At 39.5% G+C, this 60,399-nt stretch overlaps 2 protein-coding genes across 2 annotated transcripts; both read left to right on the plus strand.

Moving 5' to 3' along the window:
* The first annotated feature begins 3,811 nt into the window (after positions 1-3,811).
* CCDC112 (coiled-coil domain containing 112) lies at positions 3,812-13,688 on the plus strand. The gene is made up of 10 exons (XM_074812333.1): positions 3,812-3,903; positions 4,637-4,752; positions 6,508-6,629; positions 8,372-8,461; positions 9,729-9,804; positions 10,400-10,787; positions 11,523-11,927; positions 12,594-12,689; positions 13,313-13,431; positions 13,515-13,688. Exons 1-10 carry the CDS (start codon positions 3,853-3,855, stop codon positions 13,543-13,545), a joined length of 1,494 nt encoding a protein of 497 aa, XP_074668434.1. The 5' UTR covers positions 3,812-3,852; the 3' UTR covers positions 13,546-13,688.
* A 51-nt stretch (positions 13,689-13,739) lies between these two features.
* On the plus strand, positions 13,740-50,341 carry PGGT1B (protein geranylgeranyltransferase type I subunit beta). The gene is given in 10 exon segments (XM_074812334.1): positions 13,740-14,064; positions 19,592-19,710; positions 27,944-28,011; positions 35,902-36,053; positions 38,970-39,102; positions 43,863-43,908; positions 45,484-45,668; positions 45,951-46,059; positions 49,635-49,766; positions 49,769-50,341. Coding segments are annotated over 10 exon segments (1,116 nt in total). The 5' UTR covers positions 13,740-13,939; the 3' UTR covers positions 49,816-50,341.
* The last annotated feature ends 10,058 nt before the right edge of the window (positions 50,342-60,399 follow it).

Below are 60,399 nucleotides of genomic sequence, written 5' to 3' on the forward strand. Positions count from 1 at the left end.
GCACAGCTATATGCAAAAATGAGTTAGGGTAAATGGAATACACGCTCATCTGGGGAACAGAAGAGGGATCTTCTATACTGCCGCTGTCTAGTCTGGAGCTCCTTGGCATCTGAGGCAAGGTAGGCACTGGCAGGAGAAGGTACTGAGGGACACTGACACTGGGCTGTGGTTGCAGAGCAACAAACCTTTGTGTGTGTATGCTGTCATATCTGCTAGCACCCCAGGACAGGTGTCACAGGGAGAAGTGATGACCACTCTCTGTCCTCATCAAATGAAACAAAGCTGATGGCGCCAGTATGGGGTCAGATCAGATCATCCTGTAAAGAGGTATAGAGACAGCCAAAGGGCTGAATGCAGGTTATGTTACCTATAGACAGTAAAAGATTTCTGTTGGTATCTAGAAAGAAAAAATACAAAAGCTATGCCTTTAGTAGCTATCAAGTGCTTCTCAGATGACACCTGGTGGACAAAAACTAAAGATATGAAAGCAGCCTGCCTTCACAGTGCAGTATTATCTATCCCTGCTCGCATCTGCACTACTGCACTTACTGCTGGTGTACCGATCAGGTGCCCTCCCTACTCTGCTTATTCCCCTCAGAGTGGATTATTACAGCTCCCCAGAATAAGCACATATCATCCATGTACCTGTAATAGCTTTTTTTTTTTTTGCACCTGCTTACATTTTTTTCTTATATTCTAGCTGATGACCTGAGTTGGTTTATTTCTAACCTGTGAGTTTGAGACTAGAGTGGAAACATTGTTTTCAGAAATAAAAATACAAGGAAAGCCCATGCTGTTAGCAGCAGCTGGGTGCTTTTACAGTCTAGAATAACTAGAAATTTTAAGAATGCCTTCACAAGTGGATAGTTGCACCCATAGGGTTAAAGGCTTTGATTTCTTCTCATCATTAATTTACTCTTTCTCTTTTAAACTACTTTCAGTTTGCTTTTCTAACACTGGCTGTCTTTTCTGCTTGATACTTTACAAATGCCCTAGTGTATTCTTGTTGAGGACCCAGAGATAAGGCACCAATTAAAAAAAAAAAACACTCTGAAAATAAATATCTGCTTAGGAAAGTCTTTATTCTGAGGATCTGCATCCAGTGAGTGGGTGCTTATGTGTCATGGTAAGATAGGTGGTTTCCTCAAGGATATCATGGATGGGAATACAATGCTACTGTGCAGGTTTTTTTCTTGATTTGGCTTGAAGGATTTCATGAAAATGGGAGATACTGCTGAACCAATACCGTAACAGATGAGGACTCTTCCATAAATACAAGTGGCTGTGATGAGTTCTTCAATTGCTGGCATTGAATCTTCCAGATTAAGAGGTTAGGTTTTTTTGTTATTTGGGCTTTTTTGTTCTATGTATACCCAGTTCCTTTACATTTTAACAGCTTTATTTTTTCTAGGTGTATTCCCATGCTTTATTTTTGTGTAAAAATCTTGAAAGCTTTTATGAAGCAAAACACACACAGGAGTCAGGGATTTGATAACTTCAAGCACCAAACTAAGCTGAGAAAAAGAGTGTGGGAGAGGAAAGGATGTAATTATCTAGCTTGCTTCTTTCGGATCTAGCTTACCTGTTTACATAAAGGACAGAGCAGCCATCCAAGAGTTGTGGCACTGTATTTGGTCTGGCTAGGATGGAGTTAACATTCCTCACTGCAGTCCACCTAGAGCTGTGCTTTGTGTTTGTAGCTAGAACAGTGTTGATAACACACCAGCATTTGGGCTACTGCTGTTCAGTGCTAGAACAGCATCAGGGCTGTCTCTCCAACACCTTCTGCAATGGCCAGTTGGCTGGGGGTGGGCAAGAAGTTGGGAGGGGACACAGCTGGGACACCTCACTCAAATTGACCAAAGGGATTTCATACCATTTGATGTCATGCTCAACAATAAAATCTCAGAGAAAGTGGGGGGACAACATTCATTAAGATGTTTGTCTTCTGAAGCAACTGCTACATGTACTGGGGCCATACTTCCCAGGCTGGATATAACCTGCTGATGGCAAGTAGAGAATAAATCTTTTTGCTTACCTTTCCTTCCCAGTGTGGACTTTGTTTTTATCATTAAACTGCCTTTGTCTCAACCCATTTTTCATCATATTTTCTCCCCCTGTCCCGCTGAGGATGGAGAGTGATCAACCCGCCACAGGCATATCCTGGCTTAGATGAGTCCTGCTCCATAGAGGGAATGAAGTAACATCCTGGCCCAGCTGAAAGCCAGGGTTCATCTTCATACCAGCATCCCAACTTGATGCCTGATCTCCCTGGAGCTTAGAGACAGAACTAGCCAAGTCTAGCTCTGCTCCAATACCTGAAATGTCTCTGCACATGGTTTCTAGGGCATCTTTGTAAAGTCCTCAGGCTTCTGAGTAATTCACAAGTAAAGTGTGTGGCAAACAATAATATAGATTGACCATCCAGAAATTGGTGAACTACTGCACAGTATCTGAATTACACTATGACTGCAGCCACCTTGTTAAAATGCTTGCTGAAAACAGGTGCTTGCTGTGGAGCAATCCCTGACCACTTACCAGTTTGCTGATCCTAGTAACAGAAACCTTGGAAGGGCTGACAGTCACCAAAGGAAACCAAATACAAACAAGTTTTAGAAGACACAGGTCTTTCTCTTACATCCTATAGTGAAGGACAAGACAAAGATGACTTTGAAACACTGCTGTGGAAGGAGTACTTTTACAAGCCATTTCAGGTAGCAACCTGTGAGAACAATCCTCCTTAATTTATGATGATATTTTCAGTTTTGAAATGTTCTCCTTCACTTGTTAATTCCTATTCACCAAATACAAAGAAATCAAATGTAAGCAGTCATAAAATATAAAGATGAAAAATATATCAGGAAAGTGCTCTTCAAAACATTAATTAGGCAATAAAATATCTTCAGCTTAGACCATTTGGTTAGCATCTGTGAACGCTTTTGTGTTCTGCAGCTGGGAAAACACCAGTTCATAAAATCTCTTTAGCTAGCAAAGCCACTGTACGAATAGATTATTTCTATTCTGCAGAAATGTTAATTGGCAACTCAATAAAAGTTTGATTGGTCTATGTGAGTGAAAAACAAGATCTTGAGAGTCCCAAAAACATATTGATTAATGCCAATCTCTTTATTTTCTATCAGGATAATGAGGATGTATTCTGCTCTTCCTGAAGGAAGCAATCACTACAAAACCTTAAATTCCAACATAAATTAAACTGGAGGCAGTATTAAGCACACTCCATGAGGTGAGAAAGGTAAAAAAGTCTTAAATCATATATGCAAGACAGTTAATCAGTCACAGTCAAATTACAACCATACATGGCTCTTCTCATTTACCACCAGCCACTGAGAGAAGAGCGGGACAGAGTGCTACCCTCAGCGAGGGCCACTTGCTGACATACATTTGATGGATCTCCATATACACAAATCCTAAACAGCTCACAGGTCAGGCCAGCGCTGTCCACGAGGTCATCAGCACACCACTCTGGTGGGACACCAGCTTGTGATGTCCAGCCTATAGCCCCAGCTCTTCAAGACAGCTCAGGGGGCTCAAGCAGCACCAGAAAATAGTTTGGGGGCTTTCGAGGAAGTTGTCTTCTCCAGATGCTCAGCACTCAGCGTGCTGGGCTTTTGCGGCTGCAGGCACTCGGGTGACTGCTTCCCCTTCCAAGAGGGCGGCACGTCTCACACACGCACTGTTTGGTTCCGACAACACGGGGAAAACCCCTCCACCTGCAAACCCCGCCTTCTTTCTGCCGAAATCCCAGCCTTTCGAGACGCTTAAATCGGGGCGGCACGGGCCGCCCCTCAGCGCCGCCGGCGGGGCGGGGCGGCAGCCGGGGCTGCCGTCAACATGGCGGCTCTGGCCATGGCCATGGCTGCGGCAGCAGCCGGGCAGCAACAGGTAAAGGCTTCGCCGCGCCTCGCCGCACCGCGGGGCCACCGCCCAGCCCGCCGGATTTGCCTGCCGGCCGGGGGGAGCCCTCTTCAACGGACCCGCGGGGAGGCGGCCGCTGAGGAGTTCCAACCTCATACGAGGTGTAAGGGATAAACGTTAAAAGGAAACCTGTAGGAAGAGTGCAGGTTTGCTGGGCTGGCCTCAAAATGGTTGCTTCATAACCTGAACAGGAGTTTCACAATCTGCATTCTTAGCAGTGGTCACGTTAACGGTGTTCAGGGTTGCTATGAATAAGAGTTAGCAATTTACAAGTGTTACTGAGCAGATTTCAGAAGTTAAGCTAGTGCTTTTCTTGAACAGGATGAAATGGGAGTAACATGCCTAGTGTAAATTAAATGCTTATAGTTGGGTAGGTAGTTACTCTGACTTGTCAGAGACTGACTACCATGAGAGGCGAGGCAGTTGCCTTGATTTAGTGAGTATGGTGAGCAGCCTCTGTTAAAGCAAACTGATGCTGCAGTCTTCCCATTTTTCTGCAGAAGAATGCATTTTTGCATAGTCATCAGCTTGCCATCGCTCATCACTCCAGTTTTATACCTGTGTGACTTTAGTTGAATTGTGCCAGTGTAGAACTGAAGTAATGCTGTTACTCTGCACTGTGGTGTTGTCTTCTTAAAAATAACCAATGAACATTTAAAAAATACTTGTTTTGAGTAATATTTGATTTTGTTGTGTACAGAAGGACAGCTGTGCCAGTACTACAGGTGCTGGTCGACAATTTCAGAATTGGAAGGTGAAAGCCGAACAAGCTAAGAAAGTCGAATTCGTAAGAACTGCAGAAAAGCTAAAAACTCAGTAAGTTAAACACTTTATTGTAAGTATATTTTCATGCTGTTCTGGAGATAACTCAAGGTTCAAGGTAAGAATTTATGGCAATGAAACCTTTAGGCTAAGATTTCCTTTTCAGGGCTCAGAGAGATTATTGTGGTTGTTACAGTAGTTCAGGATAGCTCCAAAATGTCCTCTTCTAATTACCATTTGGACTTTGATCGGTCATCCTCTTCAGTAAGCTATTGCTGCGCTGGATATGCAAAAAAGCAAGTGCATGTGGCATAACTGAGTTCTGTTTTCCTGCTCAGGTGTGCTTACCTTTAAGGACCTAAAACCCTTAAGACCAACAAAAAGGGGAATTGCAGCATCATTACAATAGCTTCCTCAGAAGATTGAAAGCACTTCATCTAGAATATCTAGGCCACTGCTTTGGAAAGTGGGGGTTCAAGACAGCTCAGGCACAGAAGTGGTGTAGATCTGTTTCCCCACGTCTTGAGTAAGTGCTGTAACAACTAAGCTGGCAGCTGAAAGAACAGGGAGGTTTCTTCTTGAGCGGGTGAGCTTTATGAGAAAGAGCTGACGCAGCCACCCAGCTCAAGGAGAGGTTTGTAGTTGTGAGCCCTGAATGAACAGTGACATTAAAGTCTCACAGCAGTGTTTCATGCTGTCTGACTGAATCAGCTCCTCCTTGGTTATTCTGGATCCTAGGTTATGGCTCAAAAATTGACTGCTGGTTAATGTAGATGTTCCCAAGCAGCTTCAAAAAAGGCATGGCATTTAACTACAGCACATTGTCCTTTTGTAGTCATTGTGCTCTGAAGGCTTTGAGTACACTGTGTGGGGAGATTTGGTACTTTGGTTTGCTCTGTGAATTCCAGCGCACAGCAAAGCATTTGAACTGTGAACCGTAAAATGCGCCATAAAGGGATTTGAACCATATAGCAGCAATAGTCTGCTGAAGAACCAAGCTGCTACTGAGAGAGAGTTTCGTGGGCTGTCAGCAGTGTTGCTTAACATTGGGAATCCTACCAGATGTCTCTCTATTGTGTGCCACCTGTATCCTGCTGTTCTGGTCTCTAATGTGGTGGCACCAAACTTCACAGGTGTGCTCAGGAGTGCAGTATCTGCAGTCCTTTTGCAGGTGCTGTTGTGTAGGTCAAACCCTAGTATACTGCCTGGTTGTAGTAAGGCAAAGCCCATTCCACTGAGTTGTACTCTAAAGCTTCTGACCTTAGTAAGAAAGCAAAAGTCACCTATAGCTCTCCATACTATACATAAAGCATAGTCGGTAAGTAAGGTAGCAGTTTTAATATCTTAAGTTATTTGAATGCGAATGCACTTGAATTTGGTAGTAGTACTATAACTAGTGTTAAGGTTGAGGGAATGTACTTGTTTTGGCTGTGCTGTGGCTCCATCTGTGTGTCCAACTGCATTAATACAGCCTGTCTTTGTCCCTGCACTTTCCAATGAAATTCTCATAAGGCTCCCTGGTAGCATACAGATAAAATTTCAGGCCATTTCAGTGTGTGAACCACTGCCTGTCAGTGAGGTAATTTCCTTGTTAACTTCTTTCTCTTGTTCAAGTTCTTGGGTTACTTCTGTGTGTAACTTATAACTGCAGAAAGATTTTGCTTGAAAACAACTGTAGGAACAAACAAGGGATTTCTATAAAATCTAAGATGGTCCTGTTGACACAGCCTCAGCTGGATACTAACCTTGGAAAATCTTGGCTTTGCTAAGCATTCATGTCTTACTCGGTGTGGCAACCTTTTTTTCCAGGCTTGCAAATGTAGAAAAAGTCAAAAATGGACATCTTTACAATAGGAAGAGTAATTTCAGGGTAGAATACAGCATACTAGAGGAACTGGAACGTGGCATGACTGTCAGCAGGAAAACTGAAAGTAAGTGGGATTTTATTTGTGTTTTTTGATTGGGTTTTTTTAACTGTTGTTTGTTTAAATGGTTTCATAATCAGTAGTACAGAGAGATTAGTTCAGGTGGAAGGTAGATGCTGATAGAAGTGTGGTATTTCACCATGTGTGCTGCTTATAAAGAAGACTTCCACAGTTTATTTGCAAAATTCAGAAGCATGAACATTTTGGGCCTTCTGTGTTACTGTTTTCTTTTAATCTTGAATGTAACAGATACCACCCACAACAACCTTGGTGGAAAGTTACTGTTTTAGAAACTCAGAATCAATTTTGTGTGTGTATTGCAAAATCTAATGTAGTCTAGCTAAGGTACAATAAATATATACTTACCACAACATAAGTTTTCACTTACTGATTGCTGCCTTTAAATACACTTTTAAACAGTTCTGTGTTTGCATTTTTCAAATTTGTGGGTAATGAATATTCAGAGTCTACATAGTGCTGTGAGATAGTACACAGTCTGTCCTACAATATCTGTTCTACTTACAGACTAATTAAATACTTCAGGAAAAAAAGGGTGACTCTCTGGTCACAATACCTAGATTCTTTCAAAAGTAATCAAATAAATTGTATTATGCCTTCTGATACAGAAGATCAAAACAAAATGAAGGGAAAGGACACAGAGACAACTAAACATACACTTGCCTTACAAATTTGTATGTGTTTTAATGTGCATCTTTTAATTAAGGAAATTTATTGTATCCAATACATGTTGCAGTCCTTAAGAAAGTAACTATTTCCAAGGAATGACTAAGGTAAAAAGTTCCAAAAATGTTCCAGTGGTAAGAAGGGAGCATGGAAGTATGAATTGAGATACTGCTGTGAGATAATAAAGAGGACAAAGATGAAAGGTGTAAAGCACTACATGTGAGATGTGAAGGAGTGTTAGAGTATGATCTTTTAGGGTGTGCACTAGAACCCCCAGAATTCCCATTTACTATGTTCAGGTCTTTCAGCATGATCTATGTGCTTTTACACTTTATGTGGTCTCAGCAGGAACTAGTAGCGTCGTGTCTTAGCTACATGTTTTTATATTTAGGTCTTAGACTCTGTTATCCCTTCCTTAAACCAAATCTTTTAGGATAGAAGATACAGCTCCTTAGTACCTAAGGTGCATCCAGGACTTCATCCTCATCAGTATTGTATTTATGGACTCATGAGGAGCCAAGTGGTAACAAAGTAAATAAGTGCATGCTTGGTGTACATGAAAACATTCTACTTTAGTTAACATAGCAAATAAATAAATCTTGTTGTAGTTGTACATTCACATATGCTTTCCAAGTTTGTTTTCTCTTAATTGCTGAGTGTTTTGAGGCCTAGGTCAGTCTCCCTCAAAATTCTAGAGGAGGTGTCATCTGTATAGGCAATATTATCCAAAGTCTGGTTACCTGATAAAAGGCTTGGAAAAAGAAAAAACAAAACAACTCTGCATTAATCTAGATACGACTATCCTGTTGACCCCGTTAGAAATACGAGCTACTAATTTTAAAATCTGTTGATGCTATGTGGAGAGATATGTGGCCCATGCAGTCACCTACATGCAGTTACAGTCATGTTAAAATGTGTTATTGCAGTTTCTCATGATCAAACAGAATTGGTGTCCTCCTTTAGATGACATCTGCAGTTTATTTTGGACACTTCATTGCTTTTGTTCTTGTATTTAAAGCACAAAGAAACTGTTAGAACTATCTGCACCTTATTTTGTTTAACAGAAGCTAAAATTCTGCAGCAGCTATCAAAAATACAAAATAATGTGAAGAGACTTGAGCAACATTTGAAAGATGAGAAGCCTACACCAGAATGTAAGTCATGAAGACAGATTTAAAGAACACTTTCCTCTACGCACATTTCTTGCATAGCTGGGCTTATGGTTCTCCTGCAGACTTGCAATACTCCTTCTCCAGTCTGTCTGCTTTTCCAGGAATCTGGGAAGGGAAGAATGCAGAAATGTAAGAAATGGTGAAAGACCTTGCAGTTTTATGTGGAAACAGAGAAACTTGCTCTGTCTTTGAAGTGGTGTGGGTTTGTTTCTTCAGGCTGTTGAAAGCCAGGTATTTTCTGTATGTAACTCTTTGCCTTATGCAAAATAAAGTTCATTTCTAGCTGTCCACATGGCTTGAAGTGTAAGTTGGAATATTCTGTGGAAAATGCTGAAACAACTTGTTCAGTTTGGATGTTTTGAAACTTTTAGGAAATAGGCACTGAAAGAATCATTTTCCTGTGATACGCTGGTACCTTGTGTGGAGCTCAGGTTGAAGTCCTCCTACTAGCTGAGAGCTTTCTGATGCTGGATAAAATGCATCTCACTTCATTTATTCAGTGTCTATTTTATAAAAAATGCATTATCTTCTTAAGGTGTCAGCAGAGATACCAAGAACTAACAAGGCATGAAAGTTGAACTAAGAGTTTTAGATTCTGTAACTGTACCAATTCAGTTTATTATTTTTTAAAGCCAGGTCAAACTACGTGTTCAGTATGTGTCCGCAGAGATGTTGTGCTAGTTTAAAACAGATTCTAAAACTTTTCTACCATTGCAAAACAGATCTTCTCTAGACAGCTGTCTTACCGTCTTTCTCCACATCAGGACTGCAGCATGCTGACAGTACAGGATAAAGTCTTACTTCAATGTTTCTTTTTCAGCTTTGTAAAAGTAGTGACCTGTAGGTTAATAGGATTGCTACAGCTGGTATAGACCCAAGAGTTGACTGTGCTTCTTAAGTCACTAATTGCTTTGTTATAAAAAACAAAAGTGGAAACTCTTTAGGATAAGACTGTCTTATTCTGTGAATCAGTTGAAGGTTACTCAGAATTAGACTTGTTTAATGGAAATAAACATTTATACTGGGATTTGCATCCAGTTAGCTAAATCACTGTGAAATCACAGCTTTTGAATAAAAGAGAGTCTGTCTTTTAAGGTTGTTTGAGATGGAAATGCATGCTTTTTTGTAGACTGAAATAAAAGTGTCCCAGAAGTCTTTGCAAGTGCCTATATTTCTGGATAGTGCTGAATTACTGGTAAATTCTGTAGACTTCTTAAGTTATATGATCTTTTTTTCTTTTGCTTTTTAGTTGTTGACAAGCTCAAGGAAAAGATGGAAGAAGTTGAAAATGCAATCAATGCTTTTAAAGAGGAACAGAGGCAAATGTATGTTTGTACATGCTTCAGCTACAAGAAAAAGTGCTTTCATAAGACACGATGAAAACTTTGCATTAATCAACTAAACTATTCTTTTGATTTACTCTTTTGCTAGTGATTCCTGTGGTATGTAAATCAAAACTCAAGCTATCAACGACGGAATCTCAATAAACAACCTTTTAAAGAGGCTGCTCATATAGTTATTGCAGTGATCCAATGTCACAATTTTCCTGTGAAAAGACTTTTCAGAGAAAGCCTGCAGAAGAGATTAGATTGTGGGGTTTTTGTTGTTGCTGTTGTTTTGGTTTTTAAGTGGGTGGGGGTTTTTCCCTTTCTCTCCACTGGTGTCAGGAGGGGATTGAGTTAGTTGCTTGAGTGACATAAATGTGTGCTTTCACTAAAAGGGTAACTTAATTCTGATTATGTAGTGCTTTATTATGGGATCATCACAACCTTGTTTTCATCTGTGTTACCATTTCAGTTCTTAATCTTTGAAGAATACCGTTTGTGTGGTATTGAACAATTCCAAAATTCATTTTCAGTGAATGAACAATGAGTACTGGATTTTTTTTTTCTTACATTTCAGTATTTGTTCTCTTTTCAGATACGAACAGCTTTTGAAGGAGGAGAAAACTACCATTAATGAGCTCAGTGTCTTTGAGAGAAAAACGGAACTGTGGGCATTAGGAAGCTCAACAGAAAAAGTGTTGAAATTACCATCAACCAGGGTCTCAGCTGATAAAACACTGGAAAGTCATCTAACTGAAGAAGTACTAGAGTTTGAAAGATTTCTTCAGCAAACAGGAGGGCGGCAGGGAGGCTGGGATGATTATGATCATCAAAATTTTCTGAAAGTATGGACAAAACACAAAGGAAAGATGTCCTACATGGATGAAGCCCTTGAGTATCTCTGTGGAAGAACAAAAGAAGATATTGAACAGCACAACAAATGGTATCAAGAATTTCTAATCTTACACAAAAGAAAGAAAGAGGTAAAATAACCCCTCTAGGGCTTTTTAGCTTTAAGAAAAAGCACTTATTTTTGTATTTGCTTCTCTGGTGGTAGTGCTAGGTGGATTTCTGTTATAGTTCATGGTATATAACTGAAGTCTTTAGCATCCTCAACTTGCCAAAAATATTTTGTCTTCAAGAATTACCAATAAGTGTAGACCTAACAACGCACTGAAGTGAGCTGTGTATTGCCAAAGTGTATCATAAATGCTTTTGATAGCAGTGGTCCAGCAACTTAGATGCCAATCCCAGAGCAGTACGTGATCCTATCTGTCCCACCATATAGGCAATATACCTGTGCCATACTGACATAGAGAATTATGATTCCTTCAAGATACACTGACATAAAATCTGAATTATAAAATAAGTGGAATTGTTAATTTGAAGAAAAAAAATTAAGACCTGAAATATGTTTGCATTAAAAAAGGATATTACACCAACATTCGTAACTACACAAAGTTAATATGAACGCCATAACTTAAATAATTTTAGCAGGCACATATTAAACCTGCCTGTGTGATCTATAAAATAGAAAAAAAAAATGTGAGAAAGCAGACATAAATGCTTCTTTAACTTAAGTTTTGCCCTTAGACTTTTAATTCCTATCTGCAGTGTGTATCCTTGGAGCATATGTTTTCATCCAACTGAATCAACAGGAATGTGTAAAATTTTCACAAAAACCTTTTTATTTTTTTTCCTGTGCTGTTCTCTTGCAGTCAGTTAAGAAGTGGAAAGAAAAGCAGCAGCAAGAAAAAGAAAGAAACTTGAAGGAGAAAGAGAAGTCAGAAAAAATGCTCAGGGAAGAATGGCTACAGCATGAAGAAGCTCAGAAGCAAAAAGCAGAAGAAAGAAAAAGACAACAAGCAGCAATTGAAGCATGGAAGAAACAGAAAGCAACAGTATTTGCAATGGAACAAGGATCACAACTAAAACTAGAAGAGAAGGAAAAAAAGCAACAAAAAGAACGCCAGCGCCACATGAAGTTACTGTTGGAAAGGTATACCTTGCAAAAGAAAGAAAAGGGAGAACTTGAAAAGCTTGAAAAGGAGAGGAGAGAGGAAGCTGAAAAGGAGGAAAGGAAGAGAACTGCTGCAGAAGAAATTACTAAGTTTCAAGAGCGTGTGCGTAATTGTCTCTATTTATGCGTGTTGTTTTAAATTCACCTACTTCCTCCTACAATATAATCTGTTAAACTTCTTAAAATGCAAGTTTCATTCATGTAAATCTATTTTTGATTCACTGTAACAGCATCTGTTACATACCAGAACCAGTATGAAACTTTATTTTAGACAAAGATGTTCCTTTTCCTCAGTATCTAAGTTCTACAGGATTATTCTTTATACATATAGAAGTGGATTTATTTACTCCAATGTGAAAATGTTTGTGAAAAACAGCTTGGGCTGTGTTGTTTTCCGTGCTATAGAAAACATCAGAAGAGCTGATTGTTGTATGCAGATATAAAATAAAGACATGTCTGAATATCCTGCAGGTTTCAGTAGCTGTAAGGTCAAGTGAGATCCCAATGTAAATCTGATTACTGGAGAACTGATATTATTGTCACCGTTCACACTAGAGTTCATTTTTATAACTACTACAATCCATTTTTTTTAAAAAAGCTGTAACTAATTTGCTTGTGCAGGACAAGCTATAGCATGTAGCTACCTAGTGTCAAATTATTTCAAAACAACAACAAAAAAGAAACCTGTGAAATGGCTGCATATGTATTTTCATGAAATTTGTTTCATTTCCAAAGAAACGTTTGCTTTTTCATTCATTATATGTTGCAGGATCAACATAAACTGGAGCTAAGGATCCTACAAAGAGAAGCTAAAGAAGTAGAGAAACGAGAAAAAGAAAAAATGCTGGCAAAGTTAAGAGAGAAGGTAACTTACCTTTTTTTGTTTTAATCTGAAGTGTGTGTGGCTTGGTTGTTTAAATAACCTTTTTCCTCATTGATCTAAAAAGCAAATATTTTTACTTATCTAAATGGTTGATAATGAAAAAAAAAGTTATGCTTGTTATCAGGAGACAAAAATGCAGCAGGCATAGTTGTTTTTTTAAAAAAAAAGGGGGGGGGGGGGAGGAAAATCAAGTAGGAATTTATTTATCTCCCAGCGGTATTTATTCTGGGTAAAGCCTGTAGTTCATACAAATGAGCAGCAGTATGGGTCATGGTTTTTAACTTTTAAATGGTTTTCTACTATTAGTTAAATAAGTAGACTGGCATCTGAAAGAGTTTTGGGAACGTGGTCTTGGTTCTTAAGAGTTTAACCTTTTAAATTACTGAAATTTAGTGAGAGCAAGCAGTTGTTGCCCCTCTTACTGATTTCATGTTTTAGCCATTTCCTGTGATAGTGTGGAGGGAAAAGTCTTTCTGGCTAGTCAGCAGTGTGTTGTTTACTCTGCACCTATTCATACCATGAAGATGTAATGAGTGTATGTAACTCATTCTGTGATCAGTGAAAAAAGACCGATTTTTTTTTTTTTTTGCTTGTTTGATTCTTAGGTCGAGATTCATGTAACTAGAGACCAGCCCAGGTTGTACAGACCTACGAAGGCCTGGGAGGAACGCATGAAAGAGATTGCACCAACAGCTTCAGAACCGCTTTTATGTATTCCGCATAGGTAAGGGCGAGAACAATCGACGTGTAGCATGACAGAAATGCAGTTAGGTATGAGCTCTTCATGCTTTTCTGCCTTGTTTTTAGAGCTATCCCAGCCTGGAGACAAGGGTTATAGATGAGCACCTGCCTGTCTCTGTCGCAGGATGATGACTTCCTTGCCTGTGAAGCGGCCAGCAGCCCACAAAATCTGCTTGACGCAATGACGTATATTACCTTTGTATTTTGTGAGTGTCGGACTTAAAACGTCACCTGTCAGACTGGCAGGGTTTGCGTGACGGCATGTATTTCCGTTTCCATTAAAAGCGCCTTTCCCTGCAGGCCGCCTCCGGCCGCCGTGACACAAGGCGCGGCCACCGACCCTCCCCCGGGGCGAGGCCGCGGCGGCGCCGGGACCCAGACGGCAGCTCCCGCCGGGGCGGAGCCCGCTGGATGTGACGTCGCCGCGGGGTGGGCGGCACGGGCGCCGCGCATGACGCAATCAGTGTGCGCCGGGCGCGGGCGGTGGCAGAATGGCGGCGGCGCCGTGTTCGGGGGAGGCGGAGCGGCTGGACTTCCTGCGGGAGCGGCATGTGCGCTTCTTTCAGCGCTGCCTCCAGATCCTGCCCGAGCGCTACTCGTCCCTGGAGACCAGCAGGTAGCGGGCTGGGCTCCGGCTGCGGGCGGGTCGCCCGCCCCGGGGTCGGCCCCGCGCCGGCCTTCGGGGCCGCCGGGCCCTGCCGCCCTCGCGCCGCGCGGTGGGGAGGCGGGACAGACCCCGTTGCCTTTCGCCCGGTGCCCCCCGCTCGTTTCGGGGAGGCGGCAGCTCTGCCCTCGCCGGCGGGCGGACAGCAGCGTTGACGGGAAATCCCTACTGGAGAGCTGCCCCCCCGGCCTGGCCTCCCGCGGTTGCAGAGTGCAGCACCGTGCCGGCCGTCTGAACGGCCGGGCGCCGCGGCGGCCGAGAAGACAGTGCTCCCTCTAAATCTGCCTGCCAGCAGACGGCTCCCCAAAACCATGAGTGGGTAGGGGTAGGGGTTTAGCCTGTGCTCGCCTAAACTCCTCGATATCCACGAGTGAAGAATTGTTGATCCCCTTAATCTATTTTTAGTGCTGCGCTTCACTCTTTTAATCCACCATGGAAGCCGATTTTAAAATAAATGACTTAACCCCCTTGTAACTCGAAGTCAGCATGCAGAAGACTCTTGTTTATGTAACAGAAATAATTTAAATCTTCATTAGCTGCTGTAAGAGTTAAGACACCAGTGAAATGTGTTCCTCGCTTTGAATGAGAGGCACCATTGTCCCTGTAACGTCTTCAGAATGCATTTCTTTCAGGTTCTTAAAGTCTTCACGTAATGTAGTTACATCTGAGACATAAGAGGATCAATAATTTGATTATCAAGCTGCGCTTGATAAAAACTTAGAGACATGTAGACAGTTCGATATCTTAACCAATTAAATCATCAGATGCTTTTCACTTTGTAATCTCTTGCAAGTCATGCTATAAAGAATGTTTGATGACTTTGATCTAGTCATCCTGCTAAATCAAGCATTTCAATTGAGAGTACAAACACTTGGCAAGAACACACAAGGAGACTAGTATGGATAGCACTGAACTGTGTGTGAAATAACACATAATTTTATACTCAAAAGCTAGAAACTTGGAGTTCAGAGATGTAAATAATTCCTGAAGAACTAGCTGATGTTTCAGTGTGCTTTGTCAGTTATTTTAAATGACAGCAAGAGAAAGTCTAGGCGTGCTCTACTCTTAACTCTCTCTAGGCATTAAAGTTACAATAACATGCAGATGTGCTAGAATCATAACGCAAAGGGCTAACCTTAGCCACACTGACATATAAAGGCTAAAGAAATGGGGTTTGTTCAGCCTAGAGGAGGGAGGATCTGTTCAGTTTCGCATTACTGAGAAACTAGTTACAGAGAAAGATGGAGGTGCACCCTTCACGAGGGACTGTGGTGACAGGGCAGGAGGCTCTGGGAATTAGTTTCTTCAGGGAAAATTGGTTGTAGGAAGACCTTCACTGTTAGAGCAGTTAGCCGTGAATAGGTTGCCCAGCGAAGTGGTGGAGTCTCCCTTGAAGACTTGGCTTGTCAGGGTCCTGGGTTGTCTCATTTAAGGCCTTGTGTTCTGCAGAAAATGGGACCAGTGATCTCCAGATCCTTGACAACCTAGACATTTCTGTTCTGTGATTTACATTGCCAAGCTGTTGGAGTTTGCCCCTGAGCTGAAACAGAGACTTTAGTTTACATGGGGTCTTCCCCAGTTTTACTGAATAGTGCTAATTGTTTTGAGAACTCATGAGAGATTAATGAGCTGTCTGAACTTAGATTTAACATGTGGTCATAGTAGCCACAATACATTAAATAACCACAGCCCAGTGTATTGTATATAATGGCTGTGCAGCACTGAAAAAATACTGTTATCTGAAAATTGGAACTGTTAATTTGAAACTATTTCAGGATGCTTTAATTTCTGGCTAATGAGCACAGTCTAAGCCTTCAGTTAGAATAAAAATCATGGTCATCTAAATTCATGCAGTTTTTGAAGTCATGAAGTTTTTACTCAGCCAGAGGTTTTTCAGTTCTCTTACACTGGTTTTTAGATTAGTGTTCTGCAGATATGCACACATGTGTGTTAACAAATTCTAAGTGGGAGATTGAACCATAAGCGTGTCATCCCCAGTTTAATCTTGAGGGTACTATGTTTGCCTCTTTTTACAAGTTCAAGGTCACTGAGTTCATCAAGCCTCCTGAGCTGGTACTGCTGCAGAAAGAAATGGTGTTACCCTTTTATTCTTACTTCCTTTGTTCCCTGCTTTTTTGTGATTCCTTAGTGAATTAGATGGGAAGCTCAACTAAATTAAAGACAGACTTGTAACAAAACAAAAAAATTTTTCAGTGACTTGGATTTTGGTTCACTGCACTGCAGCAGAAACAACTGCATTTGCTGTCACCAGGCAGGGTGGTAGAGGATGAAATCTTCCACGCGGTGCTGGTCTTTTCTGTAGTTTGTCAAACAATAAAGGAGTAGGTACAATGATAAAGAAATTTGATTTCACGTGCTTTACTCAACTTACTGGCTCAAAGCCTTCATGATTGTTTTTGTCTGTAGTTATTGCATGTAGCGTCAGCAACAGTATTTAAGTAATCTGATTGATAGTGTTTTATGGATACTGATCATCACTGTTGTGAGGTTTTGCAGAAGAAAACCCTCCTAGTCTCTGAAGTCCTTTGGATTGTGGTACTCCATGGTGCACGTTGTAGCATGCTTACTCAGTTTCTCAAATGAGTCACTTCAAATGCTTCCTGAATTCTGTTGAGAAACTGTGGTCTTTGTCCATGCCTGAAGATGCAGAGCCCTGGATCTATCATCAGAAATGTCTTTACAAGCAGTCTTGAAGCAGAACTGTAAGATGAATGATACCTGTTGTAAGCTTTCAGTGGGTCAGTTAACAAATTTCAGCTGTCGGGCTTTGATGATTGACTTCCTAAGTTACTGCACATGACAAACTTGGGGGTTGTCTTACGAAGCACTGTCCTCTGTGGAAATCAATATATATAAAGTTTTTACACTTTATGGTAAGGTGCTACTAAGAGAGTTGTATTTGTTAGTCTTGGACTATGTGTCTTAATTTTTTGTGAGGCAGGATAGCATATGGAGTAAGGATGCCATATTTCAGTAGCTGTATCAGGACCTGTTTATGTCCAGTGGTGCCAGATGTTCTTGCCCATATGTGAGTTCCAACACACTGTATTGACTGTTCCTTAGTCATGCTGGTACTATTAACATGGAGAATCAACTCTAAATAAGTAAAATGAAAGCTAACTATGTAAAAGGACTTTTTACATTCATTTTTCTGATACATGTATTTTTAAGTGTAGATGAGATTTATTGTCTGTGTACAGCCTTGTGGTTTTGGACCTAGTTTGCAGCAGTTTCTAGTGCTGAAGTTGGCATGTTTGTGCCTGGTTGGAAGTAGCTTAGCTGGGTAACATAGTGTGAAAATGTCTTTTAAGTAGTTTCAGTAAAAGGTTGTCAAACAGCGTGTGTGAAAATGGCAAAATATACAGAAGGTTTCAAAGAAATAATTTACTGTAGCTGAACAGTAAATTCATTCTTTTTTTATAAAAGTAGTGGTTTTGCTTGAAATAGTGGGTTATTATACAGAGTCAGATTTTGGGTTACACAGATTTGATCAATGGCAAAAGTTGATATAAGCCTGGAAATGTTAATTTTACACTTTGAAAGACAATTTTTTTAGTAATCAGATGACTTAAGAGTTACTCTTGTTCTGTGTAGAAATACCTTTGTGTGCAACATACATTTTTTGGCTTTCTATACTCAAAAACTTTATTTGTAATAATACAGAGACATATTTTAGAATCTAGTGGTTACAGAGTAAATTTACACTTTCTTTCTGCCATGAATACTTGCAGTAGTGGAGCTGTATGCTATTCCGTGTTTGATTTTGATTTCTTTTTTTTTTTTTTTCTTTTACAAGTCCTTTAGAGTTGCAGGGAGGGATTTTTTTTTGAAGAGGGAATGTTAATGTTCAGTATCCAAGCAGATTATAGATTAAAACATTTTGTGTGTAAGAGTGGTATGAAAAGCAATGCAAAAGCTGAGAATTAAAGTAAAAGATAGTGTAAAATCAAGTAACCTCAGTTTAACAAGTCACCTTTATTCTACTGAATTGTGGCCACCCCTTGTGCTATGTAATCCTAGATGATAACAGTTGTGAAGTAGAAGTTGTTGGCTTAAGTTCTGCTTGTGAATGGCCACATGATGACCGTAGCGGCTGGTCAACCCTTTGAGGTTGTGCCATTGTATTGAGATGAGCGTATGCTGCATCGTCATTTGGCTGCTGTGTTTTAATTAGAAGAAGAACTTTGGAGGTGTGTTTTGGGCTGACTCACATCACCATTTTTTTCTTTGATCTTACTGTTTGTGGTTCTGATGCAGAACACATACAGAAATGATGTAGCTGTAGAGGTTTCTGTCCATATCTGTCGTCTCATCTTCAGAGGTGCCTACTATTGATGGCCAAGGTGGCTTACCAGTTTGTGAGGTAATTGCAAATTATAACTTAGTCTCCTAAGGAAAGCTGGCATTAACTTTCAGTTTTCCTTAGCATGCTAAGCTGTAGTTTCTGCCTGTGTAGCAGCTGTTTCACAATCCATTGTCTTATGTAGTAAAAGGAGAGCAAGAATTTCTAGAAGAAGGATTGGCAGATGCAAGTGTGGGTGGCAAAATATACATCCAGATAGTTTTAATCTGAGTCAGAACTTCCAAGGTACAATTACGTGAACGTTTTCCCTCATAGCAAGTTAACTCAAGTTCCTAACCCAGTGCTGTTGTTTTGGTGCTCCGTCGGAGCAAGTAATACAACTGTTTCAGGGATCATGCTGTAAGCTAGGTGACTGCGATGGTTTGAGGTACAAACAAAATCTAAAAGACGATGTTAGTTAACAGGTATGGTAGCACATGTTTATGGAAGGAAATGAGCTGTGAGCAAGCAAGACATTCAGAATGCTAGCTACTCCGCTCCTGTATTAGATGCTTGGATTTGACATGCTTAATATCAGATGTTTAAATAAGTTAGTCATCTAGGCACCTTTACACCAGAGGACAAGAAATAAGTACCTCTAGATGGTAATTCACCCTGTGTGCCTATTTATACATTGATTACAAAGGAAGCCTTGCTGTTTGACACCTAACTTCTAAGCATCTGAAATTGGGTTTGGGACGCAATGAGAGGCAGCTTACTGTAGTTCAGGGCCACCTTGCACTTACTGCATATTTAGGGGATTGTTCATGTAAGAGTTTATCACAACTAGTGCTCCATATGTTAATAACCTAGTTTACTTCGTAGAGTTTTTTTCAGGAAGCAGGCCCTTAGGTTAATGTCTGAATTGGCATATCATTGCTATATAAAAGAAGGGGTGGCTTATGTGAAAAGCCTTGTTGAGACAAGAGAAATGTTTACAGTACAAAGAACATAATTTTGTCCAGTAGATAAATTTCATGCTTTCTGAGCTAGGCTCTATGTGTTGTATCTCTGTCAAAGGCTGAGAATTCATAGATATTTCTGTTTTTGCAACCGTTTGTTAATTTCCCCATGATATTTATGGTGGGAAGTGTAAGTCTTATCTTTTTCTTTTAGGTTGACAATTGCATTTTTCGCACTCTCTGGTCTGGATATGTTGGATTCCTTAGATGTGGTGAACAAAGATGATATAATAGAATGGATTTATTCCCTGCAGGTCCTTCCCACAGAAGACAGTGAGTGAGTTTTTAGTTTTTTTTATTGATATTAACATCTTTACTCTTGCTTTTCACCTGGGGAATAGTGGATGGCTCTTGGTTTTTATAAAATACAAGGTTGACCTTCCTGAAGTGCTGTCCTGATAATTTCAGATAGTGATGTTGAGCAAATCCTAGAAATAGATCCCTCTAAAGTAATAAAGCTAGAAGTTTAGCTTTCTTATGTATACAAGGTGAAGCTGTGAAATTAATTTGAAGATAAGACAGTATAAAATTGTATGATGAAGTTGCACCTTTGAGCATCTCAGAGGAGTGTTTCACCTGGTTCTAAAAGAAACGAGTATGTTATGTAAGTATTACAAGTCTAATAGTGATTATATTGACTTCCACTAATTGTAGCTATGCCAGGAGCTCTGAGCACAGGTGTGGCTATTTGGAACTGCTTTTGGGAAATGGATGGTGTAAGGTTAAGAAGCAAAAAGGATAAACACGGTTCCTGCTATAAAATGAAAAAATCTGTTCCTTAGATCTGTGAAGGTTAAATTTGCGTAAGGTTTTTAGAAGGAGTAATGCTGCTTCTGCCTCCAAGCTGTCCTCAAATTGGAAGGTGCATGGCAGATCCAAGCTGGAGAGGACGCACCCAGGAAGTGCCCCTTTCCAGGTGACTTCACAGAAGTTAGAGAGGTGCTGTTTCTGTGGGCTGGTTGTTATTGACAATTTTTTCTGTGGCAGCACAGGTGGATGACCAATAGCAGTACAGAGGGTGGAAGGGAGAGAGATGTGGGCGAGTCACTGCTGCTTTATAATAGGAGGTGCTGGCATGTTAAGTGCTGGTGTGAGGATAGCTTCAGGCTGATCTCTAGAGAAAAGGTAATTCCAGGTGCCCATCTGTAAAATCACAAACATGTACTTTGTATGTTGGATGGTTGTAGAAAGAAAATGGTGTGTTTCCTTACAATATTTAGTCTAATTATATACTGCAAATTAGGTCTTTTCCCTAAAAGCAGTTTTACAAAATAAAAGCATTTTTATGAAGTAAGCATATAGAAGTCAAGATTGGTGGTTTGATTTTTATTCTGGAGGCTAACAAACCATCAGATACACCCCAGGCATTAGTTCTAATAGATTTGTTTTCTCTTATGTTGTATTCCAGGACTGATTATAGAAAATTAGGGGTTTGGATCACATAATTATTTCCACAATGTTTTTAATCATGAAAAGGTTCCTGTCTCTTAGCATTAAAAAAATTTTCCAGGGTGTACATGCTTTGTTTCTAGGAGTTCCTCACTTTCTGATCTTTATCCCAGTCTTCAGGAGTGTGTTCTGAAAGAACAGTAAAGTTTGCAAGAAGAGAGATTAGAATAGTCATTGGTTTTTTTGTTTGGTTTCGTTTGTCTTTGATAGTATGCAGTACTTCTCGTCAGGGGTTTTACCTAGCCAATGTTTGGAATAGTCCCATTGTCAAGAGCCTCCTAGGGAGGCCAGTATAAATCTCAGCATGCAGATGTGGAGGCCAGGGCACAGCTGAGATGTTCTCCTTGTTTTTCTAGCTATCACCCTATCATAAAACTATGGGAGAGTAGTTTTGGATAGGGCACCTTTGGCAGCGCATTCTCTGCTTTTAAGTAGTAATCTCCTTTTCACCAGAAGAACAAACTTCCCTCCAATCCTGTATTTTCGTATCACATCTTAAAAGCTCTGTTGTTAGGTTCTTATGCTTTTGGTAATAACACTGCTATATCTGGTCACGTGACCCCTAAAATTTCAGTATTTTATTCCATTTTTACTTCATCTAACAGACAATAGATGATGCAAAACACAAGTGATGCCAACAGCAGCAAGTTGGATATTGGATGACTAAATATGCAGAAGGGAACATATACCCTTTTGTAGTACATACTTTCAATAAAATGTATTGACTCTCTATTTTTAATCCTGGGTGTGTGCAACGTTTGTTAATTGGCAGCCTTCCAGCAGTAGAGCTTTTACTCCCTCTTTTGGCCTGTTTGAGGAAGCAGCTAAGCTTTCCTAGGCTGCAGCAGTGAAGTTTTTGCTTTCAAAATGCTGGTGCACCTCTAGCTAGAGAACAGTTGCCAGCTTGGTGCATCAGAATCCTTTCAGGTAAAAAACCCCAACTTTACTCTGCTTTTAAAGAAACATTCTATTGCAGCTTTCGTTACGTGCATGCTGATAAATCTCTCAGTGGAAAATTGATTTTTAAACATTTAAATTATACACAGTTTTATGATGTAGTTTCTGGAATAATGTATTTCAAGAATCTTGCCTTAAGTAACTGTATTTGATACAAGTCTTCATTAATTTTGGCTGTGGGACTGACAACCTATTTAAAACTTAAATTTTAAATTGGAATATATTTTTACAGAATCTTGGGGTTTGTTTTTGACCATGTTACTGGTGGAATTCCTAAAATGAGCAAAAAGAGAAGTCCTGTAATTCTTACCAGAAAAATAAATTTCTCTGCTGTTCATGTTTGTCCCTCTGAAGCTTCCGTATCCATAGCACTTCAGTTGATTTTTATTTAAAGCACTTTTTTAAGATGACAAATTCAAATCAATTTGAGAACTACCTTACTACCTACTGCTACCTTACAGTCATTTTTCTGATGAATGGGAGACTTAATATCTGTTTATTTTTATCAATAACTATTTCAGTAGGTGTACTGGCTGGGAGAGAATTAATTTTTTCCATAGTAGCCTGTATGTTGCTCTGTTTTGGGTTTATGACTAAAATGAGGTTGGTAACACACCAGTGTTGTAGGTGTTGCTGAGCAATGCCTGCACAACATGAAGGCTGTCTCTTTCTTTCCCCCTCAGTGCCCCTTCTCCCACAGCAGATACAGCTAGGACTACTGACCCAAGGGACACTCCATACTATCTGACATCATATTCATCAGTAAAAGTTCAGGGAAATGAGGAGAAAGGACATGATATGTTTGTGGTTGTGGTGTTTGTCTTCCTGGGTAACTGTTAGGTGTGCTGAGTCCCTGGTTTCTGCGAAGTGGCTAAACATTTGCCTGGCCGATGGAAAGCAGTGAATGAATTCCTCCTTTGCTTTGCTTGTTCCTGCAGCTCTTGCTTCACCTATCAAACTCTCTCTGTCTCAATCTGTGAGTCTTCTCCCCTTCTCTCTTGCTTTCTCACCCTCCCACAGGACAGGGCTTTGTGGGTGCTTCGCTGCTGTTCACGGTCAACCCACCACAGCGGGACTTTAGAAAACATGGTAGAAAATTCAGAATTGGTGTTCTAGAATACTTTTTAGGCAGAGTCTCATAATATACTGTGATCATTTTAGGCAACATGTTTGTATTTACTGGTATGTGATATGTCTGATGGCTAATGAACAGTTCAGAGGTTTGTAGCCTTTTAAATTTTGAGCTTATCAGTGTGAAGTAAGAAAGCAAATATATACTCTGTGAGCCTAATTGAAATGCTGTAAAGGAAGCTAAAGATTAAGGTCTGTCAGGATAGACTTTATTCTTCTGTGGGTTTATTGTAACTGTGATTCAAATTAATAAGGTCCTTTAGGTACCATAATTTCAGATCTAGTGTTTTAGAAACTGCCTCAATACAAATTCTAATTAGGAGAGAATGGCATGTCACACACATGAGCTGACCCTCACACAGAAACCTACCATCCTTAGCTGAATGCTTTGTTTCATGGCAGTCTTCTGCTTATTTAAAGGCCCCCTGTCTTCTATAATTCTTGCAAAATAGTTTGGCTTTATATTCCATAGATTTTGGCCATTGTTACTTTTCCTTCACTTTAGTAAATGCTCTATGTAGGTGCATGGCTAGTATGTGTTTTTTGGTTGGTTTGTATGTTCACTGCAGAAAGATCTCACTGGGTTTTAGAAAGAAGTTGAAATCTTGAAAAATTTTTTCCTTTTGAGGAGAGTGGTGCTTTTTTACAAGCCTTATCAGAAATGACACATATTTAGGCTAGGACATACTTTTTAAACTGTTAGTGAAACTGGACAAGAGTTGACAAAAGACTCTGTTTCAACTGCTTGTTCTTAAGATTCTTGTCATGTAGGAGCTTTACTGTTTTTCCTCTCATAAATCAGCTCCTAGACAGAATTTCAAACTTGTTTTAACTCTTTTAAAGTGCAACTTGTAGCAATGTGAGAAAGTTGTATCCCAGTAGATTCTTGCAGGTCACTTTTAAAATCAATTCAGCACTTCTGAAAGAGATTGAATTCAGGGCTCTGTACTCAAGTAATCTAATTACAGACAGACAGTGAAGGCACACACTTCTTGTCCGTATTCATCCACCATCCTCCCCCCTAGCAACACTGGCACTTGTTTGACCCTGCTTGAGAGCTGGTTTAGCTTGTTGAAGATTCATGCATTTATTTATCTAACAGAAGGTTAGCTTTGTGTTGTGTTGGTGAACTGTGTTGGCTGGGAGTGCTAGTGCCAGGCCAGTAAGGGAGAGGGAAGAAGGTTGTGCTTTTAGACAGCTGGATGCTTCACTAGCTTTGCTGTACTAAGAAATGGCACCAAAAGGAGAGCTGAGGCATATTTCATTTGTGGGTCTGAACCCCCAGGACCTATGCATAGCAGGCTGAAAACCATTACACTACATCAAGGATCTAAAACTTTCTTCTGTCAAAGTCTGAATTTAGATTTGTAATAATGATTCTTTCTTTACTTGTGAGTACTGAAAAAATGGATAAAATGTCGTTGGCTGTTTTTTAGATCATTGTTACATGTGAGCTTTCTGATCATGAGTTTCTGGAGCAGAAATACAAATTTTCTTCCAACATAACTTTCTTTAATGGGCACATTTGAAGTATTTAGCTGGATGTATAATGGACTTCCATTTTAGAGAATTGCATTTTATGACATATTCTAGTGCTTTGATTTATAAGAATAATTGTTTTTAGCCCTCGTTCAGTAAGAATTGTTTATGCTTACCTTTATCTCGATGCACTGACTGTGTCAGCTTGTGTTAAATCTGTGATTTTTTTTTTTATATTAAGAATTTAATGATATATATATAAGCCTGCTTCTGTATTTAGCAAAATGAGAAAAGCCTTGGAACCAGAGGAGTGCACAGGTAACTGTAATGGGAAGAAATAGTGGTAAAAGTTATCCATCTTCCCGTGCAAGAAAAATCATAGAAAATAAATAACAAAAATGTCCTGTAACAAAAGAGCTCCCAGGATAAGCTGTGTGTGGCCATGGCTTGAAGCTCTGTTACAAGTCTTAAGGACTTTCTGGCCTACACATACATAAGTAACATGGTGTTCTTTATGGGAAAGTCTCAGCTCTTGATCTAAGCGTGGAGTCTTTTAGTTTGGGAAAAGGGTCAGTTTTCCTTAGTTCTGTTGTCAAATGTGAAAAGTTTTTTTCAACTTCAGTAGTCATGCAGCGATTGATGAAACATTTATTACTTTTTGCTGTCTTAAGCTCTTTCAGAAAGTGGTTAAATATGCTTAACTCTAAAAGTGAACACTAGGTGGTACCATTTCATAACTGCAGTTATACTTGATGCTTGATCAGACCCTGCTGGAGCTGACCTAGTCACTCCAGCAATTTTTTACAAGGGACATAAACTATGATCATACCCTTTTAATTAAGGTATGTTTGATTTCCAGTTCTATTTCTGATTCAGACAGGCTGTTTGTGATTAAGGACAGTAGGCAATAGTTTGATTATCGCTATTAAATTAGTAGGTAAGATAAGAAGTACAAGTACTTTCCAATGAAATAGTAAAACCAGCTCAGAGAAGGTGATGTGATGTGCGTAAACTGAAAGACAGTGGGTTTTCCCTAATTCTCCTTTGGTTCCCATTTAGTTTTGAACTTGTATGTTCACAGGAGGCTAAAGAAAAATTGGAGACATGACATCAATGTGCCACAGTCATCTGGTTAGAAATGAGCTGTTTTCACTTCCTGTTTTAACACTTCCTTCATCAGCTCAGCACTCTATTTTTTAATTCAAGAATTGTAACTAGAAATTTAGCAATTCACCTGTAATGCTGAAGGTCTAGGAAGATGCGTATTAATGACAAATTTTTTTTTTGTTTAGAGGAAGGGATAAAATCCCCTTTAAAGATTATGCGATAGTAAGGGCATGGAAGAGCCATGCTGTTCTTCTGTTTCTTCTAGGAGCCAGTGTGTAAAGTCTAGGATGGGAGATCAGAAGGCACTGGCATAAAGAGTCTAAATAAATTTTTAATCAATGATAGTAACACAGTTAAAAATCCAGCATTTTAAAATTACCAATGCTGGTTTTTAGTTGGTACCAGTTTAGTAATACAACAAAAATTTTAAACTATTACAGGAAAATTGAACCGCTGAAGGGAATGATAGATCCTGATTTCATTCACGTACTTTATTTTTAATGTCTCTCGTTCATAGTAGCTGTCAAATCAGACACCAGTCAAAAGTGACCCACAAAGTGCACACTGTGCTTGGGTTTCATACTGCCATTTCTAGGGATGAATACTTCCGTCTAGCAACTAGCAGCTGAGTTCTGACTGCAGAACTGTCCTAATTGTAGCACTTTTTTATTTGCAGCAGGCCAGAACACCAGTGTGCTAGTAGGCTAACAACTGTTTTCTGGACAAAGGTTTTCCACATTAGTACCATTTCAAAGTGAATTCTGTAGTTTACTTAAGCACTTAAGACACAGATTCATTTTTAGTGAAAATGGGCCAAGTGAATGGTAATTTTTCCACAATGTCTCCTAGGAAATTTAAGAAGTAGGAATTCTAGTTTTCCTCTTGATAATTCATTAACAGCATCATTTTTCAAATTGTGATGCTCTTTGGGCAGTGTCCTTCAGGACCTTAGATTAGTCCTTAATATTAATATTTATTGTGCTTTCCAGAACCTGTTGCAACATGAAATGCAAGTCTTTGACTCCAGGAGCTAACAGGCAAATGTTCTCTGCTGAGAAGATTTAGCTTATAACAAAATACAACAGTCAAACATTTTTTTGTCTACAGATACAGTTAGTCCTCTGTTTTCTCTTTGTGGGTATGACTATAGTATATCAGTTTTTAGTGCAGGCTGAAATGACCTTCATTACACCTGTAAATTCATTAAAAAGTACTTTTGATTGAAAGGTGGAGGAAGGGGAGAATTGCAGGTGGTTCACTCCATGTATATTAGAACCAAAGACTTATCTGGTAGAGAAACTTGAACACTTTTAACCATGTTGAAGTACTTAGACTAATAAAAGCTTCTAGTTTAAATGTTTCATACATGCAGAGTGTATTTTAAATTAGAAACTAACATGCTGATAATGACATCAGAACTGGTAGACCACATTGCATAGTGATGTTTTTTAGGACTTCTAGTTTTATAACTATTCTTGTTTGATAAGTGTGGTGCAATTTTCCCTAATCTCCATGAGGATTTTTAGATGAAAGGCTGAAGAGCTGAAAAAAAAGGGGAAGAGAATTTAAGAACACCCGAGTGCTGTTGAACTACCACACTCATTAGGCTTTTACTTTCAGAGGCTGAGGAGTAAAGTAGTTGAGTTTTTGCCGTGCAGAAGCAAATTTGAGCCCTGCAAACCTGTACTTACCTCTAGATATTGTGTGGTGCACACTTCTGTATGCTGCATATTCAGGTACTGTGACACATTTAAAACAAATTATACTGAGTCACTAACAGAAGTATTCTGGTGCCTGTGTTTTGGGTGAGAGAAATGGCTTCAATTAAAAATTTGCCTTTCACATCATTTTAACTATTTTACTCTGACAGTATTGAGTTAGATCAGTGCTAGCTTAAAACTGCATACACTTTGTTTGTCCTTGTACATGTTACAAAGTATCTTAAAACAATTCTGCTTAGGAACAGACGGTATTACCAGGCAGGAAGCCAGAGAGGAAAAAATCTGTTAACTCTGGGCACTTTTCCAGGGGAGCAATCCTTTTTTTTTCTTTTTTTCTTTTTTTTTTTTTTTTTTAGTGAGCATGGAAGACAATTCTGTGCTGATATGAACGCTATATTTACACCAAATCAAAAAAATCTGTTGCTTTATCATTGCAGCTGGATCAAGTTTGCTTGTGGTTTTGTTTTGTTATTTATTTAGTTATTAATCAGAGTGATAAGAAATTGAGTTTGGGAACATACTGAAAGACACATGCAAACTCTAGTAATACTGTGAATAATCTTGAACTAACAGGTCTTGATCTTGACTAGAGAATTATGGTTTATGACGAGTGTTTCAACAAAGCAAGTTAGTTGAGTGTTTATTTTTTTTGTCTTTTCCAGGATCAAACTTGAATCGCTGTGGATTCAGAGGGTCTTCATATTTAGGGATGCCTTTCAATCCCTCCAAGGTGAGTTAAGAGTGTGTGTGTGTGTGAAATATTTTCAATTGGGCAATAAATGATCTTATATCTTTTTTATAATATTAACTGCATACTTATGAAATATCTGTGTCATGGTTCAAGCCCAGAGAGCAACTGAGCATCATGCAGCCATTCACTCACCCCTTCCCCTCCAGCGCTGGGAAGGAGAAAATGAATCAAAAGGCTCAGGAGTGAAGATAAGGACAGAGAGGGGTTGCTCACCTGTTATGGTCACAGGCAAAAGACAGGCTCATTAGGGGAAGAAAAAAAAGAACATCACTTTAATTCAAACACTAACAAACCCAACACTTAACAGACAGAATGGGACAGTGAGAAGTGTTACCATATCTTAAAAAACACCTCTACCCACCCCTGCCTTCTTCCTAGGCTTAGTTTTGTTCCTGATATCTCTACCTCCTGCTCAGCATCACAGGGCAGGGGATGCGGGGTGTAGTCAGTCCTGCCACATCTTTATGCAAGGTTGGGGTGGGGGAAGGACTCCTCTGTATTCTTCCCCCTGCTCCACCTGGCATGCCTCTCACTGGAGACAGTCCTCCACAAACTTTCTCCACCATGACTCTTCCCCATGGGATGCATTCTTCTCGAGATGCTCCAGTGTGGGTCACCCCCACATGTTGCAGTCCTCCCAGCACTGAACTACAACAGTGGGGGCTTCTTTTTCCCACAGAGTCCCGGGGGTCCTCCACAGGCTGCAGGTGAATCTCTGCTCCTCTGGTGACCTCCGTGGGTGACAGGGGGGCAGCCCTGCTGTCTCACCACGGGGTACAGGGGAGATCTCGGTGTTCACACAGGTGTCCTTCTTGTAATCCCTCCTCACAAGACTCCCCAACCCCCTCTCAGGTTTTCCTTCTTAAATAGATTATTGCAGAGGCAGGTCCAACTTGGAGCTAGGGGAGCTGGGAGCTTTTGAGAAGCTCACAGGGGCCACTGCTGTAGCCCCCTCCCCCGTTACCAAAACACTGCCACACAAACCCAGCACAATCTGGAAGGCAGTGATTTTTGCACTGCTAATACACTGAAATGTTTGCAGAGCTTTTAAGAAACATGCATAAGAAATGTATTAAAATGGTACCACTTGAGCTTGCAGGGCTGTAGAGAAATTGGCATACAAATTGTGACTTATCTCAGTGTACTCTCCCCCTTCTCTGATCTGTTACTGAAGTAGGGAAAATTCTCTAACTCAAGAACTGTTGCCTGGTAGAGGTGCGCAGAATAGCTCCTTATTAAGTGGTTCAGTACATGCTGTTCTTCAAGAGTATTCCTCTTCCTGTGATGAAATTTGATCGTACCTGGTATCCACTCAAACATAGGCAAGGCTTCGCTCATCCTAGTTTGTCATGACTGTAAGAGAGGATGCTTTGAAGCCCACGGAACTGAAGTTCAGAAGTTAAATCTGTGTATGAAAAGAAACTGTCCTTAATGCAAGAGAGAAAGGAGGTGTGCAGAGGCTGCCAAAGATGGTGCAGGTCTGATATGGTTGGAAGAGGGAAGTAGAGGCCAGTGTGCAGGAAGGACTGGTCAAAGAAGTACAGTAGTTCTGTCCTGCATTTGAGAGTGAAAAGTCAAATCTCACTAAAGAGTGGATGAAAAATCCAGAAAAGCACTAAATTATCACCAAGTATTTGATTTTTGTGGTGGACAGATAGAAAGATTTTAGATATAAATGAATGAATGAATTCTGGGATCTGAAATTGAAAAGGAAGGATGGGCATCTTATACACTAATGACTGTAGTTGAGTGTAAAATTGCTTGAACTAACGAGTATGAAGGTAGTATAGCAGCCTGTTTTGGCCTTATTTTTATTTACTCTTAACAGCATAACTTTATGCTTCTGAATAGCTTGTGGGAATGTTAATCTACATCGGACTAATAACTGCATATGCCTCTTCACATAGCAAGTCAGGCAAGTACTCGTAGCAGTAATATTCAGAGGATGCACTTTCTAACAAGGGAGAAATAATTGTGAAGAGGGTTTTTTACATGTCTACATGAACCTGCAGGAGGGACAAAGGAGTCGAATCATGTAACCTGAGGAAATTAGCTAGAAGGTCATTATCTCTAGAAAACTGTTTGCAGATGGATGTGCTTTTTATTCAAGCATTTCAATACTTTTTTCATTACATCTGCATTAGAGGGATCAGATCTGCTTGATTTATTGGCATACAAAGGTTTAAAGTATTTTCTGCACTGTTGCCCTAAAATGTTCTGAAATAACTCAGAAAAAGGAAGACTTGGAAATCCACTGCAATGACTCTGAATTATGTTTAAGGTCTTGTCATTTTTCTTTATTCATCATTTTAAAATGTTCTATTAAAGCTACGACTCGAAAAATAATTTTTGAAAAAGCCTGTAAGCATTTTGGATTTGCATTGACAGTTACTATTTATTACATGCCACTGTAGTGATTTCATTCTTGAACTCTGAGAAAGTGCCATACTGGAGGTAGTCAAATCCCTTCTGTCACTAGGCACCCTTCAAAATAATGGAAAAAAGCAAGGTATATGTTAGAATTTCCAACTTTGCTAAATGTTACTAGGATAGCTCATTTGGTTTTAATTTGGGGTTGGTTTGGTCTTTTTTTTTTTTTTAGCTGTTACCCTTTCAGTGTTTGGTTTTAGTGTCTGAGCTCTTTGGGACTGTAGCAAAAGTGAAGCAAAATCGTATCAACTTCAACACCAGACACAGCCTTAACAGTCTTAATTGTAAATGAAGGCTAAGAGTGCCACTTCTATCACTGCATTTAAACATGAATCATTTAAAATTAGATTACAGTTATTTTTTGAAATGGATCCAGGTTCTGAAGTCTCTCTGATTTGGTGTTACTGGAGTTTGAATTAGCTTTTTAATTTTAGGGGTGAACAGTCTCCTCAGAGTTTCAATGGGCCTAGGTCTTTTCAATCTCTTTAAAGTGTTACAAATAATTTTTAGGGGCTAGACTGAAAGCCAATACCTGGAACTCTTATGTAGGATTGCAGTAAACAACATTGTATTTTCTCAGTGCTGAAACAATCCATGTTTGTAACAGTGATGCCAGGTGTGAGAAGAAAGTTTTTTGAAAGTGGGACTTTGCCTGTATAGGAGTGTATTCAGTAGCATTCTTTATTAGTGGTTGGAGAGATCTTGCCCATGCTTTTACAGCAGGGAGAGTTTCTTAGCCCTCTCTGCAGTGGTCAGCAGGAATTGTTGGTGACCATGAGTTATGTTTAAATAGCTGTTCTGGATAATGTGGTAGGGAACATTACCATGCCACTGAATCAGATTCAAATGTTTGAGAGTTTCCCCTCATCTTGCATTTTTAAGTGTTAATTTTTTAAAGGAAGGCTCAGATTGTGGAGACCATGATGGTAACGCCCATAGAGCAGAACTGTTTTACTCTGTCACTGAGATCCAAGTTAATCTGTTTTCTGTGTGAACTTAAAAAGGAACTTCTTTTTACCAAGCCTGAAGAAGCCAATTAAAGATTAGGTGCCTTGACTGTGGTGTGTTTGATAAATTTAGGACAAATTTCTACACAATGTCTGAATTACTTTGTCCTTCATATCAGAGGCAGTCTAGCAACACTTCCTCCCAGTCATGCAGATTTTAGAGTTATTAGCAATTATCTCATGAAACCTTTGAGACTTGCTGTAATCTTTTGCATTTGGAGAAGCCATTGCAGTCCTACTTCATGATATAAAATTGTTACAGGGCCAGTTTCTACAAACTTTATGAATTCTCAATTTTATGCAAAAAATTACTGTTTTCTTGGGTTGGTTTTTCTTTTGTCTGAAATGTCCAATTATTCTGATTGTTGTCCCCTCAAAGACACCCTGTTACTTGGGCTCAGGTGTTTTGTTGCATTAGTGTGTGAAGTATATATTGATCTGTGTAGGTACAACATAAAATTCGGTAAGCAGTATCATAATGAGCTTGAAGTCATTACATGGAACCTAGAAGAGAAAGTAAATTCCAGTACACTTAAAATTTCAATGATTATGATTAGTGTAGAGAATATATTATTTTTCTATTCTTCTGGTGAACAAGCATATCTGTTTTGTTACGTGTTTTTTTTTTTTTAAACTACATGTGGTGAACAGAGATCTGCTAGGCTTTCAAAAGCTTCCAAAATCCTACAGTAATTACACATATGAAACATCATGTTGGCCTCTGTGAGTATGCCTTATAGTGATTACTGTATGATCTCATATTTGATTCTGATCCTTCTGTGTTTAATTTAATTTTATTGAAATATTGGCCATGTTTGTTGGAGTTTTTGACCCTAAACCAAATGTTCTCAAGATACTGGGTGCATACCAGTATGTTGGACCCTCTGTCACTTTCACTGGCTTTTTTAGTAATTACATATCAAGATACCTAGCAGCATACCAACTTATCATATAAAGGATTTAATTAATTGCCACTTGATAATAATGTGATAAAACTATTAGTAGTAAAGGTAGTCCTGTGACCTGTGAGCAGCTGTTCTTGAATGCTGAGACCATCTCCCTGATTCCCCACGTAATGATGTTCCGAAATTATGTATCTTAACAGTCTTTTCTGCATTACTTGTACCTTAATATTTGTTTGATGTTCAAGGACAGGAGCAGATGGCAGTACTAATTTAGCTGTGAACTTCCTGATTGTATGTGCAGACAGCAGACACTATTGTTTACTTTATATGCATCATACAAATATAGTTTGTGCTCTTTATTAAAACTACCAGAGTCACAAAATTTTATACAGCTCTGGTGTTGTTGAAAGCCTGTATTTGGAAAAGCAGTGTGCTACCACTACATGTTGAAATGTTTGCATAGAAAAGGAAGTACAGATAGAATTTGTCCAGGTAGTGTAGTTATGGATACAATTTGAGGGGGATTGTATTATTTAATTTCATACAGTATGTGTGCTTATAACACTTTGCCTGCAGTCTGTTTTTGCTGCAGCTAGTAAGAGTGTAACAGAAATACTAAAATACAGAATTCACTAAAAAATAAGGGCCCAGTTATTTAAACATGTTTGTAGGCTGCCAGAGCTTTCCAGGCAATGTGGAATTAGCATGTGTTTAGAAAAGTACAATTTAAAAGAAAAAAGCGTCTTGTGCAGCAGGAATTTTCAGTGACTTTACATAGACACTATGAAAAATTGTCACTTGAAGGAGAACGTTTGAGAACTATAGATGCCTTAGAAGATGTCCTGATTATCCAAGCATGTTTGTAGTAGTTAAAACATTTGGGTAGAATTTTCATAAATATGGTTTTAAAAAGCAAGTCTGAATATCCTTGGAGTAAATCTTTCTTGCTTAGTGAATGTAGTCTTCCTCTGGAAAGAATATTTTCAAATGTAAAGTCAAACTCTTTCACGGTATCTATTATTGTTCACTTGTTCCTGATGTCAATATTGATTTGAAGAGGAACTACCTGTAACAATGTGTAAACAGCAGTGGTGGACAGTTAACGTTGATTCTCAGGCTCCAGCATTTTTAGTGTATTTGTGTGAAATGAGCAGAGGCATCTTCTGCACTTCCCTGCTCTAGGTTATTTCAAGTAGGAAGAAATTAAGTGTTCCTCTCATTCCAGTTTAACTTCAATTCTATAGATGTTTGGAAACTTGATTTTCTTTGTAGTTGCTGACGGGAACTGCTGGGACATTTTGTAAGCAGTTGGTCCTAATATCAGAGAACCTTTACAGATATTTTTCACTGACTAGTGAATGTCTTGTATTTCATTTGGCAAAATACATGAGAAGCTTTAGGTACAGAGATGGGACATTGAGAATCCTTTTAGTTCAAGAACTGGTTCAAATTTGGTGGTTTAGAATAGAGACTTGCTTTGCTTAAAAGTAAATTAATCAATTACATTAAACTGAATACTTCTCTGTGTCAAAGCGAATTTGTGTCACCCTGTATGTCTGGATTTTTGGAGCAGAATTTTACATTTGAAATAAGTTGATGCATCACAAGGGTTAAGCTGCTTATAATAAAACTTTTAAGGGGAAGATATTCTGAAAAGAAGATTAGATTTAAAATCCTTAAAATTGGTATGATAGGCCAAGTTGTTCCTTCTGGGATTAGAGCCTGTCATCCACTCAAGTTAAAAAAACACGTTTCATGTCTGCAGTAGCTTTTTCTAAGCTGTTTGAGGGCACAGCTGTCCTCCATCTGTGGGGTGCCCCATGGGGAAGTCTGGGACTGGTGCACCTCTCCTACAAGGAAAGGCTGAGAGCTGTGAATGTTCGGCCTGGAGAGAGAAGGCTTAGGGAGATCTCATCAATGTATATAAACACCTGAAGGGACAGTGCAAAGAGGGCAGAGCCAGGCTCTTTTCAGTGGTGCCCAGTGACAGGACCAGAGGCAATGGGCACACACTGAAATGCAGGAGGTTCCCTCTGAACATCAGGAAACACTTTTTCCCTGTGAGGGTGACAGAGCACTGACACGGATTGCCCAGAGAGGCTGTGGAGTGTCCATCCTTGCAGATACCCAAAACCTGTCTAGACATGGTCCTGGGCAACTGGCTGTAGGGGTTTGGATCAGATGACCTCCTGAGGTCCCTGCCAACCTCCACCACTCTGTGACTGTGTGTGTGTGACTGGGGGATGTGCAGGGCAGAAGACAGTGGTGGGGTACTGGCAGCTGTGGGGCAGGAGTGGAAGTTGTTGTGATTTGTGTCTGCTTCTCAACAGAGTCCAGATATGGAAATGAGGGAGAGGAGGTGCAGCTTTCAGTGCTTACTCCCTTGTTCCCCTTCTCTTTGTATAGCTAGAGCTTTTTCACTGCTGCTGCAGTCACTTTCACCTTGTTTTCTGCCTCCCTTTCCCAATGGTGTTTGATTCCCTAGTGTAAGAACAGTCCCTTGCTGTCTAGTGGGTAATAAGTATTTTTCTTCCAGTCTCTTATTAGAAGCAAAGCTTTTTGGCTTTGGAAATAAGCGTGACTTACCTGAAAAATACCAGTTACACATAACATAATCTTGAATTTGGTTTTATACTGCTTTTGCATGTGTTTTTAGGATGAATTGCAAAATAAAAATGGCCACTGACTAGGCAGTAATACTAGTAAAATGTGATTTAAAAACTTGCTTGTCTATACAACTCAGTATTGAAATAGCTTTTATTCTGTTTAAAATAGTTGTCTCCCAGTTGCTCCAAACTGAACCATCCCAGGTATCTAAAGTCATTTTGTTACATGTGGTTTCTGATTTCATGAAGTGGTACAGTCCAGGATGTGCCTATAAAATATTGGAAGGAAAAAATAATAATTCTGGCACAGCTGTATCAATCCCCCACTCATTATTGTGATTTGTATCATGTGACTAGTCAGCATTTAACTTTCATTTTAGCTTTTCAGTTGACATTATCTGCTATGTAAATACATTGTTTAAACTCTGATTATTGTTTTAGAATAGAGATGAAAGTAGATGAGAGGCTAATTTGGTATTACTTCAATGGACAGATTAATAATCCCTCACAGTGCCTTCTACTTGTAGATCATTAGATTGTAAAATCTTTGAAGGGACATCCAGCTGTTTTAACAGTGCTTACTCAGCTGCCAGAAAGCTAATGCCCAGTGATGTGTCAGGATAAACTTAGGTACACTTGAGCACATCCCATCTTTATGCTTACCTCTTGCATAAATACCACTCTTGGTGAAGCTTTTTTCCAAAACTTTCTACTGACCAACTGTTTACAAGGATAGAAGAGCTGTGCAGCAGCTTAGTTGCATTAGAAGATCTGACTGGGATGCCCTCAATTTAACGATAATGAGTGAAGGGAAAAAAAACTTTGTTTACCTCTTAATTTTTTTTTTAAAAATGAATGCTTGGCTCTAATATAAGGTCTTACAATTTTTCAGTATTTTTATTTTGTCCCCTGTTTTTCTAGGGTCCAGGTATATCTCATCCCTATGATAGTGGGCACATAGCAATGACTTACACAGGTCTGTCATGTCTGGTTATTCTTGGAGATGATTTAAGTCGAGTAAATAAAGATGCCGTACTGGCAGGACTGAGAGCTCTCCAGCTGGAGGATGGAAGGTAAAAGATACTTTATATTCTACAACTCTCTGAAAGCTTAATAGAAAACCCAGACGTGGAATGAAACATAAGAAACGTGGGTTTTATGAAAGTAGCTATATAATCTTTTCTTTCTATTAGAAAATACTTGGGTGGGTAATCATTATCAGTCGTAGAACACATGCCAGTTTACAGGACCAAACAGCACTTTATCTATAGATTAGCTTTCACATTAGAGAATGATGGTATTTGCTTACAACTGTAGGTACTTATTCCTGGAAAGCTAATGGATTTGTTTGTTTTGAGGATAGTAGTTCTTCTGTTCTGTCCTTCAGATAAGTATGGTTTTCTGTGTTACATTCTCTGTTTTTTGCAGGACCCTGGAACACTACTATGATGATGTTTGCTCTGCTTTGTGGGAGGATGGGCTTTGTTTAGTTTTATGAGATTCGAGACATCAACACAGAGGATGAATTAGCCTCTATATTACTTGTAATAGTATAATATTACTAAACTTCATTGTGAGATCTGTTCTTTTTGCATACATTTTCTAATAGATGGTATATACCCCTTGATCTACTTCTGTTGGTGGGGTTTTTTGTTTTTTTTAATGCAGACTGAAGCTGGTAGCTAATGAAAACTTCTGCTAGTGTACATGATCTGTCTATGTTTAAGTTTTACCAAATGTCATTTTTGAAAGAGTAATTTCAGAAATGCAGAATTATAGAAATGTCCCTGAAGGAATTATCTTTCACTTCACCATGAAATTGCTGTCACCCTTTAAGAGTTAAGAAAGCTTTTGTTTTGGTCAAATGCAGGAGAGTGCCAGCTAGCCCCTAGTGCTTTGCACTGACATAGAATTGTTACTTTGGCAGGAATCAATTTCTAGTGTGACAGACATTTTCATAGCTATGAAAACAGGTTTTACTGCTCCAAAGAGGGAGGATGTGTGAAGGCCAGAACTTGAGCTAACGTCTTGTCCAGATGAAAACAGCTAGTGAGCTCAGTGAGGGAGACATTTTTCTGCTGTGACCCTAGCATAAGCATGCTAGTCTTAGTTAATAAAAGACAGGTGTGAAGAAACAAAAACTAAAAAAAAAATATTTTTTTAAAATTATATTCTTTTTACATTGTGAATAAATGTGTGTACTTTCACTTCTACTTTACCTTAGCTGAGTGTGATTTGAAGTCTCTGGAAAACATACAGTGCAGTTGTCACCTGAGGATGGTGCAAGTTTGTAAACCACAGTACTGGCAAAGAAGTGTCCTGGTTTCCCAGGATGTCCTGTGTCTTATCCAGAGAGCAATGGAGTTGCTCCCTGCCTGAGCTGCAGAGAGCAGGGCCTGGCACCATTGGGGTTAGGAGGGAAAAAGTATCTCCCAGTAAATGTTGGAGGCTTTTCTATGCAAGAAGATAATGGGGTACATACTTGAATTGCAGGGTCAAGGAGGGAGTGTCGTAGTGGTGATAGTCATCTTTAAAAGATTGTCTTGAAAGACACAAGTACCTTGTTTTTGTTGTTTTTTAGAAGAGATTTGTCAGGAGGACTCATCAAAATATTGTATTGTGCTGGCTTCTTGCAAACGATTAAGTCATCAAAATATACTAACTAGCTCTTTGAATAAAATGGAGGCTTGTCATGCGGCAATCATAGAACAAACAGTTAAAGGTTTGTTTATTGTCACAGGAATTAAATTTATTACCTATTTCTGTTTATCAAAGAATCATTTAGTTTGGAAAGGACCTTTAAGATCATTGAGTCTAATCAATCGTTAACCTAACACTGCCAAGTCCACCACTAAATCACGTCCCTAAGCACCACGTCTACATGTCTTTTAAATACCTTCAGGGATGGTGACTCAACCACTTTCCTGGGCAGCCTGTTCCAGTGCTTGACAACGCTTTCATTGAAGAAATTTTTCCTAATATCCAGTCTAAACCTCCCCTGGAGCACTTGAGGCCATTTCCTCTTGTCCTATCACTTGTTAGTTGGGAGAAGGGACTGACACCCACCTACAACCTCCTGTCAGGTAGTTGTAGAGGACTATGAGGTCTCCCATCAGCCTTCTTTGCTCCAGGCTAAACAACCCCAGTTCCCTCAGCCGCTCCTCATAAGACTTGTGCACTTCTAGGCCTTTCACCAGCTACGTTGCTCTTTGGACACACTCCAGCACCTTGATGTCTTTCTTACAGTGAGGGGCCCAAAACTGAACACAGTATTCAAGATGCGACCTCAGCAGTGCCAAGTACAGGGGGATGATCACTTCCATAGTCCTGCTGGCCGCACTGTTTCTGGTACAAGCATCCAAATCACAGCATCCACCTTAATTTTAAGGGTCTCTGAGAGAGCACAGGATTGTACCTAGATAACCCAGATAGAAGAACTTTAAAATGTTCATAGAGTTTGAAAAGACTGTAGCTGTAAGAAATCAAAAACTGGAATGAAGGTAATTTTCACCATTTGTCTTAGAAATGGTAGTAATAACAATTACATTTATACATACATGGGAATCTGGTCCTGAAGTTGCAGTCAGGAAAGAAAACCTTGTGAACTATTAAGATTTCTAGGAAAGCAAAGAATTCTGCCCAACAGAGTAAATGTTAAAATGGTAACTCATACATCAGTATATACTGTGATAGGTGAAAGACCATAAGCATTAACGTCTTTGAATAAATAAAGACCAGTGTCATTACATTGCTGGAAGTAAAGTCGCCCAGCCCCTAAATGTTGATAGTTGTATTCATTTTGCTTAGCTTACTTAGGCTATATCATCTAAAAAGAAAATCTAGCGTAGCTTTGGGTTATATTTATGTGAACACTGTAAATAGAAGTAACTAATTTTTGAAAGAAAAGTTATGCAATTCCTTGAACTGCTTTTCATATTTTCTGATACAACAGGCTATACAGTGTATAATGACAGAAACATTTCTTTCAGTTTCTGTGCGGTGCTGGAAGGAAGTGAGAATGATATGAGGTTTGTGTACTGTGCTTCCTGCATCTGCTACATGCTTGATAACTGGTCAGGCATGGATATGAAAAAAGTGATTGACTACATTAGAAGAAGTATGGTAAGTATGTACAAAGTGTTATTTCTTACAACATTTTAAAGCTTTATTTCTTAACTATGACTAAAAATCTCACTGTCCAAATTGAAATATTATGGTAATTTCTTTCTTTCAGTTCCTACTTTAGCGAGTTGAAAGTGAAAAAATATGTTGATTTTTTTGCATTTGTATTTTCACTGTAATGTGTGTACTGGAAAGGTAATTTTATTTGGTGTGTTTGTTCACTACAAATGAAATCCAATCTTTTTTCTTTAAAACTAAATTTGAAATTGAAAGCAAGTTTTTGAAAACCAGGGCCTGATGTTCCTATAACTCAGAAAAAGTGCATAAATAAAGCACTGCATCAACAAAATTATCACATTTCAGTGAGCTTTTTAAATGACTTACAGAATCAAAGGTAAAACTAATTATTGACATCAGTTCAACTTTAAGTGTTTCCAGTCATGCACTTCATTATTTATTTATTAGATATTTGGAATGAAGGACAATATTAGTAAATACATGTTTTTTCATGATGTTTCATTAGTTTAAGTGAATTACATTTTCCAAGATTAAAATAAATGTTCTTCAAAGAAGCTGAGTAAGCTTGAAAACTATAGTTCCCGGAATGTGATTAAACATACCTAGTAAACTCTTCTGGTCCACAAAAAAGAGACAAATTTATGGTGACATACAACTTCTGTTGTAAACCAGTATGCTTTAGTAGTTGCTGCCAGCAGTGAGATTGTAAAATTTAAGTGAGAAACAAGTCTAAAGAAGAATTAATCTCCTGCTTCAGACCAAATTGTGGGGTTTTTGTTGTTTATTTTTTAAGGAGGCAGTTAAATGCATAAGCATTTCTTACTGTACATCACAAGATGCTTCCTGGCACACTGCCATAGTCTTGGACCGACCAAGGTGGTCAAGGGCAGGGCTCGGTCATACAAGTATATGGACCAGCAGTCTGTTCACACTCTACTAGCACCTTTTATCTCCTTTTTCCCTTTGTTCTCTCTTGCTTGTTCCTCCCCACTCTGCTTTGATCTTTCAGTTTCTCACTGTTGGTCCTTTCCCTAACCATCCCATAATATATTGTGCACACCCCTGCATTCCCCAGAAAACACCCCATAACAAGTTTTATACAAACCCAGAATTTTACTCCCTTGCATCCCATAAGAGCCCCTGTATCCTAGTAGTTAGCAGCCCACTTTAGTTAGCATGGGTTTGCAGGGTGAGAATATCCCTGATGAATCCTCTTGGTGGGTTTCCTCCAGGGACTATGATTTATCCATTCTTCTTTCACAATCTGAGCGAGCAGCTGAGTCAGGGTGCTCACTTTTCACTGCTTAGGTCAGGAGGGTTCTTCCCCCTCTGATCCTGGACGTTGGTGTTTACTGAGGTGAGCCTTTAGTCAGATGGCTTAGAGAGATACAACAGGAAAATCAAGTAGTAAGAAAGAACAGAGAACAAAGCCAAAGAGCAAAATCCGCACTGTGTTGTTCTACACATCGTATCAACTGTTAGTTGGCATTTTGTACACCTGAGTGCAGTTTTGGTCCAAAAGGATGTAGTGGAACTAGGAGGGGTACAAAGGAAGTTAAGCTGAGTTGTCAGAGATACAAACCAGCTTGTGCAAAAGGAGCATTTAATATACTAGGACTCTCCATTCTGGGAATGAAATGATTAAGTGGAGTGTGACAGAAGTATATAAAGCAATAAGTAGCACTGAAAAGATTAAGTGATCAGGGAGCAATTACTTCTTTCTAAGACTAGAACTAGAACGTCATAGAGGCCATTGGTAGCACAGGCAAGTGGAGATTTTTTGAAAGTTCGGAGCTTTGAAATGGCACTGGAGATTTACTGTCTACAGTGATCTTGAACCAAATTTGGAGCTCGCTTCTAGAGCCTTAGTATTAATCCTTGTACCTGCAAATTCCAATTGTTATGTTCCTGTTGGGAAAATTGACACCGTAACTATTGACACTATAACTACAGTAACTAACTGTACAGTGAATAATGCTATAGACTTTCTTACGAATGCTTATTCCTTTTTTGCTACAATGTTACCTCATTCTGGTATTTCCATTAATTATAAAACAAAAGAGATTGCATTGCTTAGTAGTAAACTTCTGTGACGGAAATGTGTGGTTTTGTTTTACTGTCATATGTCATCATTTGCACGTAGATGAATCAAGGGATAGTTAAATTTTTTTTCAGTTCAAATTGGCATACATGTGTGTGAAGTGCAACTAATCTGGATGGAGAGTAAAATGACTGGTTAAGCACAGTAATCTTTGTATCTTCTGGATTTTTTAGCTTATTCTTTGGAATTTATTCTCTAGTGATGCAGTATAAGAATTGTGACAGATATAATTCAGTACAACTGAAAGAGGGAGGGGTCATGTGAGGAACAGCAGAAGATTGGAACATGAAATAATGGTGGTGCTTTATTCAGAAAAGTAACTTAAAAATAATTGAATCTTCATACAGAATGGATAGCCCTCTTGTTATCGCTTGACTAAAAAGTGTTTGTGCAATACTGATCACAAAAGTAATTGTGGATCAATTTTACCATCAGTAAAATAGCCAGATTCCAATCACATGATTTTTACCAGCATACGTTGTTTTTTGGCTTTCACATTCAAAAGTCAGATATATCACTAATTGAAAAACAACAGACACTAGGGTGCTGAAATTTTGAACGACTTCCACAGACTCTAAAATACTGCTTTTTGCAACATTGCTTGGTTTGCCACAAATGTGGTTTTTAAGTAGAGATATTGCAAGAAGCTTTAAGTACAGCATCTGCTTCTTCTAATATAGTAGAGTCCTCTTGAAATGTAGGTATATGAGTCTGTTGATATAATTAAGCTGGTTGTGAAACTTTGAGACCATGAAGCAAAGATTGTACCCAACTGGATTTACACATTTCCTGGGGATGGTATTTAATTATGCAGCTTTCATGTTGCAGTAACCTAGAGCCTCTTTTGCATATAATTTCCTGGGTCTTTTTTGAAAAGGACAAAGAAACAAAAATATTTCCCTAGTTCTTTAATGCATGCAAGTTCCCAAAGAGCAGCTGCTGTGTGTAAATAAATAGGCACCAGTCAGCCAAAGGTCACCTATTGTCTATTAAAATTTCAAGCTAATTGTACAGCCCAACATAGTACACTGTCTGGGATGCACACTGAACAGCTTTTCTCCAGAGCTAATTACTTTGTCATACATAAAGCAAACCACCTCCTCTTACAATTACAGTTTGTAGAGTTAATTAGCTTTGTCAGCATAGCTTTGCTGATCAGCTTGCCTTTGCTTACCAGTTAATGGGTCTGTGGAGTGTGGTAGCACATTTGCATTGTGTTCTTAAAAGGAAGTGTGAAGAGTTTACACTATGTGTTTTAACATTCAGATGTTCATAGGAATTACTTAAAACTGAAGTGTATGTATTAGATGTTAGCCTTACTAGTCTCATGTTAGTCTTATTAGTTGTTTCACCTTGCAGCAACAACTCAAAAACTGAGGAATATAGTTTTAATGTAGCTTCTGTGTCTGCTTCTGTTTCCTTTTTTTCTTCTCAATGTCAGCTTTAGAAACATTTACAAAATAATGCTTAGGTCATTCCTGAAGCCATTCTAGCTCTTGTAGCCATCCTTTGGTTAGGACTATGGGAGTCATTAGTGGTCTGTCAAGGTGTCCTGTGTCTTCTAGCCCCTGGAGAAAACATGAGAAATTCATAGTCAGCATTGGGACAGAGAGGGTGGGTGGGAAGTTAAAACTGCTTTCTTTCTGAGTAGATACTGAACCAAATGTTGATTGAGCAGTTAATATAGAAGATGTAGGACCTGTGTTAACTTCAAAAGTTAAACTTCACTTTTGTTCCTACTAAACAGTTTGGTACTTTACTTGTCCAGTGATAATTTATTGACTATTCTATGAACTCTTGTAAAATAAGCATTTTCCATTTTATTAATAACTTACTGTGATCTCTTATTTCTTATCATGCAATATGATTTAATGAATTTTTAGGGAATAAAGATTGTTATTCCTACATATACAGTATCATCTGCTTCTAGATTGCTCTTAACAGAGCTGTACTATAATATTCTTGGTGCTTTGTTCATCAGACTCAAGTTTCTCCTTTTTCTTTCACTTAACAAAGTGTTTTTTCAACATTGTTAAGGTATTTTTAACAGTAATATTTTATAGGGTAGGTTTAGTCCAATAGTATGCTTTATTATGTTGTTGCTCTAGTTTCTTCTTCCCCTCCCTACCCCATCATCAAGCCTGATGTTCTTGCTCCTTACTAAAGCATTTCTTGTACTTGAGTATTGTACACACAATAGTACCTTGCATTTTGCCTTTTGTATGTTAACCATCTGTTGGGTTAGAGACAGATTTAATTTACCCATTTAATTTTGTTGGGAATTACAATCCATTTTCTCTTTTTATAAAGACAAGAAAAATGTGGGGTTTTTTTTCTTTAATGATTATCTGCACCACGTGCTTTCCCTGTTTGGCAAAGACAAATTTACCTTTTTTTCAGACTTCTAACATACGTAACAACTAAAAGGAGCTCCATGATGAAGTCATAAAAGCTGCTTGCATTGAAACAAGGCTGATTTGTTAAGTGTTTTGTGCCAAGATCTTTTTGAGGCATAGGTTCAGAATTTAATCAGGTTAAATGGTAGTTATGGTCTGATGATAATTTTGCTAGTAAACTGAGAAATTGCAATGTCTGCAAAAGTGATGTGGTTCTAAAGTAACTGTGGGGTTTTTTCCTTCAGTCTTACGATAACGGCCTGGCACAGGGAGCTGGACTGGAATCTCATGGTAAGAATGTTAAAATGTTCTACATCTATTTTTAAGACACAGATTGAAAATGCTGTAAGAGTTGCAGGGTATGTCATGCCGCCTTTTCTGATTTTAAAGGAAGTGTGATGAGGAGGAGCAAATCCAAAATATGCCTCAGAATATCATCTTTTTCCCTTAGTTCCAGCTTAATAACAGACTAGATGGGCTCTTAATATATCAACTCCATTAATCTTACCTCATGAATGTTTTGTTGAAAGGTGTTGGCTGTAGTTCTCATTTCTTGCTAACAGAGCAAACTTTTTCCACATGTACCATTGCTACTCTGTGGATTTATCTGCAGGAGACTTTGTGCAATGCACCTTATAATCTCCAATTTCAGCAGCTATTAATAAAACCTAGAAACATTTCCTCTGATAGAGCACAGCATCCACTGGGGACTCATATCTTGAAGTAGCAGTTAATTTTTGTAAACAGTTGGTAGTTGTGAAGATAGGAATTCCCAAGAGACTGATAGTTTTAAGCAAATGTTTCTATGCCATGAAGTAGTGGTCTGCTTGTGACAGAGAAACTATTGACTTACATGTGACTGATACTAAATCTATCAGATGTTTGCTAGCTTTATCCTTAGTATTGAGCTTTGATAGAATTCCACCTGTTTTCTTCCTGCAGGATGGATAAAGTTGAAAATCTAAACTACACCCCTGTGTATTTAAAAAATCAGTTAAGTTACTGTAAAATGCTAGTGATGACAGATAGCATTGCTTCAGCATCCTTCTCCTGCTGCATTTCAGCATCAGAATGAAAATAATCTTAGAGTTCCTGGGGTCTTTTATCACCAGGATAGTGTAAGGAACTTGGGACTTGGGCCCCAAGTCTTGTATCAGCAGCTTGCTTGTGGTCTTTCCCAGGTTGTAATTTTATCATATTGGGTAATAGACTCAGAATGAGTTTTGATGGCCTTTAAAAAGGGATGGCCATGATACACAGATAAAGAACATGAGTTTCTTTTCTAATTCCAAATTTTACTGTGGAGTTTCCTTGACGACAAAAAATTCCTTAGAAGCATAACTTGTGTTTATTACAACCATGAGAGTCCAGCAGTCTTTTCATAGTGTTAACCATACCTTTTTTTTTTCCTCTTAATTTTTTTGGCTTTCTGCTCATCAGACACTTCTGTCTGTTTACATCCTCTGAGGGCGATTGTGCCTGAGACTGCCTTTGTCATCTCTGCTTCAGTCTGATTGCTGGCATCCCAGTAGCTTTCTTTAAGTTACATATGAAGAAATGTTTTCTGCTGCATTGCAATTTACTCATTTCTGGACTGCTGTGTAATGTAAATTGTGTAGAATTGAGAGGCAATCCAGCTTCAAGAGTATAAATTCAGATTTCTTTGTGCAAGAGTTGGGTTGAGGGGGTTTTTTTCCCCTTTTGACATACGTGCTGAACTTTAGACTTAAAATTGACATTTTTATAATTTTAAAAATCCATTGATTTAATTGTTCCTACCCTAGTTAAAGTTCTGACTGAGGTCATACAGGATTCAGTGAAAAACCTGAGTATCAAAACATTGCAAAAACAACTCTTTTCTCACAGGTGGCTCTACATTTTGTGGTATTGCATCACTGTGTTTGATGGGTAAACTGGAGGAAGTTTTTTCAGAAAAAGAACTGAACAGAATAAGAAGGTGGTGTATAATGAGACAACAGAATGGCTACCATGGACGACCCAACAAACCTGTAGACACTTGCTATTCCTTTTGGGTGGGAGCAACATTGAAGGTAGTGTACAGAACAGCTACAAGATAGTTATTGACTTGTTTCGTTTTCTTTAAGGATCATATCTTTTATTTGCTTGAAAGAGTTATATATTTTGCACAAATGCATACATATGCACAGATCACTGTAAAGGTCTTTCATCTTGCAAAAATGCAGGATATGGAGGTTTATCAGATTAGTATTATCTTTGCTATCACTGCTTAGCTCATAAATAGGCGTTATATTTTAGTACTAAAAACACACTAAGATTTTGTGTATTACTGTAATGGTCTAATTTCTTTTCAGCTCTTGAACATCTTTCAATATACAAATTTTGAGAAAAACCGAAATTACATCCTGTCAACTCAAGATCGCCTTGTTGGTGGATTTGCCAAGTGGCCAGATAGCCATCCAGGTAAATTTACCTTTCAAAATCATGAGTGTGTTCTAAGGTAGAAGTACATTCCAGCAGTCAGACATGTGAGAGGTGTAAAGGAAGTTTTCTCCTCAGTGTCCCTCAAAAAATGCAAAAAACCCTTCCTTAAAATATAATGACTTTCATTACTTAAGTGGAAAGAGGGAGATACAGTTTTTCCTTCTTGTTTAGACTATTGCTAAAAGAGTATCACTGTCTATTTAGACCTGGACAAGCCTTTACATATGTGTTGAACTATTCTAGTTAAAGGGAATATTGTGCAGTGGGTATCTTTGTAAATCAGCTGAGTAGAATATTTCAACGCATTTGTTTCCTTAATAAAGGAATCCTTTCAGCTTATTCAGAAGTCACTGATGTATGTAAAAACAGCCAAAATTTATGTAGTTACTATGATTTACAGATTGTAGTTACACATAGCAATTATACATAGTATTTCTGAGAGTTAATTATTATCCTTTTAGAAGTGGATAATTTGAACTGTGAAAAACTTGAAAAGATGCTAAAATCTTTTTAATTTAAAAAATTTGAAAAGATGCTAGAATTAAGTGAAGGTATTGCAAACTTCTGAAGACAAACCATGTACCAGTAGTGTTGCCCAGTGGCATTTTGTACAGGGACAATAAACAGTCTGTAAACTGACCAAATAAGCAAAAAATTCAGTCATAATAAAGGATGAGTCTGTTCAGAATCTGTGCCCTGATATTTCATCCTTTCATCATTTCATTGGAGCAACAGTGGAGAATTTTTCAAGGTGGACCCACACTGAAAACACAGTGCTTGTGATAGATGTGCTCCCCCCACTCCCCTGAAAACCAGCATAGGATTCCTGAGGACTTAGCTGTATTTACTCTGCATTATATAGATCAGTCAGTATCACTTGGAGGAAATATTTCTGTTGACCTTGATGAACCATTTACTTGGTGAGCTAGCAATTTAAAAAATCTGTTTAAAACCCCAGTCGTGCAAAGTTCCTTAACCTGTCTTTTAGCATAGCTGTGATTGTATGAGATAAGATTTGAAAAAGTCAAGACTAATAATAAAGCTGTTTTCCTTTTGATTTGTGTAGTGTTCCAGCCTGAAAGCTGCTGTTTCCTATAAAGCAAGCTTTTGCAGTCTCTCTTGTTTTGTTGTAATAGGTGGGCTTATTGCAGCATTCTTTCCTTGGGCAGATGGTGACATAAGTCTGTGTTCATGTTTTGAAGGACAGTGTAAAAAATTAATGCAGTTCTAATGTGAAGAATGACTATAAGTGCAGCATTGCAAAGGTTGTTTCTGTGGAACTGAGATTTCATTGTCACACATGCACAGCTGAGCTTCCTACAAGCTCAGTCTACTACCTGAAAGGCAAACTGTCTTTTGATCGCTGTATGTCACCACAAGAAAGATTTCACACTTTACTAACAGGCTAACAATACATTGTTGGTTCTGAAGGCCAGTAGCATTATTTAACACTTTTTCTGAACCACTGTGCTTACTGAGCAGTGAACTTTCTTGCCTTTGAAAATGAATCTAAAAAGTCAAAAGGCTCTTAAATGCTAGTTGTCTTCCCATCTAACCATTAAGCATGATGGAGCCCTGCTTTCTGGGAAGTGGCTAACACCTGCCTGCCGATGGGACGTGGTGAACACTTTCCTTATTTTGTTGTGCTTGCACCTGTGGCTTTTGCTTTTCCTATAAACTGTCATTATCTTGACCTACAAGTTTTCTCACTTTTACTCTTCTTTCCTCTTCTCCCACTGGGGGTGGAGGAGGGGAAGTGAGTGAGCAACTGTGCAGGGCTTAGCTGCCTACCAGGGTTAATCCACAACATTTTGCTAGAACACATACCTAAGCCATTTGGGTTTTTTCCAGACTTGTGCATGAGTCTTGACTAGATTTAAATAAACTTTAAATTGCTGGATGTACTGCTGCATGCTCCAGGAGGTCATGCTGCAACTCTAATGCATCTCACTTGTTACCTTCAAATGACATGCAGTATAAAAGAATTAGAAGCACATGTGAATTACAGACTATGCAAGAGAAAGATCAAAAGATTTGACATAAAACCATGAGAGGATGAAAATAAGTGTGCATGATTACTACATGTAAAACACTGAAGTGAGATTAGCTCTTGTAGAAGTATAAATACACCTTATTTTGTTATGTTTTTAAGACAACAGCCTAGCAGTTGCGAGGTTGCATGCTGCATTCTGTGTTTGTGAGTTACTTATGAAACAAAATGTTTGGACCTATGTTTTTTTGACCTTGAAAACTTGGTGTATTTCATAGCTTGAAACAGAGGAGTACAACAGGCTGCATGTATGTGTTTTGGCTAGAACTAACTTGAGTATTGTCAGCATGGATTTGCACAACTGTTGAACTTTGTGGCTAAACCCAGCAAATAGTCTTATACAGTTAATTAGCTTTGTATATGGTTTTTAGTGCATATAAATGCAGCTGTGCACAGGGGTTAATATACTGTATTTCCTGAAGTTGAGGTCTCCTTGCCTGCCATACTCTCTGCAAGGTCAGTAGGGGCTGTATCATGTGTTTGTCTGCATGTTAATACTGATAAGCAAAAGCCTTCTTTCAGAGTCTCTCTCTCCAGATGCCTTCTTGTGATATAACTTTAGTCAGATATGAATTTACTGACACCTCCAAAAGATTACTAAGTGTTAAGAATTTGTGAGGGGCACATTAAATTCACATCATCTTCCCATCTTTAGCCTGTGATTTCATGGGCAGATAATCTAATCTAATGGCTTGCTGCTGCCCAGAGGAGACAGATTCACTTCTCTTCCTCCCAGCTTCCCCAAGTACAGCACATCCTTTCTCCTTTTTGCACTGGCTTTGGTGTATATCAAAAGCTTCTGTAAAGCTGTTTAATTCACTAAAATGTCAGAAAACTGACCATTTGCTGCTGCTTGGGTTAATTTTCTTCCAAGTTTTTTCAATTGCTTTAGGTCATGGGGGGTGTTCAACACGCTGTAGTGCTGGTATAGGGTAGGCAGCAGGAACAGTGTGGGACAGGGGAGTAAGAGCATCTCTTTTTGGTGGCAGTCATCTGCTACGGCTGATGAAGCCACCTCATGAATTTCCTATCCTTAGGGTATTCTCTCAGGAAGAGGGAAAGCTAGGAAAAGTACTTCTTTCATACTTCTAAACCTTGCTGTTTGGCAGCTATTGGGACTAATTTGGTGTTTCAGTAGCCAGCTGTTAATCAAATAATCAGCCAAAAAATTCTTCCATGTTTGGGAAAAAAATTGGCTTTGTGGACAGAAATTATTTCCAGATGCTCAAAATCTTTTGCTATTTGGCCTGAGCACTCAGAAGAAATAAAGTAGTGGGCAAGAATTGTTATAAAACAAAACTAGTCTCTCATTTCAGAGATTGCAGACTATCAGTTCACACTGGTGGCTTTGGGCAGAAATTGATTTCTTCTGTCAAAACTCAAGTTTAAAATGTAGCACCTGTTTATTTGTTTTCCTTGGCTGTAATTATTCAGGGGTGTTGGAATACAGGAACACTTGGCTGTTACAGCCTGACGTAATTTTCTTTTTCTGTTCTTCTTTGAGATGCTTTACACGCCTACTTTGGGATCTGTGGTTTGTCATTAATTGGAGAATCTGGTATTTGCAAAGTTCATCCTGCCCTGAATGTAAGCACAAGAACCTCAGAGCGCCTTCACCACCTTCATCAGATCTGGAGAACAAGGACTCTAAACAGTGTTCAGATGACACACACCTCTCTACATGACTGATTTAAACTTGAATTTAGTTCTGGTAGCATAATTGTAGCCCAAGGTTAAAAGCCATGTATAACCAATGTGCTCTTTTAAGTGCTGGGTCATACAATCAGATCTGTGTTGCTGGCATCACTTCGATAGGGAGTTGCCTTCAGCAGGTTATTCTGCATTGTGATAAAAAGAAGTATTTTGATTATATAGAAGTTTGTCACCGCAGACTGTAAATGGCTCTTCAAATGGCTTTACTTCTAAGGAATCCCTTGAGGCATTTAAACTTTTTTTTTATTTGTGCATACTGTGTCAACATATATAATAGGCAAGTATTTTCAAAATCTGTTTACATATCATACAGTATAGCACAGAACCTTGGAGTTCTTTATGTTCTTAATGTTTGACATATTTTTGGGTAGAGAATCTCCCATGTTAAGTCTCAGTTAAAAGTTACCTTTTATTGTCTACTTTCAGATTCCATAAACTTTGTTAAAAAAAAAAAAAACAAGTAAGTACAAATAAAATTATTTTATTCAATATACCGGACTTTCAAAGTTGTGTGGCCTTACTAAATGGATTTTATAATTCTTCTGAGTAGTTTCTACACAGATGCAGTTGATCATTAGCCGGACAAAGCGTTTTCATCTGAAATATTCTCTTCATGTGAAATTTGATGAGAGTATGGCATGTTGATGTATTTTGATGAGAGTGTGGCATATGTGATATATGTCAAGGGATATTCAACAGAGTCTTTTGGAAGAGAGCTGCGTGCAAGAACAGCATTAGAACCTGTTTCTAAAGTCAAGCCTTTGTAATACATTAAAATTGACAACTGCATTCTGCTTATTTTTTTATACATACTTCCTTTTTACTGTGAAATAATTCTAAGTTTCTTACCCATTCTGTGTAAAGAATGAAACATTGAGCTTTAAAGTAAGTGGCAGTGGTTTACTGTTAGAGAGATGATGAACATTCTCAGCTTATTTAGTAGTGGTGCCTTACTTCATATGCTTGAAATGCAGCTCAGAATCAAAGCAAATAACTTTGCAGCTGTTGCATTTGTGGCAAGTCAGTTTGTGCATTTCAGGCATACAGTAGACACCAGGATGTCTTTCTACTTGCCAGTCATTAAGGCACATTCTTTTTTTCTAAGGGACTTCCAAACACAGATAACTGAAGACCTCTCAAACCAGATTAAGTGCACCGTTTGCCATTGCTGAGCCCAAAGACACAGCATATAGACACTTTCAGTCAGCAAAAAGAGCTTTGGGAATAACCATCATTCTGATTTTGCAATGCAGTGCAAGTGAAAAGGGTAGAGTAGTTAGTTGTACCTGTATCGCAGATGTCAGAGAGGTCCAAGGGGCATCTTCAGGCTACCAGAACAGTCCTGGTATCCAAACCGGTAGCAGCCTTCCTACTTAAAGAAAGTGGTTTTATTTCTATAAGCAGATTTCTAGTAAGGCAGCATTAGGAACATCACCAGTGGTGGTGGTCTGCTTGGAAAAGCAGAGAAGGAGCATAGGGCAGGACTTGGAAGTAAGACGTGATCTAGGCATGTCGCAGTAGACTCCTTTAGGAGGCGAGACTACATAGCTGGAAGAACCGTAAGAAGTCTGGAGTGGTGGAAGCAAGAGGACTGTAGTGCTACTATTAGGAAGGACAAATTAGGTGCTTGAGTAGGACTGGTGCAGAGCAAGAGAATATTAAAACTGGGAGAAATAGAGGGTGGAGACACAAGAAGAATAGGGAAGGCAGAATGTGGAGTAAGAGTGGAACCAAAATGATGGAAAGGATTTGAGCTGTCAAGGGTGAATGCATAGATTAGGAGCAAGAGCGAGGAGGTACTGACTCAAGCAACATGAGAGAGTGAAGAGAGGAAGATAGAGCTTGGGAATCGGTTTTATTTGCCACATCCTGAGATGGCCTGAAATTCAGCTGCAAATAAAAAGAAATAGTAGAGATACTTAGAGGATATACCATGCTGGGGGTGCACTACAGCAGTTCCTGTGTAAGTCCATTTTCCTGGAGAGGCCTAATGGGATGTTGGTCAGCAAAGGCCAAGGTAGCTTCCCTGAATAGAAGACTCTCAGGTCATGGGGATCTACCTAGCTGAGAATCCACCAAAAACCAACCAAACAAAACCACCTTGAGGTAAAAGTCATTCAAAATAGCATGGTATTTGTTTGTCCGTGACATCAGATGGTGGCCACAAGTTGACCCATGGTGAAGTGGGCTGGGTTTTTGGGACATGGTGAAGTTACAACGAAGATGAGATGTAATTGTAGTTACCCATCCCTACCCATGCCTCTGCCTTGCTGAAGAACTGTGTGGTTTTCAGCATTTAGTACATCCCCTGTTAGAGGAAGTAGCTTTGAATTTCAGAAGAGCTGAATAAGGTGCTCTGAGTCTCTGCTGGGAAACAGGCCAAATAATACTTTCTTACTTGGCTTTGATTATCATGGGGCAAATCTGTACTTGTCAAATCTGAAACTATGGTTCCTGAGTCTGCCTATCTGTGACCAGGTTCCCATCTGTGAGGGACATAAGGGTAGAAAACAGAAGTAAGGGGACAACAGTGAAAAATCATGTTCTGTCAATAATGAGTTAATTTTTCATGGCAACTAATTTAAGTGTTCTGCTTTGAAAATCAGTTAATATTTCTTGCTTTGTTTTCTGTATCTGTAAGCTATCTTGGGTTATTTACATAGATTTTACATTTCACATCTCCTTGGACCCCAGTTATTCTACAATCTTTTTTTTCCCCCCAGCTAAATAACAGCATTTTTTCAGGCTGAATGTTGACAGCAGTTATCCTTTTCTAAAGGTCGCAGGAGGCATATTTGTTTCCCACTAACCCCTGTTCTGAAGCCAGCAAAATGTGTGTGCCCACACTGAGAATCTAATTACTTTAATTGGTTTGAAATCTTTAATCTTTTTTGAGTTGACAAAAATCTGTGCTAATAACCAACTCTGCATGCATGATTTGCCATTCTTAATGTCCCAACTGATGTCAGGCAAACAAATGGTGAATGTTCCTATGTAGCAGACACTTTGATTCTGACTGTGTAGTTAATGCTAGATTACATTGCCTTTCCCATTTTAGTGGTTATCATGTCTTCTGGCTAGAAAAATGTTAAATGATAAATTGATGGACAACAATTTCACAGGTAAGAAGAGGAGTCCATAAGCTAAAACCTCTTTTCAAATGAAGATGTCCAAATGCCGCTAAAACTTAGATGTGAACTGTGAAGCTTAATGGAGCTAGAAAAAGCAAACTATGTGATTACTATCCACCTGTAATAATTTTGTGTTAACCACAGATTTACATTGCTGAGGCTGAACCTAAATAAGAAATTAATAAATTAAATGGCTGTACCACGTGCTTGAGGATGTAAAACATCTTGGCTATTGGGCTTGCCCTATGCAGAATGCCTACGCTGCCATAAGCTTTTGATGTTCCAGCAATGGTGTCATACAACAGACCCGCTCCCTAATTCTTCCTGTTTGTCAAGAATCTATTTATAAAATTGATGCCTTGTGTAATCCCCAGCAGCACTCACAGCTTGCTGATGTTGGCTTGATCCGACAAATATATGCCTGGCTGGGTGCCCCTGTCTTACAAAGGCTCACAAACTGTGGTTCTACCTCCTCTTCCAGAAAAACAGCTTTGAACTGGCTTGTTGGATAAAGGAAGTTAAATGTATCCTTTCAATAGGGTCTGAGGACTGAGGTTTTAAACATTATTAGGGCCTTCACAGCGACTCGATTTGTACATAGCTGCTGGCAGATACAGTAACACCATTTTGGGAGACTTGCTAAATATGTTCATATTTATGAACTTTTCATGTTGAGAAGTTTTTTTCTAAATGGAACAATCAGCACTTGTGAAACAATCTAACAAGTAGTTTGGGCATTGGAGAAATATCTGAAATACGTTGAATGTGTTAAAGCACATACTAAATCTACCTTCTCTATGCTCTAATGCCCTGTAACAAAGTAAAAGACAACCTGAGAGGAGCTGAAGAAGCTACATCAAATACGCCATTCTCCACAGAAGCCAGTATCAAAAATCAAATACCCTGTAGAAGCAATAGTGTTGCCAGAGAAATACATTTCACCTTTATAGCAGATACTCAGCTATTCAGCTTGAGGTTACATTGTGTAGAGGGGAAGGAACACCTGATTTCCAAAGTCAGAGCCTCTTTGGACAGCCCGTCTCCTTGCAGGAAGAACCCTGCTATTGGTGCCCCTGTGGATGTAGAAGGTGTGTGGTTGGGATGTGAGAAGGAGACGTAAGCAGATCCTATTGCTGCAACTAAAATGTGAAACATCTCCAGAACTCATCAGTTGAATGAGAACATTGGTCTGTTTAGGTTGGCTTTACATACTGTGATTGTTCTGAAAAACTTTGATTTGCTATTGCAAGTAGAGACCACTTAAGTTTTCCTCACTTTAGACGAGCACTGGGTGAAAGAGAAGAAAGTCATCTTTATAGTAAATGATTATTAAATTACTCCACTGAGTGGTTACAGTGTGTCATAGATTTACACTTTTGCACAATGCAGTTGTGTCCACTGTTCTCCGTCATCACTGGAGAACAAGCAGGATCCCAAGGAAGGAAACAGTCCTGCCTCTCAATAAAAAGGGGAAGTTCATCAAGGAGGAGAAAATCTGTCTGAGAACAGTCTGCAACTTCTCACTTCGAGAATTTCAAAATGTGCATGGGAGGGGAGAAGTTTGTGGTAAGGAAAGAGCTTTCAACTTACCAGATTAGGTTGTTTATGTTAAACTCACAAATGAAAGCAGGGAGATATGCATGTGGAAGCCTGTGGCTTTGACAGTTTTAGTCATGCATGTGTGTGGAGGTGACTTCCATGTTAACTTGTAACAGTGATGATAAACAGGCTCTGGTACAAGGACCTGGAGCTACCTTGTGCAGCAGTTAAATCAACCACCTTGCGTGCTCACAGTCTGAGAGAGCGCGAAGGCCTTCATGAAGCTATTTTGCAGGACCCATCCCTGGGTTTCCATCCAGATCTCTCCCTGTGTCCCCTTTACTCCAGCACACAGGACAGAGGCTCTGTCTTATCCTGGAAGAGAGGGTCCCACCTTATCCTTCTATGGGAAATCTGCAAAAGGACAATTTCACATGAAAAGTCAAGGCACAGCTTTCTGTTGTTTGTCCTGAAAGCTTCTGGGAAAGGAGTGGTGCTTATGCTGCCTAGAAAGCTAAATCAGCAGGACTGCTGTTGAAATTGCATGCTGCATTTGGATAACTTAAAGGTTTCACTAAGCACAGAGCTGTATTTATTTGCTGTTATGCTATCCAGGAGTCTTCATTTAGCAACCTTCTTTAAATTATGGCCATGCCTTACTAAAATAGGCTCACTTTACACAATTACATTTTTATCTTGGACCCAACCTTCATACTGCTTATTATACCATTACAGTCGTCTTTAACTTCAGACTCATTGTGGAGGAGAATCGTGCCAGAAAGGCATCTGTGTAAACCTACTGCCCAGGCCGTTTTCACCAGGGGTATTCTTTCACAGCAGGTTAGACTAACAACTGCTGGGAATGACTCAGGGACAGCTGATCCTGCCTTGGAGCAGTTTGATGAACTCTCTAAGTTCTTAAGGACCCTCCTGGACTATTTTTTTACCAGTTCTACTTTAACATTGTAATTTTTTTAATTTCCACCCCCTCCAGCCTGTAAATTCCTCAATTAAGGAGAGTTTTGATGACGGGACTGTTTAATGTAGTGCTGATCTGCAAGGTACATAGATGGGAATGGGAGGGATGTTTCTATAAATAGCACAGAGATACTTTAGAGGAAATCAGAAATCTTAGACGGATTGGGCATATTTGCACTCTGGTCTGTACACTCATACTTCACAGATCAGCTGTCCTCTGGTGGTGCTGGATGCCTAGCATCCTTCTGAAATAACCTCTGAAATACACAGCTCTCTGGTGGGGCCAAGGACAGGATTCTGCTAGAGATGTGTCTGGTTAAGGGTTTCCAACACAGCCACAGGGCTCTTCTATGTTTTTGTATACAGCTCTATATATAACTCCCTGTATAAGGCCAGAGAGAGTGTGTCCTGCAGAGTGATGATAACATGTGCCTCTGCCTTCCCAGTTGCTATTGATAGCTTCCTATGCAAATGTTTCTGGTGGCTCTGTGCCTTGACACTTGTTTTCAGTGTAGATAAACTCCAGCCTCAAGCAATTTCCTTCTGCAGAATGAGGAGCTGCCAGTAAAAGAGAGGACTGTGATGGTGGGTATCTAAAGAGAAGGTGTAAAGCACATTAACAACATGAACTTCTGTGACTGTATGCCAAGCCTTGTCCCCTTCCTGTCTGCCACCCCAGGGTTAGTCTAGTTTTTATTGAACGTAGATACAAGGGAACAGCAGAGGCACGTGTTCCCCTCTCTACCTGAGGTGCACACCCCTCCCTGCTGAGGGGTGTTCCCAGCTCTGAGGACGAGTTGTGAACTGCAGCTATCGGTGGGAAGCGGTTCCCCAGCCCTGTAACAGCTGCCGGCGTGCTCCTCTGCTCCATGGCCCCTCAGCGCAGGACCTGAGCAGACACCAGAGCATAACAAATGCATAACAGTGGGTAGCACATTTCTCCTCCTGCTCCTGGGTGGCCCTAACTCTGCATCTCCCTTACCACCCACCTGTAACCCCTCTGGACTGCTGCAAGCTTTCTCACCTCCTGTGACTCCAAGCTATGGTCCATGAGCCGCAGAACAGGAAGGCTGCATGTGTCTCTGCACAAAGCAAAGACAAGCATGCTGCTTTTGACTGCAGCGGAAACCTGAGCAAACACACAGACCAGCATTTGAGATGTTATGTAGCGTCTGGTTCCCAGGGAGGGCAGTTTTTTAAGCCAAAGGCTCCACAGGCTATGAAGAGCAACAGTTCCCATGATGTCCCTTCTATAAAAGGAAATTAAAGTCTGCAGCAGCTGTTGATCTGATAGCCAGTCTGGACTGGATCCCTCTCCCGTAGGCCACACAACTGTTTCTCATCACACATTGTAGGCCTCACAAATGTTTCTCATTGCACCCAAGGACACATAGTATGTATTATTGTCCATATGTCCATTGTATATGATGTTTCTCATCAAATACAAGGACAGATTGGACACATCAGCTAGGTTGGTCTGTTCTTCAAAACTGTCAACTGTAATTAGTAATAAACTTCTAATCAGGAGCTACCATCCTTGAAGAAGAGAAACATCCTGGAACATGGACGCTCATTAAAATTGTTTAACCTGTATCAGTTTAATTAGAGATTAGAATGTCATTTGGAAGGACTATCCTCATTATAATAATAAAAATCACACCCACTGCTTCGAAGACCCCTGCCCGAATAAAGACCCTCCCTCTTTGAGCTTGTGCAGAAAATTGAAAACCCACTGTAACTTTAAATTGAAGTGGGCATGTTACTAACCAATAAGGGATAGAAGTGATAAGTGACTAACCAATAATCAGTAAATATGTAATCATGTAGTTTGGAGTGTATAAATACTTTGAAGTTCTTTTGTGTGGTGTGCTAGCTTTGTGGAATTACTACCTAGCACCCCTCGTTAACCAAATACACAATAAACTGACATTTCAGTTATGTGTGTGAGATTGGCTTTTGCACACCAGGTAACAAACCCTGTCTGAGGGACAACACTCCCATCCCCTTGCTGGCTGCCCAGCCTACTCCAGCTACCCACAGACAACTCTTGTCATCAGAGCAAGCTGAGTCTTTTGATGCTTTTTGATGCTAGCCAGATTTGGAGTGAACAGGAATGTAAAGGAAGGCTTTTTTAATTTTGTCTTTCAAAAATAAGCTCTCTGATGTCAGTTATCCTAGTGAATGTCTGTACACTGCAAACACTGGCAAAGGAAGATTCAGACACTTCAGAGGTGCTTTGTCTTGCAGGCTGAGACAGCTCTAGCCTACACACTTCTGCTCATTTACTGATGTCAGTCAAGAACAGATGATTTTTGATTGCTTTAAACCAACAGTAAAACAAATAAATAAAATCAAACCAGGCTAAAATGTCATTTTGCCAACATAGTTTACTTCACCCACCCCAGCTCTACATGAAAACAGTAAAAAGGTGATAAATAATGCAGTATTCCTAGCTATTAGGAGAAGGGTTTGTCTTGTCTTTAACCAGTTTGAAATCCTTGTCTGGCAAGTTATTTGGGGAGGATGCTGGGAGGAGCCACTCTTGGCAGACCAACATGCATTTGACTTTCCTTCACAGCAGGGCAAAGTGAGCATGCCTCTGTGAAGTGAGTGCGTTACAGCTGAATCAGAGGGAACTCTCTTCCACTCAGGCTGCTGCATCAGGGAGGCCTTTTTAAGTATGCCGAGGTGAACTGCTGAAGTTGTTGAGAGGCCTGTAGAAGTCAAAGGAACGAAAAGAAACTTGCATGGAAAACCAGGAAGATTTCCTTTTCTAGAAACTCCAGAACAGCACATAAGTGCTTGTCTGTCCATGGCAGGGCCCGGACTCCCAGCATCAGGGACTGTTTTGCATATCACTCGTGATAAAAGCGACCAAGTTCACACAGCAAGGTTTGTACTAGTTCACTCTGCACTGCAGCATGTATGGGACAGGAACATCTTCTAGAGCAACAGCCAAGTACTTGGGGCTGTGGCTCTCTTACGCTACACTCTGCAGCTGGCTCTGCACCTTGTGGTGCTCAACACACATGGGGAAGCAGCCAGAACCATGGTTTGGGAGTTTTGGCCCCAAACAGTACTGGCCAGCCTTGGGATCCATCTCACATGCAGGACAAATTGCTGCCCCAGGTTGTCTCCATGCTACACACAGTGCGACCAGGGAGCAGGAGTGTCACTGTGCTTCACCCTCAGCATTTTGTGAAGACTACAGGGAACAATTTGCTTTGTTGTAGCTTCAGATAAGCTCCCCTAAGTGACATTTTTGGCCTTTTGCTCTGTGCTGCACATCCTTTTATATTCATAAGTTGACTTTGTTTAAGCCAGTAGTTCTTTGAGGGAACACCAGCACCTTTGCCAGCCTACAGAGGGAAAAAGAGATGCAGAAACCTCTGTTCCGTTGGCGCCATGCTGCCTGCCCAGGTTGGCCACAACAGTGCTCCAGCTGTGCTGCAGCACTGCGGGCAGGTACTCCAGCAGCGCAACATCTGCCTAAGTGCTGATCCCAGCTGGAATCTGGTGTTAAAAGCAGGTTATTGGTGTTAAGGGTCTGGAGAGCCTCAGACGTCCAGAGGACAGACCAGTGATGGGGCAGGCTCACCCTGGTGCAGTGTGATCCCAGGAGGGTGAACACTTGACCAGCTCTCACAGAGCAGAATGGGGTCTGCACTGCCCTCGCTCTGTGCAAATTCAATCCACAGGGAGCTTAATCCACTTTCAGTGGGGATTAAAGACTGTATTAACCCACTGGTAAACGCAGGGAAAGTATTTAATTGAAGGAACACAGGACATGGCATTCTGAAAAAGGAAAGTTAACTCAAACCTAATCCTGGTGTAGTTAAACTGAAAGAAAAGTGCAGGAGCCCAGCTGACACCTTTAAACCTTGAAGGCATAAACTGGACAAGCTTTGTAGATGGACGCAGTACTCTCTGAAGGCCAGCTGAGTCTGAAAAGCTTTCATGTCTATGCTGCCTTCTTCAGAGCCTTTGCTGTTACAGACTTCCCCTTCGTCAAAAGACACAGAATCACTAAAGCATGCATTGCCACAGTTGCATGCAGATCTCAGCAGTGCTCATCTTTTCCTTATCTTTCCCTGATTTGCATGTCTCTGATTTCTTCATTAGACACATTCTTTTAAGTAAATGAATATAATCAATAAATTAATAGACTCTAGCCTGTTGTGTTTTGCTCAATTAATATTTATTGAAATTCTAGATACCCAAAATTCTCTTTGTATTATCAAACTTGATTAACTGTAGTTGTAGCAAAAAATGGCAATTACATTATATATTCATGGTATGCATCATTATGTACTTCAGCTGATTCCTTATAAATATCTAATAACATACTCAATACATCAAATATTAATAGTAGTCTACATATTTAACCCATATTTCTTAAATGAGCTTGTTCCCAGGGGCATGTGATATTGTGCTAGTGTCACATGGGACAGGCTAGGAGGAAATCATACATAAAGATAATTTTTCATATAGTACAGATGCAGTTTTCACTCTGTACTTTATTTTGTGTGTTTGTGCATCACAAATAGTGAATGAACATGTTTATGGTATTTGGACAGAGGTCTTTAAATGGACCCAGACAAAAAGCTAGAGGTAGACATCTCTGGTGTCAAAAAGGTCTGAGCACAGTAGAACAAAAAGTCTGGCTCCAAAATATTGTGAATTTGAAATCTGCCTTTTTATTTTATTACATTTGCCTTTGCCAGAGGACCTACAGCCAGAAGTGAGGGAAATGAGAGGTACAGGCTAAGGGTGAGACTCTTTTCTTCTGGCCATTAGCAATGGATGATGTTGACTTAGCCACAGAGCAGCAGCAGAACTGCTTCAATATCTCATTTTGATTGTTGCTGTTTGTTTTCCATATTTAGTGTTACAGGTTTAGTGACCTTT

The sequence above is a fragment of the Strix aluco genome, chromosome Z (assembly GCF_031877795.1).
Source record: "Strix aluco isolate bStrAlu1 chromosome Z, bStrAlu1.hap1, whole genome shotgun sequence".
Classification (NCBI taxonomy): Eukaryota; Metazoa; Chordata; class Aves; order Strigiformes; family Strigidae; genus Strix; species Strix aluco.

Excerpts from the sequence above, each read along its gene's own strand:
- CCDC112 (XM_074812333.1), top strand. The coding sequence starts at position 3,853 with ATGGCGGCTCTGGCCATGGCCATGGCTGCGGCAGCAGCCGGGCAGCAA. Across the intron at positions 4,753-6,507 it reads GCAGAAAAGCTAAAAACTCA|GCTTGCAAATGTAGAAAAAG; the intron begins GTAAGTTAAACA and ends CTTTTTTTCCAG. Across the intron at positions 6,630-8,371 it reads TGTCAGCAGGAAAACTGAAA|AAGCTAAAATTCTGCAGCAG; the intron begins GTAAGTGGGATT and ends TTTGTTTAACAG.